This window comes from Setaria viridis, chromosome 7 (genome assembly GCF_005286985.2).
Source record: "Setaria viridis chromosome 7, Setaria_viridis_v4.0, whole genome shotgun sequence".
NCBI classification, from domain to species: domain Eukaryota; kingdom Viridiplantae; phylum Streptophyta; class Magnoliopsida; order Poales; family Poaceae; genus Setaria; species Setaria viridis.
In genome coordinates this window covers 25,709,870-25,778,567 of record NC_048269.2, presented here as the reverse complement: position 1 = coordinate 25,778,567, position 68,698 = coordinate 25,709,870, and the positions used below count along the sequence as shown (strand labels likewise).

Below are 68,698 nucleotides of genomic sequence, written 5' to 3'. Positions count from 1 at the left end.
CGGTGGCTGGATCGTGATCACGGCCTAGCGTCGCGTATCTAGGCCGGCCCAAGCGCGCATTGTCATTGCACCGCTTGTTGGGCCGAGCATTGCGGAAAAGTTTATTGGGAACCCCGGGTCTATGGACCCGTCTGGTACTAAGGGTGTGTTTGGTTTGGGGGTCGAACTATGTTGGAATGGGTTCGACCCCCATCGATCCCCGTTTGGTTGAAAATGCATCTGGGTTGGGTCGGATCCAAGAGGAAATATTCCTTCTAGATGTGGGTTGAATGCATCCACCCAAAACGAGCGGACGCACTCGACCCGCATCAACAGCGTCGTTCTCCATCCGCTCTTAGAGGTCACCCACGCCTGGAGCCCCACGCTGGCGGCCAGGCAAGCTCGAGCCCCGCCGCGGCTGGACGAGCTCGCGCCTCACCCCCGCTAGCCGAGTGTGCTCGAGCCCTACCACTGGCCGGACAAGGTTCGGCACCAGAGCAAGGTCTGGCCGATGGGGAGCGTGAACGGGAGGGAGAGGTCGGCGGCGAAGAGCGGGAGCGGGTGCCACTCCTCATGCGCCCTGACGACAGCGGTGGCGAGTGGGAGGAGGCGGCGATGGGTGGAGGGAGGGGTTCGTCATGGTCAGGGGTTCCAGGTTTAGAGCCTCGTAGGGGAGCAACCGACAGCGGGGTCGAGGAGATTTGTGGAGGGAGGATGAAGAGGAAGGTGAGGTAGAAAAAAGAAAAAAGGATGACAAATAAGCCCTGCAGCTGATAAGTGGGACCCGTTTCTTACGATGTTAAAATGGCATCCATCACATCCCTCTCAACCCTTTCAACCAAACAAAAGACTGGAATGAACCCATCCCTCTCATCCAAACACGAGATGGATTGAACCCAACCCACAAAATTGGGATGAACCCAACCCGTTCCACTTCAGCCCAAAACCAAACACATGCTAAAGGTTTCCTCCACCTCCAACCATCCGCGCGGCCTTATCCATCCGCTACTCCCTGACTGTGCAAGCCTTAATTTATCCATCTGCCTCTCCATCTGCGCCCTCCCTCCCTCCGCCTCCCTCTCCATCAATCCGCACCAGCCCTTCCTCCCTCCCTCTAGGAGGCTGGTGCCGACCTGGCCCCTCCATCCCCCTCCACCGACCAACTCCCTCCCTCCCCTCTCCTCCCCCCTCCGCTCGCCCCTCACCTCGTGCCTGAGGTGAGGAGCGGAGGCAGCCATCGGGCCACGAAGCGGCCGGTGGGATGCGAGGCTGGGGGCGGCGGGATGCGGCGATGAGACCAGGCGGATGGACTGGCGACGGCGGGATGCGGGGGTGGCGGCGGCGACGGGATGCGTGGCTGGGGGCGGCGGCGACGGCGGGCTGCGGGCGGTAGCGGGAGGTATGCGGCGGCGGGGGGCCCGGGCTCGGGGCGGCGGGGTGGGATTTCTTTTTTTATTTTTTAATACCCCTATAGTACCACTTAGGCCCCTCTCAGTTTTAGAAAACACGGCATTAGTCTCGGTTGGTAAGAGCTACATCTCTCCAATGCTCAATCGGGATTAAATTTTCGAGACAAAGAGGGGGTTCTTTAGTCCCGGGTCATTCACCTGGGACTAAAGATCCTTACCAACCGGGACTAAAAAGTTCCAAAAGAAAATAAAAAACAAGCCACCACACCCCACGCCCATCGGCCGCCCGCGCCTGCACCGGCCTCCGCCTGCTCGCCTCCGCCTCCACCAGCCGGTGCTGCTCCGTCCCACGTCGCCGAGCGCACCTGCTTTGCTCCGCCCCACTCCGCCAGCGCCGCTCCCCCTATGTGTCGCGCCCTCCCTCGCCCCGCTACCACTCCTCACTGCCAATGAGGGGTAGCAGAGGGGGAGGGTGTGGGAGAGGAAGAGAAGAAGAGGAGGAAGAGGAGCCAGCCACCCGCGCCCGCCCACGCCGGAGGGAGAGGAGGAGGAAGGAGATGAGGAGGAGGAGGAAGAAAAGGAGAGGAGGAGCTGTTAGCTATGTGCGCGTGGAAAAGATAAGAAAGGGAGATAAGAAGGAGAGATGAGAAGGAGAGGAGATCTATGTGCGTGCCTACGAGCCCTTGTGTTGTTGCTGTTGACGTCAGTTTTTGACACGTGTCAGGGTTGGCGCCAAGAGCAGAAAAAAAGTGGCCGATGCGGTTAAACAAGAGGCTATGGTTAAAGAGATCGGCCGATTAAGCTACAGTGTTTTGGCTGATTAGATCGATGAGGACTGGCCGATTGGAAGCCAGAACAGCTCGGCCGATATGAGCTTAAATGGGCCAAGGCGATAACAAGATGAAGATAGGATTGGCCTATAGAGGGTTGGATGATGTTCGACTCCTATACAAGTTGTATCCGTATGTAAATATTTGTTGCTTTGAATAAGAAATAGAATATTGAGTCGTAGTCGTTTAGTAAACGAGTTGTAACAGGGTATAAATAGGTGCCCCGTGAGGTTGGTAAGATCAACAAAACATCAATACAAATCTACTTTTCCACGCAATTTTATTTTCAAGCCGGCGACTTCGCCAAACCTTTTTCTTTTCACGAGTTCGTGCAAGTTGGCAGGGCTACATCAACGTGGTCTCCAGCTAATTTGTAAGTTCCGCGTTTCGAGTAATATCTAAGCTTTAACTTCGGGTGCATCACTGTTGTTTCGTTTAGATTTATTCACTAGTTATCGATATTTGCTAGAATTATAGGTTTTACCCGTTATTTTAGTTTTTATCACCAGTTATCTAGCTTGAGGCACGAACTGTCGGCTATATCAATACACTGTTTATCATCATACAGTCGATTAAATATGTTTCAAGTGTTGTCCCTGTAGTATTGTTTAGGTTACTTTAGTAGTTTCTTTTACATTTGCTACGTGATTACCGGCTGTTTTCATAGCCGGTCATCCTTATATTAAATCGGCCAACCCGCTGATACATCTTTTGGAGTAGATTGAAACTTCAGCCGATCGAATCTCTGAAATTTGACATCTTTTCTTCCTTGTCAATCAACAGGTCAAATTGACTGGCACGTCGCGTGAAACGCACCAGAGCGATAACCCGAACAAAAGCTAAGCAGATTCTCCCGAGTCGTGTGCTCGACGCAAGAGTCGGGACCACTGTCCGATTTTTTACGTCAACAGTTTCCAACCGGAACAAAAACCCCCCTTTTATCCCGGTTGAAATTACCAATCGGGACAAAAGGGTGAGGGCGTTGGTGCGATATTTTCTAGCGATTATAACCGGGATTAACCCCCCCCCCCCGGTGGTGGCTTTCGGTGGTACATTTTTGACCCTACTAAAGGCACTATAGTCCCGGACCCAATATTAACCGGGATAAAAGAAATTGGATAGAAAATTAGTTTTCTACGAGTGCCTTTGATACCAAACTACCAATACCGGTTGCAAAACCGATACTAAAGAGGGTTCTCAACCGGTACTGATGGCGCATTCGCTATTATCGGAGGCGACCTCGCAGACGACCCAGGCGAGCACCGTTCGCCTACTGAATCCTGTCCTGGGAGCAGCAACCACGAACACGCGCCACACGGCGCATGAAATCTCCGCCAAAACGGCCAGGAACGCCACTAATTACTGTACGGGAGCCGCGCGCTCTGCGGCCACGACGCCGGCCGGCGACGCTCGCACGCTCCGATCCCCACCGTGCCCGGTCGGGCGTATCAACTGCATGCCATCGTTCACGAGAGCGCGAGGTAGCGCCAAATCGCAATCTCAGTAACGACGGTTTGGTGCTATATGACGTAGGATGCATCGAGCGCACCGGTTCTCTGGAGCCCTCGCGAGCTAGCTAACCGCGCGGGGCCATGCTTGCCGCGTCGTCCTATCGACCACGCCAATTATTTGCGAGCTCGGTAGGCCGCGGCTAAAGCCAAGTCCCTTCATTCACTTCACCGGTTGCCCCGCCCGGCGCCCGGTAGGGTTTTGATGGCTCCGCACGGACGCGGCGCACGTACGTATGCCTGCCGCGTGCGCGAGCCCCCGGCCGGCAGCGCACATGCGCGCGGCCGCCTCGTGTCGCGGCGGGGTCTAGCTCCCTGCTCCCCTGCCTCGCGAGCGCGGGGCGTGTGGGCGTGGCTGTCCGGGGCACGGGCAGGGTTGTTGCCTTGTTGGTTCATTGGCCGGGTTGCGCCGCCTTCCGGACAAGATTTTGCGGGCGAGGGCGATCCATCTAGCCTCGTGTGACTGAGCAGGCCTCGGGCTGACGTGCGGACAGGTGGCCGGGCCAGGGGCCCAGGAGCCCAGAACTTTTGGTCCAAGTGAACAGGGATAGTGCGTGTGTGGGGAGAATCATGTCACATGGCGCGCGTCGTCACACGTTTTCAGCCTGACGCGATTGCTTGTTCATCTTCTTCATCAGGAATGTGCAGCTGTCCGAACGTACGTACGGAGGGCCCGGACTTTGATCGTTTCGCTGTTTGGAATGCTAGAGTTCATCAAAAACCAGGAGTCCAGGACCACAGCAGTCAGCAGCTACGCGCCGAGTCATGTCTGGATGGTCCTCCTTCCTAGTCCTGGATCCGGGGATTCGGCCGGCCCAGGACGACGTCCGGCCGTCTATGCTTCTCGCCCAGACGGGCCCCCAAACAGCAGCTACAGCAGCACCATGCTTGACAACACTGTATGTGCTCACCGATCGACCATACTCATCCATGGGTAACACCAGCTAAATTTACCACCACCATCGCGATCTGCGATCAATTTCGGACTTACCGTGCTGTGGCTTCATAATTGGCCTCCCGATGCCCATCGTCTACAACCATCTCCTAGGAAAGTGCTGGGGGAGACGAAAAGAATTGAGAGTGAAAGGTACTCGTGATAAAGTCATTTTTGTCGTGTGCCTGCATCACTGCATGTAAGTAGGGCATTGCATGCAAGGCTACCTGTCAGCCGCCTAACAACGCGAGTGACTTAAACAAATTCCCAGCGACCTTAGCTGCCCGTAATCTTTTTTTAAACGAAGAAACAGAAGAGCTGCCAATTATATTAAAAAAAAGATGAAATCAAACTGGGCAAGTTGTCCTTGCTGCGGGCGCCATGAGCCAGCTCACCATTGCCGGCTAACGCTGGCTCGAAGGCCAACAGGAACACCGCGACAGGGGAAAGGCCGGATCCGATCAGGGGAGACGCGGATCCATCCACCTCAAGCACAGATTGGGAACCGTCAGCAGCCACGCCGCAAAGCCGCAAGAGGCGGCCGCCACGCCACCACAACTGCTATGGGAAGAAGCAAAAGGAAAAAGGAAGAGAAGGAAAGAGGGGAAAGGAGTGGAGGCGAGGAGAGAAGAGGGTGGTAGGGCCGCCGCCGGCCAGCTAGTGAGGGTGGCGGGCGCTCTTTTTTTTTTCAGCGCGCGGAGCGCCCTCGTGCCGCCCAGGGAGGACGACGCGAGGGCCTGATCTTAGCTGTCCGTAATCATGCCTACCTGGACCTGCAAAGCCAAAAACCTGTCAGGCAACAGTGCGTGCCGCCTAGTATTCCCTCCCAGCATCCTAGTACTGGCCAGTGTCCCCTCCATCTTCTTTTTTTCCCTTTCGACCCTGCCGCATCCCATACACATCATCTTTTAATGAAGTTTCATCGCCTCTTTACCTCTGTGCCCTTTTGCCCTTTTAACCTGCCGGCTCCCCATCCATCCAGTGCAGTGCCCTTTTGGTGGCTCCCCGTCCCCGGCCTCCGGCGATCCCCTCCGCCATTCGCCGTGGCGGAGTCTAATCGCTGCACGGCTTTGCATCCGCGTTGCACCACGTCCAGCTGTCGTCCCTGCCTCTTTAATTATTCACCAGCATCCATGTCTCTATAGTCGCGGCCATCAAATCCTCGCTTTGCGCGCGCGCGCGGTGGGTGGTTGACGCGTTCCTGTCCGTCCGGCTAACAACGCCATCGGCCCCCCAGAACAGAACGGCAACACGTGAACGGGGCGGTCACCGTTCCTTCGCAGACTCGCAGTTCCAACACATGGCTGTCATGCTGTGCGTACGAGAGGCCACCGCACCACCACCTCCTGCCCCCTGTTCGTGTTCCGGTCCGGCAGGATCGGGCGAGCGATCTGTCGGTAAAAGGACCCGCGCACGACGCTGCCTTACCGTGACGGCGACGGCCCGCCGTGTCGTCCCTCTCGCGATCATCTCGGCGACGTGCATGTTTACCACTGTGTGTCAGTGACTCAGTGTGCGTATAATTGGGCACTGGCAGGTCGTTGGCACGCAGCTCTTACGGCACAGTTTTGTCATTGCGTCTAATCTACGCGACTGGGTGTTCGCTCTGAAGTCTGAAAGGATAATTCTACCCGCGGCAGTTGGCGGCCTCGTATTGCATGCATGCGGATGCAGGCACGAGCCCACGCATGCACGGCGTGACGTAAGCAAAGCTAGGTGGAGGCCGCCGTGGCCGTATGTATCTGGAGCCTGGCAGCGGCAGATATTCTACGTGCCGCCGAACACCTGTCCGGCCGAGCACATTGTTTTCTGCACGAAGAGTTCGGTTTCGGTTAAACCGGAATCTGCCCCCCTTAGATAACATACTCTTATGGCGACCCTCCAGATTAGAACCCTCGTCGTTTTACCTACTGGTTGCTGTATACGTATATTTATACGCACGCACAATAAACAAAGGCAGCGCAGGATGAGATAGATCGGAGCAGTGCCAATGGCCGGCCGGCAATCAAAAGAGTTCATCGTTTTCTACTGAAGAATAGGAGAGATCCAATTTTTTTTAACAATGAAGGATAGGAGACTTCATTTATACAACAAAGGCTGCAGACCTAATACCCATCGTTATCTGTTCGCGTTCTAGCTTTATTTGTATGATCAGGTCCAGATGTTTCACCCAATCTGGAGTTCAGAAGCCGACCAAGTATTCTAACTTCATGACTTGATGCGTACATAGATGAACAACGATCTTGCGGTTAACAGATAATAAGGACTTCAATAAAAACGTAGTACAATTGTACTCCCAGAGGCCAGAACAATCTGGCTGTACCCGCGCGCCGTGCAGCTGTGCAGGTACCTGCACATTAGACTAGTAGTACTAAGGTTTATCAATCAGGACTTGCCCGATTTTGGAGAACCAAAATCACTGCGCCAGCACTGTAGCATACTGTAGCATTTTGTTTGTATTTGTGAATTATTGTCCAAATATTGACTAATTAGGCTCAAAAGATTCATCTTGCAAAGTACAACCAAACTGTGCAATTATTTTTTAATTTCGTTTACATTCAGTACTCCATGCATATACAGTTTGATGTGATGGGAATCTCTTTTTACCATACCTCAATCAGTTAGATGACGCGCTCGGAATGAAGTTGGTTGACTTTGGTGGCGATGCGAATTTAATCAGCGTCAGAAAAAAAATGCTCGCATCAGAAAGCAGAATAGTCAGGCACAGCGACGTTCCTCTGCATGAGGCAGCTTTCACGTGGAATTTCCCGGCCCCAAAATATCAGGTGACGCCTCCATCGTCGTTGCCTAGGCCTAGCCTAGCTATAAAATCAGTCATCACCGCGGTCGCTTTTCCGGGTGGCCATTCGAATATTGAATTCTCGAGGTTGGTTGCCGGTGAACATCAGGGTGACAGGGCTTCCCCGGCGAGAAACCCCCTCCACGGGGACAAAACTTCGCCCTTGTTTACTTCCCACAAAACTTCCAACTTTGACACTATGCAAAAAGAAGATTCCCCATCACATCAAACTTGCGGTACATGCATGGAGTACTAAATGTAGACGAAATCAAAAACTAATTGCATAGTTTTGTTGTACTTTGCGAGACGAATCTTTTGAGCCTAATTAGTCAATATTTGGATAATAATTCACAAATACAAAAGTGTCGCATTTATAGCAAAATGCCAATTTGGCACCTCCCAACTTCCCAAGTAAACAAGGGCTTCTATTCGGGCGCGATGGCGAGTTCGATTCGGCATCGTCGACGTGGCGATCGTGCGGGCTACCACTTGTAAAGCGTCGTTCTTCTCAACCGCGAACCGCCACTTGGACCTTTCCTGGTATCGTCTGTAGCGATCGTGGATCAGGGTGAAAAATATTGGAGAAGTCGGCAGCACGCTAACAGAGGGAACCGGTCAAAAGGAAACGGACTCATCGCCTAACGGCTTCATTTAAGACGAAAAGGATTTGGGTTTGGAGGAGTAAATACAACCCAAGCTTCATGGTTGGGTAGTTTAGTTACTAGTTAGGTTAGGCAAGAGCGCACCACAAACTGGATACGAATGATCAGTCGAGTAGTGGCTTTCTTCTTCGTTTGCTCTATCATTTCTCATGGCGTGGTTGTGGTAGCTGCTAATGTGTTTAGCTGACAGTGAATACTGATGCTATACTCGGACGACGTATACGGCGTAATGGCGTATGGTGCTTTGAATACCCGCAGGACCTCCCAATCAATCGGACCAACAACCACAGACGGGCAGAAATCCAGACACGTAGCAAACAGCTTTGAAAGTTCAAGCGCACCCAGCGAAGCAGCGGCCATGGGCGCGTAGCAACCGAGGCCCCCGCTGCCATGCCCCAAAGCTTGACGCGCGCAGGCGAAGGCCGGCAGCCTTTTTGCCTGCGAGGACACGCGGCCGGCCGGCGCCACGAATGGAGAATCCACAGAATCCCTCAGTAGCCGGGTCCGTACACATACAGCGGCAGACGAGCGAGCCGTCCATTATCCATATGCGGATGCGGCGGCCTGCCTTTAATTTTCCCTCGGCGTGGCGGCATCCACAGTCCTGTCAGGACCTCTCTTCAGGGCTTGAGGGCATTCAAGCCGATGATGTACAGTAGTACATGCGTACTCGCCCCTTGGCGTCTTGCGCTCGGTCGAGTCTCGCCAGCTAGACATGCAGGCATGGTCCGGCACTCCGGCTGGCGGCTGCAACTGCGGCACGGACAAAGGGAGCACTCCAGGTCTCCAGCTATCCACCACTAGGCGGGGGCTAGTCTAGTCCAAGGCTCATTTGACCGCGTGGATGATACTTCTTCACTTGTTTCCCACGCGGGCGGCTACTGTATCGAGTGTTTTCTTTCGTACAGAGCTAGCCGATGGTCCATGGTATCCGGTTTCAGTGGGTAATACGGCGTACGCTAATGATGCGCTGGTACGCATTTCCTGCGTGCATAGCTCATGCTGCTGTGTTGTGCCGCAATGGGTGCTTTGACCTTTCCATGACGCCGTAGCGTTTGCGGGGAATGGGTGCTTTGATTGATCTCCAATTATTGATCCTAGCAACAAGGAGCCTTAGTAACTGGCATTCACATTGAGCTCTTTTACAACAAGAGCACCTCCTGATTCTGGACGTCTCGAGGCTTTCGCACAGCATGGATCTTCCTGATACTAGTAGCGTTGCTAGTATGTTCCCAAGGCCTACGGATTTGTACAGCGAAAGAAGATTCCGATCTCCACCGCGATGCTTCTCCGACGATCACCAGGGACGGGCCGGCGTACACCCGCGCCAACCAGACCGGAAAATAAAATACAGTGACGCAACAGTGTTGTCTACTCCACTCCATCGGTCCATCCCCATGAGGCCGTGCCATGACTCCGTGCTTGCCCTCCTTCATCCCACCCTCCTGTGTCATCTGACCTCTGGGCTGTGGTCAAAGTCCTTGCCTCCCTCCTCCCAAGAACGGGAAATGGGAAGCGACCGAACGAGCAGCCGCCTGCGCTTTCACTCTTCCGTGTGTCCACCACAGCATCTCACAGCGGATGCGTAGCTGTGCCCCAAACCCCAATGCCGCGTGCTGACTCCGTACGGCGCGACCCGTGGTGTCGTACCGCCTGGTTAGGGCCCTCGCAGTTGCAGACGCCAGCCTGGAACCCAAGCATTTGTCTGTGCCTGACTGATCCGCCGGTTGGACCTCACTACCCCCGAACCCCACGACCATGTCGAGGGATGGGACACCTGGCGCCGCTGCACGCCCTCGCTGCACCCTGCAGTTGCAGGAGGCAGGCAGCATTCATCACAGATCTCCGTCGGTTCGTATCCTTCGTTTATCTTATATTATATTATTTATGTTATAAATTTATAATAGTTGGAGCATTTATCTTATATTATATTATTTATGTTATAAACTTATAATAGTTGGACGTAACATATCCAACCATATTAAATTTACATTAAAAATAAAAATATTTTAGCCAAATTATTAACCCAAGAATCTTGATGTTTGAGTTTGTCGTAGGGGGTACTGGAGTACTGAAGCACAGCCAGGTGTCATCGTGTCAGCAACTCAGCACCTCACGCCAAGCAGCAAGCACCGTGGAGTACGTGATTTCTGAGCGGGGAGCGGGACATCGCAAAAAGGGAAAAACAAAGGGTGTTTTGGATCCTAGCTCGGTCGTATTGGATATTGATGCTAATTAGGAGAATTAAATATAAACTAATGATAAAAATAATTAAATAAATGAGGGCTAATTCGCGAGATGAATCCATTAAACCTAATTAATCCATGATTAGCACATGTTTACAATTCGCGAGACGAATCTAAGCCTAATTAATTCATGATTAGCATATGTTTACTGTAGCATCACATGTGCTAACCATGAACTAATTAGGTTTAATGGATTCATCTCGCGATTTAGCTCTCATTTATGCAATTATTTTTATCATTAGTTTATATTTAATCCTCCTAATTGGCATCCAAACATCCGATGTGACTCGGACTAAACTTTAGCTCAAGGATTCAAATACCCGACAGTGATGGATGGATGGGTTTTACACTTTTACTGAATCTCGCATTGTGATAACGGATGAAAATAGCTTGAAAAATCTTTCCTTAAAAGAAAAATGTCCATAACGTGTCCACCACTCCAAGGCACAGATCACCGGTCCGGTCAGACGCGGAGATCAGCAGCGGGCGTGCGTGATCGCCCTTTTTTGGCGACGGCATGTGATTTTCTCATCACATCAGTCACGACGGCAAGTCGGCAAGCATGGCCCAAAGAGCAGAGAGCGGTAGGGAGAAGGCATCAACCCATGTTGCGGACCGTCGTGCCGCCGTGCCACGCCGGAATCTCTTCCTCGAAAATAAAAGCCGACCACAGCCAGTACGTCTGTACGTGCACGTAATCCTGCAGTTAGATCTACCGCAAATTTCTAGGGGAAGTTAATTGTGGAAAGTACTCCACGATTCGTGTGCGGGCGAGCCCGGATCACTAGGCCGGCAGGCAGCAGGCAGCAGCCTTGTCCAAACTCAAGTGTCGCCAGGATGAGAATCCGACAGCTTCGTGCACGATTCGAGCAATGCCATGGGGATTAACGAAGCAGCAATCACATGGTCGCCCGCCGGCGGCTAAAACTTTCTTGATTTCCCGCCCTCGGGACAACGATGGCTGGCTGGCTCGGTCCGAAACCGAAAGGGTCACGCAATCGACCAGACCTGCAAGCCAAACGGACCAAAAAAGAAAGAGCGACAGGGGACTAAAGCGAGGTGCGTGGATGCAGTAGCATCTAGCACCATGGCAAGTAACCCTTTCCTTGTCCTCTGATGTTAAGTAAACCCTGGGGCAAGTCGCAGCAGCTGCTGCTAAGCTGTGACTAAGCAGAGACCAAACCCGGCGGTCTAATCTTAGCATTTTTAGATTAAAAAAAAAGAGTTTCTGTCTAATCTTCAGCATAGCATAGATCGGTCCCCGTCTTCCCCGAGAAGGGCCCGTCTCGGCGCACAGGGTCCCTTGCACGGGAGACGACCGGCAGCGCGCACTGCTCACGCACCGCCGCGGCGGCAACTGGCAGGCTCCTCGCGCGGCCACATTGGCGCTTGCACTGCTCACATGCTGTCCTCCCCGCCACCAGCAGCACTCATCAGGTCACATTTCTGTGCATCTGCGTACGTGCCGCATGGGGGTGGTGACAAGCATCGAGCGCGTCGTCGTCTTGCGGCGGGTGGGTGTGGGACTGTGGGTGGCAGCAGCAGCGCGTGCGGCCTGCGCTGCCGCGCGGACCAGCAACCCGGCGCCGTCCTCAAACCTGGAGGAGCGTTTTCTTTTCCCTCGGGTAGTCGTCGGGCGCGCGCTCGCGGGGCGCGGCGCGGGGATTGCGAAATGGCCGCCGGGCACGAGCACGATGGCGACGGGGCAGGGAGCCGGAAATCCGCAGTGCGCGAGGGAGGGGAGCGTCTCGGTGTCGTGTCCGTGTGATTACGTGACGAGGCCGGGCACTAATCTTAACCCGGAAGCCGCATTTTCAGGCGGCGGCCGTCGCTGTCGCGGCCCTTAAGCGCGCTGCTCTCACGCTGCGGCCTGCGGTCCGCTCCGCTCTCTGGCGCCGCTCCCTCTACGCGGCACACGTCACCGTTTGGAGCGGGGGTCTGATGCGCGCTGCGCATTCAAGGGCGAATTAAAGTGCGCTTTGAGCGTCCGCCCGATTCCTGCCGTGGCTTGGAAGGCGGGAGACTTTTCCTCGTTCTTTTTCAGATGAGGCAGGTGACTCGCAGCAGCAGCTGATGATAGTAGTATGGGGGCGAGCCGGATGCGTAAGTATCACTGTCCATTTGCCCAAATCTCTTTGGCCGGACCAACCTTTTTTTTACCACCGAGATTAAACAACGGACGCCAAAAGTGGAGTGATGGAAGATAAGATGCTCGTTAATTATACATATTCTTGTCCCCCAAATCAAGCAAGAGAAGGCGAAAAGGGAATAGCTTTGTACAAGCGCGGCTCCTAAATCTGGCAAAAGGAAAACAGGGGACAGCGGACGGAGAGCAGCAATCTGGAGAAAAAGAACTTGCTACGAAAAGAAGAGAAAGGGCAGAACGGAGGAACGAAAGCGGTGGCATTTACATGTGTCCGATCGGTTCTAATACTCAACTAGCGGCGATGCGGGGAGTTGCTGATGACTGGCGTGGCGACTGCTCCAAGAACGAACCCGCGATGTCTGTGGGCATTGATCAGTACTCCCACAGCAGCGGCTCCTCGATGAGGCGGAACGCGCCGCCGGCGGAAACGGCCATATCGTCGTCGACGGCCCACGAGGACGGGCCGCAGCATCTCAGGTCCAGGAGCAGGTCCGGGAGGTCGAACAGCGCGTCGTCGGGGTCCGGCTCGGCGTCCTGCGGGGTCGCCTCGTGGGGCGGCGAGGCGGCGGCGCTGGCGTCGTCGGAGCTGCTGCTCTCGGGGCTCTTGGCATTGGCGCCGGCGTCGGCGGAGGACGAGGACGGCGGCGGCGGCGGGGGGAAGTCGGCGGCCGCGGCGAGCGTGGCGGCCGCCTGCACGTCCTTGGGCGACGCGGAGGCCGGGCGCGGGAGCAGGTGCGCGTGCTCCGGAAAGTTGAGGTGCGCGCCGCGGCCCTTGATGGCGAGCGCGGCCACGTCGTGCGCGCGCGCTGCCATCTCCGCGGTGGCGAACGTGCCCAGCCAGATACGCGACTTCTTGCGGGGCTCCCTGATCTCGGACACCCACTTGCCCCAGCTCCGCATGCGCACGCCGCGGTACGTCGGGTGCCGGCTGCCGTCCTTCCGCGCCCGCTTCTTCGGGGCCTGGGCCTGGGCCTGGGCCTGGGAGGACGAGGAGGCAGACGACGACGACGAAGATGAAGACGCCGAGGTAGGGGACGCCGGCTCGTGAGTGTCGTCCGTGTCCATGGCTGCTGCCTGCGAAGCGGCGGCGGTGGAGTTGTTGGGCACTCCGCACTTGAGCTTGGGGAGTGGAGAACGCAGAACTGGAGACGGGAGGAGGAGCAGAGCGGGGGGTCCGGTTTTATGGTGCGCGCTCGGAGGGCAGAGCGACGTGGCGTTGCAATGGAAACGGATGAAAACATAGGACGTGCCCGTTAGTTCAGCGGGGACCAGAGACAGGGGGAACTCGTCTAGTCGTCTCACCCTCACCCTGAAATGTTTTGTCCGCCCCTAAAATCCAAAGATCTAATCAAATTTTGGTGTATTCACGTATTATTGAGTACTTCCTCCTGATTTAGAAAAAGTTTGAAAGTAAGATTTGACAATTAGTTACTCCATAACATCTTATTGTTATAAAGTCAATTTCATACTAAAAGACATGTGAAATATGAGTCTATCTATATAACTTCTATACATAAAACATGTGTATAATTTGATTAATTGTTTGTCAAAAATTTATAATATTTTACTTTTTAAATATTAATGCACCATACAAGTGAAAAGGAGGGTGGTAATATGCCTTTTAGAGAGATGCAAATACTACCTTATTTGTTGACATTATGCAGTTAAATTTAATAGGAGTTACTGAAGTGTCTAGGTAATTCGAAAAAAGAATTTAGCAGTTAAGATTGATGATTCTACTGCCCACTCTACTAATGAGAGCCTTATGAATGAAAGTTTGAAAACTAAATCAATTGTTTTTTTTATCGGTCTCTCTTTATTTTGCTCCTTTTCACGTGCCTTTCTAAAATTATTTCCCTTACACTTGAAAATGGTTATACAACCTACAACTCCATGTGCAACAACAGAGCCTTACTGCTAAGGGCTGATAATTGCTACATATATTTCTTTGCATAATTCATTGTACCCCGATGTCCAATTTTTTGCGAATAGTACCCCAATGTCCATGAATATGTTTTTTTTATAGAAAATGGCTATGCTCCTGCCTCTGCAGAAAAGAACACAACATTCTGTTTTTACAATCTCACAGCTGCGCTACTTATTATGTTGTGAATCCTATATTTTTTTAGACAAGTTATTTATAATCAATTGCTACGTGACCTTAGTTGGTTATATCCTTATGATAGAATCTGTCCACCCTGGTTCAACTATCCAACTTGCGCACGATGGCATGGGTGCTCATATTTATGCTAGAAGGTACTCACGTTTATCATTTCGGAAAAAAAGGAAAAATAAATGTATTGTTTCCCAGTTTGATTTACATCGCTGGAATGAAGCTTACTCAATTTGCAATTGGATGACAATATGACATGCCCTTCGGCTAGAAAAAGATGCTAGCTGTTTTGCTACACGTAGATATTGTTTTGACCAAATACTCACGAGTTCAAACTTCAAAGTTTTATGGTAGAAGACTTTGCCTTATTACAGCCCTAAAAAATGACAAATATTTTATTTGAACTGAATTTATTTATGTTAACATTTGTCTCCTCTCTCTTTTGGGTCTCTGTCTTGAGTGATTCTGCGCACTACACTGCCTATCTGTCAATGCATTTCTAAATTACAAATCCGTCAATTTGCTGGAGGGGGAGGGGCCAGATTATTATAAGCTGAAGCCAAAGACCAAAAGACGAACTTCCCTTCCTGAACTTCGTGAACACAGCTCAAACCATAACTTCGTGAACACAGCTCAAACCTTAACTTCATGAACAACACAGCTCGACCTTGCTTATATTGCCACTAGGAAACTTCATTTTGCTATAAACCAGCATTTTTTTTCTTTCTTCAATTCAGAGGGTGCAAGTTGGTTATCATAGCATTTTTATGGCTTATTGACACTCAAGCCATGGTCCTTGATCACCAGGCTCGGATGCTACTCAGTTGTTCAATTCAAAAAAAGGACCAAATTGGAAGACGAAAACAAGAAGAAAAGAAAACCTCATCTGCTGGCTCACGTACACGCAATGAACTAATTGCCCTAGCCTGGACTAGGTTTTTATGCAACACGTCCTTGGCGGGAAAAGCTACCAAGGGACAGGTCAGGACGCCGCCGGCGGATTCTCACGCACGATTCAGGGAGCCCCCGTCAAACGCGATCAAGGCGTTTCGTACTCGTGCGGTCGTACGTGCGAGCGTGCAAGTGGCTATTAACCAACCAACGGTACCTCCGTTCGATCACCGGAGCACGAGCACCACAGCACTCAAGCCAAGTCACCGCCGCCTCCCGAGCCTCGACGCTCCCGTGCGTGGCCCGTTGCCCTCCCCACACCATGCGGGCGCGTCGCGTTCAGGCTTTGGCGCGCAGTTTGGCTTCAGAGAGTGACGAACAATCCAGCACAACCGTACGTCCTCGCTCCACCAACTTTGGGTCAGGGGAGCACGGGCCGAAACGGCCGGGGCGCGGGCCAGCAACTCCGCCAGGTTCCTGGGCCTATGGGGAGGGAACCGCAACTAGGGACAGGTTGAAGTTCACAAATTCAAAAGCTCTCCCGCAGCGCTGCAGTGTGGAGAGTGGAGACGCGCTGTCGCAGGAGGACTCCGGCGACATGACGAATTTTTCGGTGCTCACTGCTCAGCATTACTCGCGACTGCAGCAGTGGTTCAACTCAAGCACGGTACCTTCCACAAGAACACGACATGACCTCGAGACCTCGATCGGTGTGAACGCGCGGTCAATTCCGTCAGCACACCCCCGGGGCCGGCTACAGCGGCGGAATCCGGCGAGGCGAGCAGGGACGCCAGCATCAGCAATGAGACGCGTTTCCTCTCATTGCTGCAGCACTCGGTGCTGGTGGCAGCAAGCGTCCAAGCATACCACCACTTGCACCGCCTCAGCAGTCTGCTACTGCCGAACTGCTAGCTGATCGATCGACCGATTGGAGCGGCGTCGTAGCGTTAGCTCGCAACCACCACATCCCAGTCCCAGCTGCCCTCCCCCTCCGGCCACAATCATCCACCTACGGCGCTGTGGACGTACCACATAATTGCCGATCGAGGAGCTCACAAACTGTTGGCGCTAGCGGGCGGGCGGCTAACAGGCGGGCACCACTGCAGGTGCTAGTGCTAGTGACAAGAACCCGACGATCGGGATCATCAAAGGGCGCCAGGGCGGCGTGTACGACGATCCCGATCGGGCCGTGATGCCTCCCTGTCCTGCGCTGCCCTCGTCCCCCGTTCCGTGATGGCGAACAAGCCTAGCTATAGCTGCGTCGTGCTTCAGTGATGCTTTTGTACTGATCTGAGGCTTGTATACAACAATCTCTTGCTGTTATTGCCGCAAAACTAATAAGAGAGCTTGCTAGCTGTCATGGGAGACACCGTGTTTAATGATCCTCGGTTACGTTGGTCCTCTGTAGTACCTAACAGTTCGTCAAGTTCTGTGTTAGTTCGTCGTGTGATCAATAAGTTTGCCTCGTACATTTGCTCCCAGGATTCTTGCAAGCAACATTGCTTGAGTCGCCCGGAGACCAATCAGGAAGCGTGGTACCTGTCACTCTGTGTGCGCTTGATGTAGCTTGATCCAGTGTCTCTTATGAACAAAGATTGAAAGGCATACCATGCCATCTTGTACCTCAAAGTACGTGTGTACACGCTTTGCAGGTTCATTTTGGTGCTTGATCGGTGAAAAGATCGATGCTGCTTGCAGGAATAATAATTAACGGACTTGTGCTAATGTGTTGGAAACCATATGCTTGGCAAATCTATGTATGGATAATGCTCGCGCACGTAGCAAGAGGATATAATGGATTAAAAATGTAACATAGGAGCTAATTGAGTTCTAGTTCGCGGTGTCGCTTCAAACACCCACTTGGTGGTTCTTTGAGCAAATGGGCCCAAAAGCATGAAATATATATTTTGAACACTGCCCACGCACATATACAATATACAAATTATTTTTTTTTTAATAATGGAAAAAACATCCAGCCTCCCCCTCTTTCATGAAGAGGGTTCAGATCCTAATTATTACAAGTAATAGCACCAGTAATAGCACCAAAGCTACACTCACATGAACAAATTGTAAGTAAACCAAATATTAAACACCAATCCGTAAATTAAAGGACCATCCATTCAAAGTGGAGAAACGTAAGGCAACCATCTCCAGCGAACGACATGCCATGATTATGGCCTCCTGATCATTCTCACTTCACTGCAACTTGGCTCAAAAGCTGAGCCAGTATGTCCTAAATTTTAAATTTTGTAAGGCTCAGGGGGAGACTCTCTTAAAATTATAATCTATCAAACATCATATTGTACTCTTTTACCTATATGAGTTTTTCCTCACAAAGTTTCTCATCAAAAGTTTTAATGAGGCAATATCAATACAAGAATATATATCATGTCACATATTTTCCCCACCAGTATTTTTAAAGGTGGTATTCGGGACATATCACATGTCATATCTTCTGTTTTCTCTACAAGAGTTTTTAACGAGGTATAAAATACATACAATTCCTTCTCATATTTTTCCATTGGGTTTTGGGGAAGGTTATTCGAATATGATCCTCAGATCATAATATTATTGATCTCCAAACTTACTTATGAGTTTTCCTTGTAAAGGTTTTTCTCATATGAGTTTACAATGAGATAATAATCTAAATATGCCATATCATTTTCTTCTTATTTTTTCCACTGGGTTTTAAAGGAGTTTTAATGGCATATGGACATACAAGTTAGTTTCTCCTCAATATTTTTCCCATAGGGTTTTTGGAGAAGTTTTTCCCATATGATAATCAAAGATGGTTGAACAAACATTACATGAAGTTTACAAGGAGCTAATTGATTAAGGGGGAGTGCTCTGAAACACATTATTAGTGATCAATTAATAATATAGATAGTTGTAGAGGACCTTTCATGAAAGGGTGTGGACCTTTCATGAATGGGCCAACTCCTAACGGACATGATGCCCTTTGGGCATGTCTTTTCCCCTTTATAAATATGTAACCAGACCATTCATTCAATCAATGAAGAGAATTCTCAGATTCATTCATTCATTCTATTTTTCTACTCGCAACGGATATGTCATTAGTATAAAGCCAACAATTAGCCAAAATTATTAGCCATGCTCTAAATAGTAAACGGCTCAAAAGTATGAAAGCTTTTCGACAGAAACTGCGGCTACTGCCCATGCTGGCCATGCACGATGCATAAATAGATCTTTCAAATAGCACAAGTGTTCCCCCTGGTTTGCTTTATTCTTGACTTTGCTAGCTGTCACTTTTCCTTCTACAACAAGTCAACAAGTTTGTGAAAGGGAACTCATGAACTAATTGAAGGAACTTACCCCTTAGTCACTCCATGCTTCTTTCATACTGAAAAGCACTCCCCCCCTACCTTTCCCCAACTTGGCACAAGATTTTAGTGGCACTGAGAAATACTTCTTCAACAAGTCTTCAGTCAGTCCTAGCAGACACACACAAAAAAATGTTTACTTCTGCTACGTTGAAACAGTACACTAATATATTTTAGCTCAGAATACAGCTTGTTTTCTATAGGCTGCAACACATACGTTGATTTATCACATGGTCAGTTGGAATGTCCCATCACACCCAAAAAAAGGGTGTCGTTGCAAGGTTCGATTTCCCCAATAATTCGTCTAATTAAGATCTAATAATACAATAACAAGCATGTTGAGTCAATAATATGCCCACATGACCAAGCACAGAAGGCGCCACTGCCATGGCGTGCGCTATATAGGTCAGTACAAGACGGCACTTGAGATGACAGGCAGCTGAACACTCACATGCTCCCGGACTACTGCACAACAAGCCATTGGCCGTGTCATGCCGACCGGATCATTCTTTAATCAACGGATAACCGCATTGGACATTAACAAACCAGGATGCATGCTCTTCTTGACGCGACCCAACTAACCTCGTAGCGAAATGGCGTGGCTCCATTGGGTCATACCTAACCACAGTACGTAGCCGTGTAGAAGAGATGCGGCTGCTTTTGCTGAGGCAGGCAGATCACATGCTTGGCCTCACCAACCATGCAATACACTAAACCTTGTGCCACTAACTACACTAACCATATGTCAAACACTCCCTCAAAGTCACAAATTCACAAATAAATGCCGTTGTTGACAGCAACATGACCACGAAGGCACTATTTTAACTATTAACTAATAGTATACAAAATATATTTAAAATATAGCAAAAAAATTATAATATTCTAAAACTACTTTTGAAGGCAAATAAATCTAGCCATACCACTTTACAAATTATTATTTGAAATATTCAAAGAGATATTAATGATAAAAAATGTTAAAACGTGTTGGATGTATGTATAGTCCAAAACGACACTTATTTGTAGTTGGAGTGAGTATTTATAATTTATGACTAATCTCCAGGGATGGCTAGTTACGTTGGCTATGATCTCTGATGGTATATTATTGGCCACGGAATGGCTAGAACGGCTGAAGACAACAAAAGACAGAACGGTAGTTCGCTTTAATTTGTTCTATATATCTAGAATATTTATGGTGAGCTGCATGATTGCGTCCACTGTAAACCAGGGTGTGCGCATCATATTTTGTAGCTCATCATTAGTAGGTGCCACTAGTTGTTTACTCGCTGCATGAACTGGTGCCATCGAGCCATTTTGTGGGTGGAACAAGCTAGTAAAACGAGAAAATAAGATTTACAATACAGTTACGGTTACAGAAAAAGTAGTCTTGAATAGGAACTTGCTGAGGACATGCATACATCATATATATACATATGCATGATATCGCACAAAGCGATATTGATCTTATTGACCTGCAACGGAATCAAAATTTTAAAAAATATGATTCAGTCTAACTACAGCTACGTTGCAAATTTGTTAGCATGCATCACAGTGACGACGGACGACAAGGTTAGTTACACACTAACGCATTGACCGAAAACAAGAAATCAAAGAATCTCGTGCATCCTGTTAGCTACTCTTCGACGATCGTCCGTCAATGTTCCCAGAGCAGCAAGGGCTCCTCGAAGCAGAGCTCGTCGGCGATCTCATCCCACTGCGAGCCCCAGTAAGACGGAGGCAATGGCAGCGGCGACAGCATGTACCCAAAGTCCAGAGGAGCATCCGGCACGTCGAGAAACGCGAGGTCCAGTCCAGTGCCGCCACACAACGGAGCTGCATTCTCAATGCCGAAGCACCGCGCCGCTGCTTGATCATCATGCTGCTCGACAACCTGATCAGGCACCGTACCGGCGTCCCCAGCGTCGTCGTCTTCGTAGGACGGGACGACGACGGGCGACGAAGAAGAAGCAGGCAGCAGCGTGGCCGCGGCGAGCGCGGCGGCGGCCTGGACGTCCTTGGGTGCCGCGGACGCGGCGCGGGGCAGCTCGTGGGCGAGCTCCGGGAAGTTGAGGTGCGCGGCGCGGCCCTTGATAGCGACGGCGGCGGCGTCGTGCGCGCGCGCCGCCATCTCCGGGTTGTCGAAGGTGCCGAGCCAGATGCGCGACTTCTTGCGGGGCTCCCGGATCTCCGACACCCACTTGCCCCACGTCCGCATTCGCACGCCGCGGTACGTCGGGTGCTTCAGGTCCCTGCGCGGCCGCTTCGTGCCCTTGCTGCCGGAGTCGTCGCTGGAGCTCGGCGACGACGCGTTCAGGGAGGTGATCGAGCTCGAGTTGTCGCTGCAGGTGCAGCCGCCCACTGACACTTGAGGAAGCACCTGCTCGTGCTCCATTCCCGGCCTAACGTGACAAGAAGTGAAGAACTGACGATGGCGATCGACTAATAATCCTGCTCGCTTGCTGTTGATGACGACGGGCAAGTGGTGTTTCTTGCGACTTGATCCGCTGCTACAACTTAGAACTGATCGGAGTGAGTTGCATGCGCTTGGTTGGTGACTGCGATATGTGAGGCACCATTCCTCTATATATCGTTCTTGGCCAGGCTACACTTGGACTGATCTCCGGAAAGTCAATGTGGAAACCGCAATCTGTATGGCACATTTCTTTTAATTTCCACTCCAAAGAAAATGTGAATGGCATTGCAAAACAGAGAAGGGTACGGAGCACAGAGGGTTGCCCTACGCGCTTCTCTGATGGTCAACAGTACTGAACCCACATTTGATTCCCATTGTTTATCTGTCTCGGCATGCATGCCCCAGCGCACAGTTCATCTTCGTGCAAAATGTGTGTGTTCCTTCGATCGGACGAGTAATGATTAAAGTAGCTGAAAATATTCCATGCCGTACCAATTCGTGGGCCTTGCGTGGAGTATTAAACTGCACCAAATCCCTAATTCAGAGATCCAAAAGATTTGGTTCCCTGCCAGGTGTAGTGCAAGCTTTGTATTTTTGTATTACAATATAATCTGTTCGTTTCATTATACAATGCCAACGAGGGAAATGCTGAGCCGTGTCAACCAGCAGAGAAAGTTGTGTTTGTTGGGGGAAAAGCAGGATGGCGAGTGAGATTGAGGCGAAATAATGCAAAGCAAAAGCAGTCTTCTTTGCTTCCTGATCCTGGATTAACCTAATGCGGCTATCCGTGTATTATGGTCTATGGAACGGAATAATCAATATAAACACTGCCAGATTCCAGCGTGAGGACATTAACAAAACTGTCCGGGAGGAACTCGTGGCAGGCATTCCAGCCTCGGATGCTTCCTAAGATCACACTCAAAAAGCTTTACGAGGTTTCCTATTTGGGGTGTTTGTGTACTAGTTGTTTAGCAGTGTCACATCGAATGTTCGGATACTAATTAGGAGAGGACTAAATATAAGCTAATTATAAAATTAATTACGGAATCCTGTGCTAATTCGTGAGACGAATCTATTAAGTCTAATTAATCCATCATTAGCAAATGGTTACTGTAGCACCACATTATCAAATCATGGACTAATTAGACTTAATAGATTCGTCTCGCGAATTAGACTCCATCTATACAATTAGTTTTATAATTAGCCTATGTTTAATACTTCTAATTAGCATCCAAACATCCAATATAATAGGTGCTAAATTTTAGTAGGCGTAAGGTGCGATCGACCACAAAAGCAATTCTGAAAAAGGCAATGGGTGGAGCTGCTGTCATTTCGTCCTTTGGGCGCAAGATTTCATCAGGCACCATGAGTGTTTACTGAGAAACTACAGTAGCGACAGTGACAGTAAAACGCCCTGGACGTAGCACCAGATGATGAGCACCTGTGCTTTTAGACTGTGCAATGCTGTTGAGATGGGCCGTACCAGAGCTACGCGCATGTCAATTTTTATTAAGCACATGACTTAAATCAGCGTTAACTTGCAGTACAGGCTAGACAAAGAAAAGGCCAGGGGGGATGGGTGACAGAAAGCATGCTTGGAACGTTGGAATTCCATGAATTATTTTTTCTTTGGCAGAAAATGATGCCACAGGGGGTGAAAATGGAACTCTGGAACTTACATGCTATAGGTTATATTCAAAGCAAATATCCATGACATCCCTTCTAAGGTTTTTGACGTTTTTTCTCTCTGGTCTCGAATAAGTGCTGTTTTGGACAGTGACAAAGTCTATACTTCAGCCACAAACTACTGGTAACATATATACGCGGAATGTAGTGAAGTTGTTATTATATTCTGAAATCTAGCTATAATTTTTATCAAAAAAAATTCAGTTGCAATATTCAAAGAGAAATTGATGGCCAAAATATAAAAATGTTGATTGCACAATATTATATTTAGAAAAAAATCAGAAAAGAAGGAAATCAACCCAAGACTGGAAAAAAGGACCGAAAGCGAATCCATCTCGTGCAAATTGGCTCTCCTTTTAGCCATTATATATCTATATACATTCAAAGCAAATCTGGCTCTCAACAAATAATCATCACTTGTATAGTTAACACGTGCGTAAACTAACTAGGTCAAAAGCACTTGCCATCGATGAAATCTTTGCGCGAAAGCACAGGCAATACGTTGAATCGCTACCGAATGTGCAACGCGAGGACAACTAACCAATGATAAGGTACATGCAGGACCACGGTTCCTACTACGGACGGCAATTAAAAAGATGGATCGAAAACATATTATACTAGCACATGTGATGCTACAGTAGGTATGTACTAATTATGAATTAATTAGGTTTAATAGATTCATCTCGTGAATTAGCTCTCATTCATGCAATTATTTTTATCATTAGCCTATGTTTAATACTCCTAATTAACATCCAAGTATCCGATATGACCCGGACTAAACTTTAACCCAGGAATCCAAACATTCACTGAGAAGATCGAGAGTTGTATGTTCTCATATTCGTCGAGAACACTTTGGTTTTGTTAACGACGGCCGGCGCTTCATACGGCCTTGCGTCAGCTCTAACTTGACCTTCCTCTCTGCCCCTGCACGCGGTCTCACTTTTTGCATGATCACTAATCTATGACGACGACCAGCTGAGCTTAGATGTAGTCACGCTAACACTGGAGTAGCAGCTAGCTTGGTCCTCCGTTGATTTGAGCGGGAGTAGAGACAAAGCCGGAGAAGTGACCGAAGCAAACCAAGCTAGAAACCATTATTCTAGAACAAGAAATGACATTGAAATGACTAGATCGCAAGGCGCCAGTGATCGACCGAGCCTGACGACGTGCTCGCTTGCGGCCAGCCAATTGCGGGGAGCGGTTAGTACGTCAATTAAACCCCCGGCCCGTGTATTTGCAACCGAGAATAGAAGAAACGATCATCAATAAAGAGTGGTTAATACTACCACATCCGCGTATAACTTCCACACGAGTGGTCATTTTCTTACAGCAACCTGCATGGGGACGGGTGGCGAGCCGAAAAAATAATTGGTGGCGCTCGTTGTCGGAAAGCTACACTCCCACTGAGGGCATGTACAACGTCAATTAATGAGTCATCTATATGGTGTTGTGTAGATCAATTTTGCTTAGATGGACGAGAAGAAAGAGGAGAGAGAGGAGCCGTCCTCTTGTGAGACGACGACCGTGGCTCGTGCTCCCATACGTACAGACGGTGTCGTCGCCGGTTGTACGAGCCATGGATTTGAGGCAACGGACTCCCTGGATGAGTGTAAAATAGGGACACCTGTGTTCCTCGACTCCGCTCGCCCGGTTGCCGTGCGCATCCCTTCTGGCCGTTGTGCCATCCGCCGGCGGCGCTGCTAGCGCTAACGACCCTCCGCCACGCCGTCTGGCAGCTGCACCGCTAGCCTGCACGTCCGCAGTTCGTCCGCTACTCTGCCCGCCAGCCACCATGTTGGGCAGCCATTTTTACATCTGGGTCCTTGCACTTTTATATTGCATCACTTGTGAAAGATTGTAATATCAGCAAAGTCTTTTAGGCAGGTTAGGATGACATGAAGTAAAACTAAAAGTTAAATGATACTCCCAGGTAAGTTTATTCTCTCGGATGGTAAGCATCATGTATCATCTCAAATAAACAACAAAATAGTATACAAAGAAAGCTATACGTAATCACCATGTATTATGTGTCCATGCATAAATTAAATGACTTAAGGATAATTTAATGGACAAGTCATTATATACATTGTCTGTTTTACTGTCTGTGTGTACGACATTCAAAGTTCTTGTAGATGGCTGCTGTCTAAGAACGATCGACGACGGTGTCGACGGACGCGACGCCCACAGAAATGACGAGCGAAAATTAGCTCGATTAGTCGGCACATGCGACAGTTTTGGCAGTGAAACTAACGGCCTCGACGGACGGATCCGCCGAGAGCCATGCATGATTTGCGTCGATCACATGCGAGGACTGTACGATCGGGGATCTCTATATTGTTACGATTATAGTTACACGAATTTTTTGGCAGTTTGATCGTAATAGAAAAGGACTGTTGACCAATTATGGCGGTCGTTCTTCTCGGTTTTTCCTTGGCTTTTTTATGAGTGTCCTCCGGCTTTGGTTTTGCATCTGCGAGCGAATCTGATGCGAACGAAGCCGTTGGGTTTTGAACCTTTATTAAGAAAGCAAAAGTAACGCTTGATTGGTCGAGATTCACTGCCCATGGCAACTGCACGACGATGGAAATTAAAGTCTTCAGTTCAGAGAATGCGTAGCTCTGTTTTTCTTTGTCATTATTGATTCATTCAATTTGCTAATCTCACAACCAACGTAGAGCCGCGCGAGCAAATCTTGTTTCAGAAACGTCTTGCACCGCCACCTGCGTAGAGATTCCTTCGTTCCGTGGGCCGTTTACTGAATCTCTCGACGGGATCAGCAGCTTCATTCATTGATCAGCCGCCTGTAACCGTCGTATTATATCCTCCAGCAAATCTCAACCAGCGCAACAGAGCGCAACTTGGATTGAGGAGAGTCACGTAACGCGTCGGGAGATGGAGAGCCAATCAGGGGGGCGCAACTTGCACCGGTCGATCGATCGATCGATCGGGCGACGGCAAGCACCAGCATGCTGGTGAGGCGCTAGCTAAGCACCCCGATTATTTGCTAGGCGCGCATCGTCGTCACAGCATCGGTGTCCCGGCCTGTCCAAACCCCGGCCAATCGATCCCAACGTAACGAGTGCGTGCTCGGTACCACCCACCTACCGTGCGCCCGCCCGCCGGAATCGCTCGGCGGCTCGCGGGGCCCTCGCCCATCGCCCCGCGTCCTTCTAGTTGTAGGCTTCTGGCCGGCCGGCCGGCCGGCCTGGCCTGGCCGGGCGGCGACAAGGCAGCACGACCCCCCGCGCGGCATAGGATCCCCGCCTGGCATCGCCGCGAGCCGGCCCGCCCGATTAATGTAACCCGCCGGCGCCACGAGCGGCCGCGCAGCCAGGGGCAGCTCGCCGTGCCGTGGCTGTGCGCCTGTGATCGAACTGCGCGTGATACGCCGCGCGACGGGAGCCAATGTGCGGCGCGAGCGCGATGCGTGCTCGCCTGGCCATGTGTTGGGCATGTGAGGCGGTACGGTCTTCCAGGGCGCTCCCCTGGATCGGCTACGTGTCACGCCGAGATCGCCCCCCAGCCCGCGACGACTGATCACCGGGAGGGGAATGTGATCGAACGGGAAAGGAGCCGGTAACTAGGCGTGCTGGTGCCGTGCACCTAACCTGGCGGCGATTGGCGCGCGGCTCGTTCCACCGTGTCAGAGCCGCGGAAGGGGACAAGGGACAAGGGAATATCGCGGCCTCTGGACGTGGAACTTTCTGTGCTGCTTCCCATCTCCGGCTCTCCCCCTTTTGTTTCTTGCGTTGGATCCATTCAACCCACGAATTTTTCCAATGTGTGCGTACTAACCTCGGAGGGATAACGTGGTGGTGTCTCCGTAATCTGTACCGAACCACGCCAAGATATTAAGATATTACGAGTTCGGTAAGTAGAAAAATGGCGTAATCCGCGAGAGCAAGTACGCCCCAGTTGGCGTGATAAAGTTTTAAAACGGGGGGCTCGGGTTTCCTGGCCGCAATAACGACGTGGCAGCGGCAGGGAAACCGAACTGGAGCTGTCCGGTGAGAATCTGCCCAACGCTAGCATGGACTCTCACTCGCTGCTTTCACCGGCCCCGGCCCATAAAACGACCTCCGAACGGACGGCAGTTCACCACTTATAAACAGGTCGCTCGGAGTTCTGTATAATATTTTTCTCACCCTTTTTTTTCTCTTAGAAAGATCAGCAATAATGCTTATATCGTTGTTGATGCGAGATGCAACCATCTAGAAAACAATTGCGATGTTGCAGACGCATCACACTGCTATCAGTCGACGTCTATTTGTCCTGACAGCTGATACAGAAAGAACACAAGGTAGCTCCGTGGCCAAATCAAGCACAAGTACTACTAATTTAAGAATAGTAAACATAATATGATCTGGTGTTAGCTAGCTCCTCTCTCTTTTTTTTCTTCCAAATTTTCCCTCTTGTTCCCCCCCTTCTTTTGGAGATCGGCGTATACTACTGGTGTGGTGTCTATTGAATACTCAAAGAGCGCAGTAGTAATAAGGTAAGGCGAGTAACAGCTACTCCGCCCACAAGAGCGGCTCATGCATCCCGACGGCATCGCCGCCGTCGTACTCCTCGGCGGCCATTGGCCCCGGCCACACCGGTGGCCACCACAGCCCGTCCCTCAGGTCCAGGAGGAGGTCCGGCAGGTCGAACAGTGCGTTGTCCTGGCCCTGCTCGCCGTCGCCGTGCGCCGCCGTCTCGGGGCAGCAGGCAGCTTCCGGCGTCTCGTCGGCCGCGGGGGACGACGGCAGCTCGGCCGATGACGACGGCGACGGCGACGAAGATGGTGACGCTTCGCACGGCGCGTCGGCGGCGGTGGCAGCAGCCTGGGCCGCCGCGGCCTGGATGTCCGCGGGGGAGGTGGACGCCGGGCGGGGCAGCTCGTGGGCGCGGTCCGGGAAGTTGAGGTGCGCGGCGCGGCCCTTGATGGCGAGCGCGGCCACGTCGTGCGCGCGCGCCGCCATCTCGGCCGTGGGGAAAGTGCCCAGCCAGATGCGCGACTTCTTGCGGGGCTCCCGGATCTCGGACACCCACTTGCCCCAGCTCCGCCGCCGCACGCCGCGGTACGACGGGTGCTTGTACCCGCTCCGGCTGCTTGACCGGGCGGCGCCTCCGGCCGCCGACGCCGCCTGGGCCTTGCTGCCGCCGCTCGCCACAGCGTTATCTTCGGTGCTGCAGCAGCAGCTGCTCTCCTCGCCTTGGTGGCCATCGCTGCCGGTACTGCCATTGGCTTCTACTTCCTGGGAGTCCGGCGAAGAGGCCCGCTTGCGCTTGTTCGTGGTTTTGGAGTTCTTTGGCACCTCTTGTGGCGCGCCATTGACGAGGCAGGAGGAGGAAGATGTGGAGGAGGAGGAGGAGGAGGAGGAGGAGGAGGAGGAGGAGGAGGAAGATATGGTGGGTGCATGGGTTACGTTTGCTTCCATGTCTCGTTGGGCTTTAGCTTCCATGGCTTGTAGCTAGGACTAAGAGAGGGAAGTGAGGCAAGAAGAGTGCCCCCCGGCTATAAATAGTAGAGTAGCCTGGTACCTTTTCTTGCGCTGTGGGGCCTCCATTATTTAACTTTTTTCTTTTCTATTCAGGTTATCATATTGTTCAAGACGTCTAGTTTTCTTTATCTTTTTAAAACCTTTTTTTTTCTATTCCAGGTTATCATATTGTTCAAGACGTCTAAATTTATTTATTTATTCTTTCAGAAAAAAGTGTAAGTTATGGTTAGGGATCACTGCCACTGGTCAGTAAACCTGGAGTTGTTACATTTGTCCCTAACATAAATATATAATAAACTGCAGTGCTAGTTTATATGTAAGAACAAATATGTGTCACCTTTATATGATTCAAAATTCAACCATCCATACCAGAGACCATAGAGTGATAGAGATGCTTGGAAAGCTACATAATTTATAGTATGAGAAGAAATCAAATAAAGATACTTGAAAAAGCCACATGATTTATCATTGCTGTTTCTTCAACGATGGGCTATAGCAACTGTCCTTTCATTTTAAGAAAAATAAACAGAGCAAACAAGAATAAACATTCTATTATAGAATTAGCATTAAGAAGAAAGCGAACATGACAAGTTCTTATGATTAGTTAGGATGCAGCTTTCAGGAAAAAAAAACTCTTTGAAAAGTACCATTCATGCGCATATAACAAAAAAAGATTCATTTAATATTTTATGTCTTTCTGTACCAATGGTCCGATTTCTTTAAAGAAGGTTCTAGGCATTGACATTCACTGTTGGTAATACTCAAAGTGCTTAAGGACGTACTCCTACTTTAACTAACCATCTCTGGCGTGGTCTAAAAAAAACAAAGGAAACCATCTCTGCAGCACTTTGTTAAAAAGTATCAGACCCTGACCTGTTGTATGCTGATCAGTAAGCTATAGATCTGTCTATCTTATTCGACTCCAGTTGCTGTTAACTAGTATGACTTGCTACGGAAATTAAGTAAATCTCTCCTTGGTAAAATAGATTAGCCCCATTACAAAATAAATTCCGAACCCACCAATAAACGTGACACTATCAGCGCAGCAATGCATTGGGAGATCGGGAGCGTATTGTACTTTAACTAACCACCTCTCTGCCTGCTTGGTCTCAAAACAAAAGCGACGCATCTCTGCAGTACTAGACTGAAAAAAAAAGGGGTACTCCTATAGATTTGTATAGTTGTATGGTGAATACTAGCACCGTACGTTTGTGATCCGTCAGTCTCATTCGCCTCCAGTTGCATATAAGATGCAAGTCAGCATCTCCTTCTGGGGAAAATAAATTACAGCCCTGTTCGGCTGTCGCCAACAAATTATTTCCGAGCCGATCAATAGACGTGATTCTATCAGCGTAATCATGCAACGGGAGATCAGGGGCGCAGAGCCAAGTGGCGCTGATGCCTGCATACAAAATGCGATCAGCGATCAGGAGGGGAAAGCCAAGTGGTGGTGGTGGTGGCGCTTGCATACAAAATGCTCATGCCCTGCAGGCTGATTTGCAAATATTGTGCTGGCCCATCGTGGATTCGTGGGTGCATGGCTGCCGGTCGGCGTATTGCCCGGGCGCCCAACCTGACGACAAGCGGAGCGGAGGGGGTGTCAAGCTGGACAAGTTCCGGCCAGCATCTCGCCGGAATCCCATCCGGTCGCGACTCATTCCGCCATTCAGGAGCTCAATTTGGCTTCGGTTTTGTCTGGTCTCGCCTTTGACTTCCCCGTTCTGTTTTTTTTTTTCAGTCTGAGGCTCTCTGAGCTGTGACGGCCGGAACGAGGTTGGAAAGGATGGGAGTTAGGTCAGGGCTCCACCATCCTCGCCGAATTTCAGTTCCGGCTGATTGGAACGTGTACGTATACGGTTCTGGGTGTGGTCTCTCTACGCTTCGTCGATCCTCTCGAGGCTGTTGTATGTATTGTACAGCTCCATAAACTCCAGCGGCAGCGGGGCTCAGCGCAGGTCAAAACGGGTGCTGCCGCTCTACCAGAAATGTAAGGCCTTTCCTACCCAGATCGTCCTCAAGTTCACATAGAACGGAGGGGACGAATTGAATGCAGTCGCTAGCAGTGAGATTCCTTGCACGCATTCGTGTTGCCATTGCCACCCAGATTGTCAAGCCAACGCCGGTGCGGTGAGTGTTCGTGTAGCGCGCCGCAACTGGACACACGGTACTGTCCTGGTTTCAGATTTCAAACGAAACTCCGGTAAGAGTAGTTTATCACGAGAGTGGGCGCACTGGATTAGCGCTAGCCAGTACAGGTCTCTAATGGATTTTACTGTGCCTGTACTCGCCGGGGAGCATTTTCCTTGCACGACTCCCGTGCGCCCACCCGCACTCCACGGTCGCCGATGCTCTCTTCCGGGCAACTGGGCAAGGCCACAGTGCCCGTGCGGCACGTTCCGTTCGTGCATGGCATGCGCGGCTTTGACCCTTTGACCTGCGGTTCCCCATGTGCAGCTAGCCAAGCCACCACGAGTCGTGCCGCGCGAGAAGGCCAGGCCAGGACCAGCCGAATCGATCGAGGAGCCACGTGAGCGTGGAGCCTGCGGCGCGCGCGCCGAGCCGCGCGCGGCCAGCTGATGCCAACCGGTGGTGGTGGTGCCGGTGGAGCCCTGCCGATGGTTCGTTTTCAGGCAGATTGGCCGTGATCCCGCACGCCGAGAACCCCGCGAGGATCGATCGCTAGCTCGGTCGTCCAATCAGCCTCGCGGCGGCGCGTCGCGCTCGGCGAGAGGGGAGGAGGGAACGGGGACCAGCGGGCGCGCTTCGGCCGCAAGCATCAGCGATCGGCCACCGGGCGCGCGCCGGCCGGCGGCCCGTCACCGGCCGGCCGCGCGCGTACCTGTGGTTGCGAGGCCTGCAATGTAATAGGTGAAGTGAAGCCGTGTAGTACGCGGTTAAGGGTGGGTGATCCCATTCGGGCTAGCGTAGGATCAACAGCGAGACAGTGATCGGGTGATCGCATTGTAAAAGATCAGAGGCGCCGTGGTTGAACGTTGCCCTAGCTCCAAGGGTGCAACGATTGCGTGTTAATTGATGTGCCAAAACAGCACAAGAGGGTTACAATATATAGGTCATTAGGGAATATCTTTGGTCGTACAAATCTAAGAGATATAGTTACATTCAAACACTTCTATCTACTGAAGACCGAATCTACAACAACTTGCCAAAGATATTCCACCTGATCTTTATAAGTTTGTTACACGCATCATATGCTATTAACACTCCTCCTCAATCTGACCTTCCAAGGTTGAGATTGTTCTTGCAGCTGCCGAAATGAAATAGGTTCGGTGAAGCCATCTGCAACCTGTTCTTTCGTAGAGATATACTCAATATCAAGTAGCCTCTTCGCTACCCTTTCACGTACAAAATGATAATCAACTTTTATATGTTTTGTACGTGCATGGAAGACAAATACTTAGCAACAATATTATCACACTATAATTTAGCCGTCTTTGGTGATTGTATCCCCAATTCATACAGTAATGTTTGAATCCACATTACCTCAGCTGTTGTATTGGCCACAGCTTTATATTCGGCCTCTGTACTTGACCTGGACACCATCGCCTGTTTACGAGTACTCCAAGACACAAGATTAGAACCCAAATATACTACAAATCCTGCAGTAGACCTGCGATCATCTAAACAGCCAACCCAATCCGTATTTGAGAATGCACTTACAAAGTAGTGAAGACGACCTGCAGATCTTTAATCCAACCTTGGTTGTATGTTTCAAATATCTCAGAATTCTTTTCACAGCCATCCAATGAACATTAGTTGGTGCATGTAAAAATTGACAAACCTTGTTAACTGAATATGATATATTTGGTCTAGTCAATGTCAAGTACTGTAAAGCACCCACACTTTTGTAGTTTGTGGCATCACTCGGTCCAAGTAAATTACCTTCATATAGAGATAATTTTTCTGAAGTCGACAGCGGTGTAGCTACCTGTTTACAATCCTTCATGCCAACACGTTGCAATACATCATTAGTATACTTTTCTTGAGTTAAGATAATACCATTATGTATATCCTTTACCTCTATGCAGAGGAAATAATGAAGCTCACCAAGATCTTTTACAGCAAATTCTTTCCTTAGATCCTGCATCAACACTTGAAAAGCTTCCTGGCTGGAGCTAGCAACAATAATATCATCTACATAGATGAGTATAAATATTGTGATCTCCCCCTTGCTATAGAAGAATAACGAAGTATCGGCCTTAGATGCTTTAAAACCAAACTCTTGTAGCTTTGTACTTAACCTGGAGTACCATGCTCTCGGCGCTTGCTTAAGGCCATATAAAGCTTTATCTAACTTGCATAGATACCCAGGTGATGCTTTGTCTTCATATCCAGGGGGCTGCTTCATACATACCTCTTCTTCCAGTATTCCATGCAGGAAAGCATTATGTACATCCAACTGTCGAAGTTTCCATCCTCTAGATACAGCAAGAGATAAAATAATTATGATAGTAGCTGTTTTAACAATAGGACTAAAGGTATCTCCATAATCTATCCCCTTTGCAACCAAGCGAGCTTTATATCTATCTAGACTCTCACAAGCTTTTCTCTTAACCTTGTAAACCCATTTACAATCAATAACATTAATACCTTTTTAGGTGGAACTAAATTCCATGTTTGATTTTTCGTGAGAGCAATATATTCAGAATCCATAGCAGCTTCCAATCTTTACTGGTCAATGCTTCTTCTAGATTATGTGGTTGACCGGAAGAAGTAAAAGAACAGTCCCATTAGTATATACCTTCTCTTTATGTATACCACTTTGCAGGCGAGTCCTGGGGCGTGTATTTGTGCCTTTAGATGGTTCCCTGGCAGTCTGGACAGCTGCTGGCATAGAAGATTTAGCCTCTATATCATCACTCGGTGTAGAGGATCCACCAGCCCTTGATTCCCGCCCAGAGATTCCTCCCGCGCCTGCAGCCGCGACACATCCGAGGAGTGGGGCACCGCGACACCAGCTGGTGCTGGCGCTACGCGACTGAGCGGAGTGGAGGACGTAGCGTGCACAGATTCACCCGCAAGGGCACTGGATGGCGTTGCTATCCTGCTAGGACTTCGAGACAGATACAGCACAGATCCCGCGGCAGGTGCAGTAGCTAGAGAGTGCATGATCTTCTTCATGTCCTGTGCCCGGCTCATCTCCGTTTGTGTCATCATATGTGCCGATTCCTGCAGCAATTTCTTCGAAAATTTGACCAGTTTCATCAATATGGTTAGGAGAATCAAACACCGGTCCATCTATATGTTCCGCCCCAGAGGATGAGACTGGAAAATTGAACAAATATGGTGGGAGGAGGGAAATTTTTGTACGTAACCGAGATTGTCATGTAATTTTGAGAAGGGAAAAATTGTTTCATCAAAGATGACATCCCTAGAGATATATACCCGACCAGATGATACATTTAGGCACTTAAATCCTTTATGGAGTTGGCTATATCCAAGAAAAACACATTGCTTAGATTGAAACTCTAGCTTATGTCGATTATATGGTCGTAGATTGGGCCAGCAAGCACAACCAAAGGTTCTCAATGCCGAGTAGTCAGGTTTTTGTTTGAAGAGATGTTCTAAGGGAGTCGTGTAATCAATCACCTTGCTAGGAACATGATTTATGAGATAGGTGGCTGATAAGAAAGCCTCATCCCAAAACTTGAGAGCCATGGATGCATGAGCAAGAAGCGCTAGGCCAACCTCAACTATATGACGGTGCTTGTGCTCTACGAGCCATTTTACTGATGTACATGAGGGCAAGAGACATGATGAGATATGCTGATTTTATCAAAAAAGGTGTGTAACCTTTGATAAACTCCTCCTAGTCAATTTGCATGGCAATAATCTTTCTGTCAAATAATCTTTCAACCATAGTTTGGAACTCTTGGAACTTTTGAAATACTTCAGATTTATATTTGAGAAGGTAAATCCAAGTAAACTTGCTATAATCATCAATGAAGCTAACATAATATTTTTTCCTCCAACGGAATTGGATGCAGACCCCAAACATCTGAATAAACAAGTTCCAAGGAAAAACTAGACTCACTAGATGATCTAGGATAAGGAAGCTGATGACTCTTTGCTTTCTGGCAAGCATCACAAACTGCCTCTGATTCTTTATTCGATTTTACTAAGCATGACAAATTATTGCTGCTAACAATTCTAGTAACAATAGGAAACGATGGGTGACCCAAACGACTATGCCACCGTGCAAGAGATGGCTTGACTACTCCGAAGGCCTGCTTTATTGAAGGAGCTGAAGGAAGTGGGTAGAGTCCTTTGTGTCATATCCCCTAAGGATCGTGGTCTTCGTTGCCTGATCCTTAACAAGAAAATAATCAGAATGAAACTCAAGGAAAGTTGATTTATCTTTAGCAAGATGATGAACAGAGACAAGATTTTTGGCGGTTTGTAGAACATGAGGAACATTCTTTAGATGTAAATTTCTAGAGGGGGTTGGAACAATAGTATGGCCAATGTGTTTGATCTCTATACTTGAACCACTCGCCGTGTGGGTGTGGTCATTGCCCTTGTACTTGTCTTTGATGGAGAGTTGCTTAAGATTTCTTGTAACGTGATCCGTCGCCCCAGTGTCAGTATACCAGTTGGTATCTACACTGTAGGTGCCCATGTCTGCAGCGACCAATCTCTCATCGGGGACGTAGGTTTCATCGTAGCGATGCCAACATTCAGAGGCGAGATGCCCCTTCTTGAAGCACACCTGGCAGAGGGGGCGGGTGTCGGTGGAGTTCCCCGACGAGCGCTGCTGGTTGGTGTTGTAACTAGGGCGATGCTGCTGCCCCTGGTTGCCGCGTCCGTGACCAGGGCCACGTCCGCAGTTCGGTCCATGACCTCCTGACGAGCTGCGGCCTCTTTTGTTGGTGAAGTTGGCGGAAGAGCCTGAGCCGCTCGAGCCGTCCAGAAGCTTGAGCCTTGTCTCGAACATGAGGAGCTGCGAGTAGAGCTCGACCACTATGATTGGCTCAACCCTTGTGACAAGGGCTAACACCACTGGATTGAACTCGGAGTCGAGGTTGTTGCAGATGTGGGAGGTGATTTCTTCATCATCAAGCGGCCTTCTGGCTGCCGCCATCTCATCTGTATATCCCTTCATCTTGGTGAAGTAATCAGTGATTGACAGGTTACCTTTCTTTGTAGTACTCATTGCAAGGCGCACGTTCATTGTCCTTGCCCAAGTTTGGGCCGTGAACATGCCCTGCACTTCCTGCCATGCTTGAGCAGCTGTTGTTGCGGCTGAGATCTGGGCGAGGACTTCTTTCCCCACCGATGTGAAGATCAGCCCAGGGACTTGTTGGTCTTGAGCGTAGCACTCCACATATGTCGGATTTGGCACCTTGGCGTTCTTGTCGTTGGCCTCCTTCTCATCGACCTCAAGCAACGGGAGCACTGGTCTTGCCGGTGATATGGCCTTCCATTCGTGCACCGCGTATAGCAGTGAGCACCTGCGCTTTCCAGAGTGCATGGTTGGTTTTGTTCAACTTCTCGGTGATATGCACACCAAGTAGCGGATTGGAGACGCTCGAGCTTGACGCCATGGATCTATCCTTGGCTCTGATTACCATGTAAAATATCAGAGGCGCTGTGCGTGGTTGAACGTTGCCCCTAGCTCCAAGGGTGCAACGATTGCGTGTTAATCGATGAACAACACAAGAGGATTACAATATATAGGTTATAAGGGAATATCTTTGACCGTACAAATTTAGAAGATATAGTTACATTTAACCTACAACAACTTGCCAAAGATATTTCACCGGATCTCTATAAGTTTGTTACATGCATCATATGCATCGTATGCTATCTAACACGCATCAGTATGTCGAAATGGAATTACTCTGCGAGCCTGCCTGCCTAACCTGACCGGCCGGCGACTGTAGCCGTGTGTCGCTGCACCGAACGAGGCCCGAGCTAACCAGCGCCTCAGCGGGTGGGCGGTACCCGTACTGTCGCGGTACGCATTACTTCTACGTCATTATAGAGCTTGTCCGCTTGTCCAACGCATTTACAGTTACAGCTACTGCTACAGCCTACAGTACTGCTACTGCAACTACTCTTCGACGATTCCGGTGTACTAGCTGCTACCTACGTGCACGCTGCTAGAGTGCTAGTCCAGTGGATGGGCTCGACGTGTCTAGCTCCTACTTTGCAAGTAACGATTCGCCGTCCAAGTCGGCCCGTGCGTCTAAGTCCAACTAACTTCCGTATCAGGTCCCTGGTCCGGGCTTCAGTCGGAGCAGTAAAATGGGACAAAATCTGAGGCATTTTGATTTTGTTCAGTATGTCATGGGAAGTTAACAAGGATGACCAGCAGTCAAGCACTATTTTGTGGACAATATATTTACGTCTCCCAACACGAATGCAATTAATAAAACTGTATGTCATACTACTGATCTGCATATTGTATTAGCCATGCATGTTATCTTACGGAGCATGTAGCGGTTGAGTCAACTATCAGAGACTCTGATGCTGCACGATGGGAGTAAAAAACCAGCCGTAAACGTAACCTGTACGGAACCGCGCTAATTTACTGCTGCTTCCGGTAAGTATATATGATGCTTTTCCAATAATTAAACCATTTAACTAATGGAAGTACGAATCATGTACAGGTGCAGCTCAGCTTACGGGATTTAACTTAAAAAAATTACTCTGGCGCCGGCACATAGTCTCCCCGGTAGTAATTCACAGGTTCAGGTTTTCGCTTTCTATAAAAGCAGGATGAATTCTCGATCAAAAAAAAAATTACAGTTTCAGGAACAGAGTAACAGACGGGCGTGGGCAAATATATAAAAACTCAGCTCGCAGTGGTACCAAGAACAGGAGTTATTACTCCAGCTTACGCCAAGGGCAGGAGCCATCAATGCTAACCAAGCACCCTGTCCTAACAGCAGATTACCGCATCGGTTGGTTCGCCCGCAACGCAAATGGGGCGAGCCCCGTCAAGCTCATGCCCGGGAACAGTAACCACACGTTACTATACCCCTCTGCCTTACTGCCGCAACAGTGCCAAGTCCTATAATACTCTCGGAGTCAAACGCCTTGTGTTGGCTCGATGCTACCAGGGTTTACTTTACTAATCTCGGCGCGTAATTAACCGTCCCCGATGACGTCCGGCTGACCGATCGAGCTGGGATGGGGGGGCGCATCAACACCGGCCTGTCAACGCAACAGGCTGTAACGGGCTCTAGTTTAAGGCGCCGGTTGCCGATGCGATGCCATGCGACGCCGTACGTCTTTTTTATCGCTGCTCATGACGAGCAAAGCAATGGAAAACCTTGAGCCTTGACAGCCATCAATGGAGCCTTTAAGCCGCAGCCCAACTTTCTTATCGTTCTTGAAACCAGGAAAACCCTAACCAACTCGTGTCCGGCGCCACGATCAATGGAGTAGTAGTGTTGTACAGTACCGGCAGTAGCTTGTCCACACGCAAGAACAGCTAGTGATCTCGGATTGGGTGTGGGTTGAGAAACTAGGAAAGGTCAAGAGGCGTCGTATACGTTCAGCTCCTCCTACTCTCAGTACGGCGCAGCCTCTCTCGGTGCAGCAACAGCAATGGATGCGTGGCTGCGCTGTTCTCGCATGCGTTTCCCTCCTGCAACTGGCGGCAATGACAATGACCATGGCTACTACATGAGACCTGCTAGCGGTTAAAACTTAAAACTGTGGAGATTTTCAGGCACGCGTGTCTGGCAACAGAGGCAGAGGGTACCAATGGCGAGTTGGCGACGGAGACAAACGGTGGATCTCCACGGGGTGATGCAGAAGCACAAGCAGCTGGGCACAAGAAAGAGCAGGAACGATAGCGGCATAGGATTTCCAGTGGGTGCAGGCAGCTTAGATGTGGCTCAATCGGGATTACAGCAGCTAATTCATGAATTGGGTATGTCAATCGTATTAAGGCGGCGAAAGTGACAGTTAACGAAACACAGAGCCACGAACGTACTACTGCTACTGCATCATATGATCTGCGAGGTACCAGAACTTTGACTTCACCATTCAGGAAAAGGAAAGAAACGATAGTGATGTGGTTTCCACTATATGGTCAACAGCAGCCAGCTAGTTTCTGGAGTTCTGCCCAACCTTTCTTAGAGGCTTCCCAGCTATGAACCACAAAATCAGATTCTTGCATGTAAGCGATCATGGACTTTATCGGCTGTTTCACATACATCCGTGCTCCAGTTTCAGACTCTTGACATCTCAAATGTTGACATTGACAAAGACCCAGCAACATGCCCATTGCACCAAAGATAGCAGCAACGCAAAGTTTGACAAACCTCACTCCCAAGTCCTAACCAAGCCGCACTGTCACCGTATGCTCGCACAGAAACTCAAGATACTTTGACCAGTATAGATGCCTAGCTGGCAACTGCTTGTGTATCCCTTATACTACTCTGACCCTGACAATAAGAAGATTCGGGGCCATGTTTGGTTCACGGGACTAAAGTTTAGTCCCTATCATGTGGGGCTAAAGTTTAGTCCCTGTCATGTTGAATGTTTAGATACTAATTAGGAGTATTAAATATAAATTAATTACAAAACCAATTACATAAATGAAGGCTTAGTAGGCTACTACTAAGCCTAATTAGTTCATGATTTGACCATGTGATGCTACAGTAAATATGTATTAATCATGAATTAATTAGACTTAATAGATTCGTCTCGCGAATTAGCCGCGACTTATGCAATTAGTTTTATAATTAGTTTATGTTTAGTCCGCGACTTATGCAATTAGTTTTATAATTAGTTTATGTTTAGTCCTTCTAATTGGTATCCAAACATCTGATGTTGACCCGAACTAAAAATTAGTCCATGGATCCAAACACCCCCTCAGACAATGTAAGAGACTCGCTAATACTTTAATTTCTCATACACCAACAACTAATTAAATCTGTGTGGGGGTTTATTATGGCTTATGATAGACAGACAGAGCGTTAAACATCTTCTTGCTTCTTACTGCTGGGCACATTGCACCCTTGGCCCAGCATCCTCATCCTCGTCGACGTCTTCGTAGGCTTCCCGCTGCCTTTGGTACTTCCTACGCCTCATCTCCTCTTCTATGTTGACATCGTGCATTATGGTCTCCTCGCACTGATCCACCTCCATGTCTGACAGACGTCCCCTAGGCAACTGTGGCAGCACCTTCTCAAGCGCCCGGCATTGGTCAGGGGAGAGTGTGCCAGATTCAGGAAACTCGACGTTGAATTCCACAAAGAGACGGCCCTTCATGAAGGGCCGGCCATACTGTGGCACACCCTCGTCGTTTATAGCCTTGTGTTGACCTTTTCGAACAAAAGCGTGTAAGCCATTTGTAAAAGTCTAACCTATTAGAATTTAGAGACCAAAGACTTGTTGGAAAACCAAAAACTGGGAACATACCGGGTTTAATAATTTCACCAGGATTGGACTTGATTAGAAGTTGCCTACCGTCAAGATGGGTCAGAATGAACTGGAACCCACACAAAGCTTCCGTCAGAGAAACTGTGTGCTCAATGAACAGGTCATCATATTTCCTCTTGAATCTTGGATGCTCTTTAACTTGCAAGATAAAAACAATGTCTCCTGTCACTGTGTCAGGCTGCAATGGCATAGAAGACATATTGCAATATTAGTCAAATATCGGCGAAAGCAGTTATGAATAACTCAGTGGATGTGTATATGCCTGCATCTTATGGCTATAGGAAAGGTGCAGACTGAACTCACAGCTTCATCAGCTTCGCCCTGGAATACAATCTTTTGGCCATGTTGCATCCCTTTCTCAATATGAACCTCAAGAACCTTCTTCTCTTGAACAACTTTGTTGGCTCTGCAGCTTGGGCATCTGTCCCTTTCACGAATGATTTCACCTGATTGATGATACAAGATTACAATCACAAAATTAGATAAACCAAAATGCATTCTGAAGGAAGACACAAAACACTCAATGGATGCAGAAATGGAACAAGAGTAGCATACCTGATCCTGTACATTCAGGGCAAACAGTATTCATCTGTTGGATCATGCCTAATCCTATCTGTCTTGTTATAGTCTTCATTCCTATACCATGACAACCATAGCATGTTCCAGGTGCTCCAGACTTGGTTCCTTTTCTGAAAATAGGGAGAAGAAGCAACAGAAAAGTGAGACATAATGTTAGACCCTGATGTAGAAACATGGAAAAAGAAGTATTGGCATAGGTCCTTCCTTGCTCTTCAAGAAAAACTAAGCAGATCATTGCAGGATAGCATTGTTACCTTAAAAAATTTAGCAAACTCTGCCTAAAATGCGTAAAATAAACAAGTTACTTCAGGTAGGCTTGAACGGGTTAGTGATAGGGGGAACTTGCATGGGCTTGGTTTCATTGTTTAAAGGGGAGTGATGATTTAATTCGATTCTGACCTAAGGGGTTTAGTGTAACCCCACTTGGCATTGACAGTATAGGATTACTGTACAGGGATAAATCGTGCTGGTAGCGAAAAATTTGATTCAAACAAAATGAGGATTATCCCAGGCACCCAGCTTAACTAGGACATAAGAAACTGACTGAGGGTCAATAGATGAAAGTCAATTAACATTGGATGATAGGTGCAGGTACTGAATAATCCATGGGGGCTTGCTGCATACCGGTGAATTTTTATTGGGAAGGAGCACTACCCTTGTTTTCATATTTAAAAAGGAGCAAAACTGGCTGTCCATTGGATTAATCTTTTATAAAAGCAGTAAAAAGAAAAAAAAGGTTATTGCAAGTTTATTTTTTTAACATAGGCTTACATACATCCGCCTGAACAGGATTCACCCAATATGATGATCCTATTACAATTTAATACTCCTACATAACTACATAAGAACCAAGCATGTTTGCATAGTGTTGAAAAAAAAAATCCTTATTATGCCAGTCTAAAAGTTGCTTGCATATTGTCGAAATTATGTCTGTACTGTTCTTTTCAGAAGCTGATTTTTTAAGAACAAAAGTGGTCCACTTTACAAAAAAATAGAATACCCTATGGATAGCAGCTGGCAGAAGTTTAATAGAGGTTTCGTCAAGGGATAACATTCTCTTGTCTTTCTGGAAAAATAGTGCCTTCTAAAATTACTGGGTGACACAAGTATGTTGCCACCTGTGATTTCATAGCAACATGAGATATGAATTACAATGAAGGGATTGAAAGGGAACAACCCATGTGGAATTAACTCCTCAAAGGATTGTCCAGGCTAAGGTGAAAAACTTATGATCAGAGCACACATCTCAGGTACAAGTATATCAATAAATAGCCAAAACTAATGTGTTGGTAAATGTGGAAAGAGTAAAACTGCCAAGACAGTGCAAATGATAACACTTCAGAACAACTAAAGTCTAAAACACTAATCACATGCAATGATTCTTGGTAAATCTGAAAGATGAGAGCTAAGTCTCGAGCCCTGACCATCAGCACTAGAATCTGAGGACACCCTCTAGCTAAACCACATAGATGGACTGGGGAAGTCATTGCTATTGAGCTAGCATACCTAAAAGCTCTTTTGTATTTCCCAGATATGTCTTAAGAATTTTCCACAAAAAAAAAATCTTAAGATCTTAACGATGTAAGACTTCTACAAGAGCAATGAAACATTGAAAGGCTAAGTGCCTGCGGAGAGCCAAATACAGTTGGCAAACAATTTTGCCGTTCAAATTCCCCTCTGTACGTAGCAGTGTAACTGTTGTTAAATTCCACACACTGATCACTGGAAGATGTTCTGTATCTTTTGCCAATATCATTTGAGCTACTACCGCAACCAGGCAAGGATAATAGGACGCGGAAGTGTGCAACGCTTGCACAAAACTACTAACATTGTCTATGTTTCAGTCTAACAAAGCAAAGTTTTGAAGACACGAACATCACATATTCACACAAAACAAAATTAAAAGCCACAAATTCATTTGATGGTGACATCATTATCTCATCTGTTACATGGGAAACATTCATGTAGTACTCAGCAAATCAAGATGCAATGTGAGCATTGACACTAACCGATATTAGCATCACAAGTGCAGTTTCCAACCCCCAGTGCCATTACCAAATATAGTCCAGTGCAATGTGGACGAGTTGTTTCATACCTTAGTGTGTATTTTGAAAATTTCTATATGTCATGAGTATGAATGATAACAGCAGCCTGTTATACAAGTGATGACATCATCTTGAATTATGCATGGAATTTTGGCATGTCAAACAAAAATCATATTACCACAGAAATAGATTACTGAAAGTTCCCATCCTGTTAACTTTTGATTTTTTATCGCGCTTGTGATTATATTCTAGGAAACTCTGATTGCCACCAGAATCAATCAGATGAAAAGTTTTCAGCAACTACAATGCTCAGTAGATAGTGGACAACCGAACTTGTGACTGAACAAGGATTGATTGCACATGGAACTATAACTGAACTTTTCTGTTTGATTCTCCTTGCCAAATTTAGGATTAGATGGTGTCTTAAGTATAGCAGAGCTAATTTAGAATTTAGTACCTTTAAATCAGCCTACCAATCATGGTTTCAAAGGCGTCGCCTAGGCGTCCAGGCGGTCCCAGCTCGCCTTGGTAAACCGTCCGCCTTGTCACCTAGGCGATAAGGCGTGCACAGATTTCCAAGGTTGCCTTGTCGCCTTTAAAACACTGCTAGCAATTATATTCCAAAATTCAAAAATCTCTTTCGCGCGCGTGTTTTTTTTTTTTTTTTTTTTTTTTTTGGGGGGGGGGGGGGGGGGGGGGAGGTGGTGTCCTGCATGGAACTTTACAGAAGACTTACCCTTTGCACTTTGAGCATAGAACATTCCGTGATAACGATAATTTCTTGGTAGCCCCATTGTACACATCTTCTAAAGACACCTTCAGAGAATGCACCACATCCTCACCACGTTTCTGTCTGCGTACTCTTGACCTACTTCCTACAAATGATAAATCCTTGTGTAATTATAAAAATACAGGGTAAAATGTATTGAGAAACTTAAGATGATAATTTGCATTACCCCCAAAGGAACCACCACCAAAAAACTGCTCAAATATGTCAAACGGATTATGGAAGTCACCACCTCCTCCCATTCCCTCCTTGAGACCATCCTCTCCATATTGGTCATATATCTCCCTCTTCTCTGGGTCACTAAGCACCTCATAAGCTTGAGATAATTCTTTAAACTGTCGAACCAATGAAATGATGGTCAGAACAAACCAAACAATCCAAATTGAAGTAAGCAGATGTCGCTTATTGTCAAACCTTTTCTGGGTCACCACCCTTGTCAGGGTGGCTCTTGATTGCAGCCTTTCTGTATGCTTTTTTGAGCTCATCCTGGCTTGCAGTACTAGAGACGCCAAGCACCTCATAGTACTTGGTGTTGTTGCTCCTCCTTGGCACACGCCCAAACATTTCTTTGGATCACAGGATAATTGCAATTCTGCAAAAGGGTAAGCTTAACTGGATCAGCTAAAAGCACCATAAAATTTACCAGTTATAAAACCATTTCTATAGCAGAACTAAAAGGTGAACAATTTTATGCTCTGCAACAATAGCAGTTCAGCTACACAAATGTGAACAAGTTATACACCGTTCACCAACTACTCAAAAACTTGTAAGCTTAGTAGTCTAGCAATCCAACTCACGCTAAAAAAAATAGCAAATCTAGAATCTTTATCACCCACATGTTCTAGATAATGGTCTGCATAAAAAGGAAAAATTCTTATGGAACTAAAAAGCCGATCACCGTACTTCCCCAACCACCACGCATAAAAAAAAAACTTTCCCATGCCTCCCAAGAGCACCCAAAACTTCAGTTCCCCCAAAAATCCGATCCAACACTACTCTCCACCTCTGCGTCAAATCCAACCGGAAAGGCTAACAGGACGGCCAAGAACGGCACAAATCAAGTGAAGAAACACTCGATTTCCCCCGCGGAAGAGGCGTATCCGCAGTCTGATCGACCTCTATTACAGTAAAGACATGGAAGATTAGTTTTTTATCAGCACCCGTACCTGAATCTGTAGAACCTAGGACGACGACGAGGACGACACAGGGGAGCAGCGTACTACCGCTCAACCCACGCGACGGAAAAAGAGTTTGCTGAGTCTGTGGCCGTGCGGCTTTATACACACTTGCTCTATCATTGCCGGTTCGCGTGCTTGCTCGGAAGCTGAGATAATCTGGGCCGTTCGGTGGAGGCCATCGGTTTGGGGGTGCTCTGGTGCCGGGGGTAGACGGGTAGACGAGTGGAGATGTTTTACGGTACACAATACTACCTTATACTATACTACTGTTCGAAAAGGACTCGTATGTAAGGATCCAGCGGTTGGGATTAATTGTATACTACTAAAACCTTAAGTTGTAGTATAGGTAGTATGCATGAGTAGTATATGTGGTATAGGGGTATGATGGGAAAGATATGAGCTCCGATCTGATCTTCACTCTCCCGCCGGAGATCAGCAGCCTCAGTAACCTCGACTTCGTCAACCTCTCCGGGAGCTTGCCGGCGTCCTTCGTTGGGATGCGGAAGATGCGGGAGTTCAGCATATCGTTCAACAACCTCACCGGCGAGATCCCAGGGGTTCACGGGCTGGCCGGAGAGCTCATATCGGGATGGATCCTCTTCTTCTCGAGCCACGTCGCCGGCGCGGTGATCGTGGCGGCCGACATGCGCTGCGAGGGCCGGGTCGCGCTGGCGCGGCTCTACGACGCGCTCAACATGCTCTAGGGGTCAGGCTGCTCACATGCAGGGGACACTACACCATCGACCTCACTGTTGGCGTCGGGGCAGGGATCCTCTTCGACACGATCGCCAGTGGTACTTCAACGCCAAGAACAGCGACGGCAAGAACGCGCACTGCCGCAGCTGCCAGAGCTACAAGGCTCTCCTCTCCCACTAGCTATCACTGATATGATTACGTTTTGGCCAATTGAGGATTAGTTCATGTCAAATTCTTTTTGAGTTTTTCTGGCAGATCGCGACTTTGAAATCCCCAAATAATATATGTTGTGCTAATTACAATTTTATCCATACCAAAAAATAGTCTATACTCTATACTACCACCTGGTAGTATTGTGCACCGTAAAAGAGCTCGACGAGTGGGCAATTGGTGTGGCTGACTGGCTGGTGGCATGGTGTTAACAAATTTGCAATAACACCACCTTAAGCTGACTTAGGAGTTGTTTGGATACAGTGCTAAAGTTTAGCATCTTGGGTGAGAAATGACTACATTGCCCTCATTTATGACTGGCTTGGGGAAAAGTGGAGAGGAGAGGGAGGGGGCAACTAGGGAAACTCATTAGCACCTTTTAGCACCCCTTGGGTGTGCTAAAGAAAACAAGGGTGCTAAACTTTAGCACTCACCTTTTAGCACCCCTGTTTGGGAGTTCAAGTGCTAAAAGTGTGCTAAAAATGAGGTGCTAAAGTTTAGCACCCCTTTCCAAATACCCCCTTAGGCTCTTTTTGGATACACCCTTCTAAAGATTAGGAGTCCACTTTTAGAACATTTTTAGGACTTGTGCATCTAAACATGAGTTCTAAAAGTACGCTTCTAAACTTTAGAAGGCCATTTTCATTAGGAGGGCTAAGGGGTACTAATGGATCTTATTTCTCCTAAAAGTGATCCCCAAGTCTCCCTTTACCCTATTGCCCTCGCATGTATTAATGATGTGAACAATGCAGGGGTAGTTTAGAGGAGTAATTGGGGGGTAAAAATGACATTTTCCCTCTAAAGCCCTAAAGATCTGTAGTTCATCTAAACAACCCTATACTAAACTTTAGAAAGGCTAGGATCCTAAACTTTAGTACACTATTACATTTGAGGAGTTTGTATCCGAACAGAGCCTTAGCCTATATTATCAACAAGCAGTCAGAAGAGTTTAGAAGCACAGCATATGGCGTGACAAAGCAAGCAGAGAGAAGAAAGCAATACTGGCGCAAACCAGGTGCGGAAACTCTGAAGATTAATACAGATGGAGCTTTCAACCCGAAGAATGGCAGGGGCGGATGGGTTTTTATCGTACGTGATGAGAGTGCGACAGTTACCCGTGCGGGAGCCGCCAGTATTTGTTGGATGCTTTCCATGCGGAGATGGTAAGCTTTCCCGCATGGGGTCACAGAGGCAGCCAATCAAGGCATGAACCGTGTGATCCTGGAAACAGACTCGGTGATGGTCAAGCTTGCTCTGGAATCAAACTCATTTGGTCTAGCGCCAACCGGGGGTATCGTGTATATGAGATAAAGAACATAATTAGCTCAATTTTTTGCAGTTTGTAATAGGGTTGCGCACGCTGTAGCGCCGCTTGGATGTAAGTGTCCTCAAGGTACCGTTCTTCATTGGAACGGCACGCCCAATGGGCTCGAGGACCTGGTGAGAGACCAGCGACGACTCCGCTGAGTCCTTGATCTAATGGAATGCATATTCCCGTCAAAAAAAAAAAAGTTACTCCCACCATAAATCAAAGTTTCACATGTGTAATGTCCAAAACAACTTACAATCGAAGACAATCAAAGCTGTTGCTTGTACAACAAGAACTTAAAAAATGAACATTGGTGAGGCATTTGACATCCTCTTCAAAGAGTCGTGATTCGTATAAGAGCAACTTCACACTCTGACGTGTGACATCTTCAGTAAACAATGCGACTCCAAACCCGTCGTCTTTAGATCAAGAATTCATGAACAACACACCTCGTTTCCGCGTGACAAGCACAACAACACTTGGCCCAAATAGCACAAACAAACACTTTTACGCAGGAGTACGCTACATGCTAAATTTCTTAAATCTCTTGTACTCGACTGATACCAATCTTACAGCATATTACAATCACTCGATCAATACTTGCATATTACATTCTGCATCTATGATTAGAAGCATTGCACTTTCCATATCCAAACACAAAGCTCTAATCTGAATCACTGCGAGGTTAACTAAACTGGCTGCAATCTAGTCCACAAGGCTAAACTTTCAGCAACCGCTAGTACTGGTCAGCAGCGTCAGAACAGACAGTACTGGTTAACAAGGCACTGGTCCATCGGGAAGGCCAATCTCAGAATCCAGAGCTCGTCGCAGGCGGCGACAACGGCGGGGGCACCTGATCAAGGGAGTCGAACATGTCTGGCGGGAGGTCGTCGAAGAAGTCGGGCGCGTCCGGGGGCTCGGCCTTGACACCACCCTGCGCGCACCCCGTGCCGAAGAACGGAAAGATCATCGGAGCGGGTTGCGTCATCATCGGAAGCAGCTCCTGGTAGGCGAGATCATCCATGGCGCCGGCGTTGACGAACCCGCCGGGAGCCATGTTCCAACCCTCCGGCATCCCCGGGTAGTCGAGCAGAGGGTACGGAGGCTCATCGAACGGCAGCCTTGGTAGCAACAACGGGCCCGCGTTTGACGACGAGGAGCACGCGTGGCTGTCGGCGACCGGCGCGAACGGCGGCAGCGCTCCGTTGAAGCCGAGAAGCCCGGAGCCCGCTGCCTGATCGTACTGGATCAGGGCAGCATTCTGGGTGTCCATGAATGGTGTTGCTGCGCTGCATGGGTGGACGCCGGAGGAGCTGCTCCCGAATGGAACTCGGTCCAGGCAGGGACCCTGACGATGACAGTTGACAGCACACATTTCATCAGGAAATGTACATTCATATATATGGAGAAAATAAGCAATTTCATAGTGGGGACAAAGGACTGAAATTCCTCGTGATCGTTTCCCTGAAATACATCAGTGGGCTGAAGAAAAGGAAGGACCGACGAGCAATGTGAATCGCAAGTGCTTACCACGGCGGCGGGGCGCGACTGCAGAGACGAGGCCGCCGCCGGCGCCTTGGCTCTGGTGCTCCTGCTGGACGGGGCGGGGAGCGGTGCGCGCAGGAGCCTAGCGAGCCGCTTCTGGCGGGTGCTCCAGAAGTTCTTGACGTCGTTGTCCGTCCTCCCCGGCAAGTAGGTGGCGATCCTCGCCCACTTGTTCCCGAACTGCGCCTGCAACTCCAGCACCACCCGCTCCTCGTCGGCGGAGAACTTGCAGCCACTGTCGCAAAACGTTCAATTACCAATTTACCATCGTGAATTCACGATCAACCGTGCACGAAATGCAGACGGGCAACAAATCATCGCGGTGCAGCGGGATACCATGAGGGAGGGATGGTTCGCGATCAATGCAGCCTAAAACCCAAGCAAAATGCGGTTCTAAGTTCTAACAACTAGCATTAAACCACTGAAAAATGCAGTTCAGAATTCCCAGTGCCTCTGAAACCAAGCAGAGAGGAGGAGGAGCGGATCAAAGCAAACGGGAGGGTTGGCGCTCACGTCTTGAGGTTCGGCCTGAGCTTGTTGACCCAGCGGAGGCGGCAGGACTTGCCGGTGCGTGGCAGGAGGCCTTTGGATCGAATGGAGCTCCAGTCGCGGGGCCCGTGCGCGCGCACGTGCTCCAGCAGCACCGCGTCCTCCTCCGCCATCCAGGGCCCCTTCCGCACCGCCGCACCGCCGCCCGCCGCGTCCCTCCTGCCGCCCCGCCGCCGGGCACCGCCAGGTGCTCGAGCCATTGCCTCAACGCAGGAGCACGATCTCTCCTCTCCCAATGGAACTGTTCCGGACAGGGGCTGTGCCGTCGCCGTGCTCCTTATGGGGCCCGTGGGGACGGAGTGGCGCACGTGGCGCGACCGGGAGCGTCAGGTGGCGATCCGACGGGCGGGTTTGATTCCCGAAGCGGCGCAGGCAGCGGTGGAGCGGGCGCACGAACGCGGGCGGGTAACCGCTCCTCCACCCCCACGACCTCCGATTCCCGCGGCCCAAGGATGCTCTGTGTCTAGCCGACTCGCCGCTATTTTGTTGTTACGTGCGCCCAAAATTCAGGGCGTCCTGTCACGAATTTGTGGTCTTTCGAATCACCTATATGGTAGAAATTGGTTTCAGACAGTTTGCATTTCAGAAAATTCAGCAAAGAGAGTAAAGTAGTATGCGCACTATGGTCTATGGAACGAAGGAGAAGTAGATTTTGATCAAAATAATAAGCTTGTGATACAAGGTAGGAGTAGTACACTACAACAGTCATCTTATTACTCCTTTGCACACCAATTCAGAATGGCAGACACCTAGCTCACAAATGTGAAGCAATCCAGATCACATCTGCCACCCAGAATTCTACTAGTTTCCTAGCAGGACTGAAATTTCTCGTCCAAATCACAGTTGCGGCATGCTGTCACTAGTCAGTCACCTCCCACTCGGCGAGGAGGAGCTCCCATCCACCTCCGGATGTTGGCGCCGATGCCCTTCATGTCCTCCACCTGCAGGACACGGGCACCATCGCGGGCGCACCAGATCAGCGCGAATTCGTGCAGCAAAACCGCAGTGTTGTTCACCGCACATGAGCGGAGCGGAATTTTGGGGTAGGAGACGTACCGATCCGACGCCCGCGGCGAGCACTCCGGCGGCGACGGCGGTGGCGCCGGCGCCGACGAAGAGGGAGGCGATGGCGAACGCCTTGAACGGCATCGCCACCTCCGCGCCGCCCTTGCCCCGCCTGAACCACGCGACCCCGGTCCCCACTTGTGCCGCGCTCGCCGCCGCCCACCACGGCCACCTCTCCGCCTCCGCGCCGCCGCCGCCGCCGCCGCCGCCGCCTCGCTCGTCCATCGCCGCCGCCACTAGGGTATTTCGGGGTCAGCTGCGGGAGTGGCACCCAATACAAGCGCAAAATCTCACCGACAGGTGGGACCCATAAGGAAGTAGCCAGCTGCCAGCCCACTGACATGCGGGACTGGTCGCCACCGAAGCGCCTGTTTGGGCGTATCGCGGATTCGCGGTGATCTGACCAAGGCCAGTCCGGCACCCGCCAGTCCGCCACTGTATCCATGGATTCCATGGGGCGGAGCTCCGTGCGGCTTCTCGTGGCCGTGGGGCTCCTGCTGCTACGGTTCAATTGGTGCTTGGTAAGCGAAAATCCGTTTCGATTCGTTCTCTGGAATTTGGATTTGGAATTTTGGGGGTTTCAATCAGGCGGTGGATGGCGGAGGCGTGGCGGAAGTGGGCGGAGCGTTTCCGATGGTGGTGAGCACCTGGCCGTTCCGGGAGGCGGTCAGGGCGGCGTGGGAGGTGGTCTCAGCCAGTGACGGAGGGGGTTCGGCCGTGGATGCTGTCGTCGCTGGCTGCTCCGCCTGCGAGGTCCTCCGCTGCGATGGCACAGGTCAGTCGCTTGCCCATGTCATTCTCCTTGCAGCAGATGGAGCGATGCCACAATTGTTGCTCACGAGATCGCGGAGCTTAGGTGGAAACAGTGGTGTTGCTTTTTAAAGCATATTGATACATGAACGCTTCAACTGCAAACTGGAAGGCACATCACGCAGCTTCGAAACATGATGTAACGTCAGGAATTACAATAGAAAATCGAATTGTTAAACCTAAATGTCCAAACACTTCAGTAGATTACTGTTTGCATCGCGGATTTTCTAATATGTATTTGTATACTGCCATTGCTACATGCAAAGTGTTTTCTGTACTTCTGTTCTGTATTGCTTCCTGTATCCGTTGCAGGTAATTGTTTCTTGGTTACCTCTCCATTGACTGATGTGCTGGATAGTGGTCAATGCATGGTTCACCTTCATAATCTGGATAATAGATGGAATGCTTTTGAAATTTGTATAGCAGTATAACAAAGTGGATAATGACTACTCCATAGACCATGTATGCGCTTGCTGGCATAGAGTGTCACAACAATTGAACGTGTTGGTGGCAGAAATGTTTTCCATAAACCATTGGTGCCATTTGAGTTCACCTAGCTGTAGATGGAATGAAGATTATGTTCTTTCAATTTGATGAAACATATTGATATACAAGAGTTGGGTCTAAAATTGAATCATTTTCAGTTATTTGGCATCATGTTGCTGACAATACTAAAGATTCTAGCAGAATATTTTTTTAGCATGGTTGTGGTATCTGAGGTTCGATGTTTTTTTTTTTTGCTTTCATTTGGGAAGTGTGGAGTGTACTCTAATGATGTACCTGTCTGCATTCTTCTTGGAGTTTAGTTTACTTTGAGACAGTAAAACCAAATATATTTGACCATGGAGAGTTAATCCAAGTAATAAGATATATAAATGAGGTTTTACATTAACTACGCTAATTTTCTCTCAGTAAAAAAGATAGTTGGCATCAAAACGCAACTTTTCTGCCTAGTCATGCTAATTTTTTTTCTCGAAAGAGCTGCGTATCATTCCTGCTCTTCTAGTAGATGCTTTAGATATTGATTTTGGTGTGTTCAGAAATACTCTCCATCTGTTCATAGTGTTTTAACTCCTAATGCAGAGCTCCTTCCTTGTCCACAACAAATCTATTTGAAGAACTTGCCTATGTTTAGTGTGCCTCATGACTCAACTTGGTTCTGATATTGACTATTTTCACACTTCACACAGTTGGTCCAGGTGGAAGCCCAGATGAGAATGGTGAAACTACATTAGATGCTCTTATTATGAATGGGGTAACAGCTGTTTTACCTACTCATGCCACAGTACATGTTGATATCTTGTTCCAGTTCATAGTGGATGTGATACATTGCATTATTTTCGCTTAAGAAAACTGGCAGGCGACAATGGAAATTGGAGCTGTGGCTGCCATGAGATATGTTAAGGATGGAATTAAGGCAGCAAAGTTGGTCATGGACCACAGCTTGCATACTCTGCTGGTTGGAGAGAAGGCAACAGACTTTGCAATTTCAATGGGCCTTCCAGGACCAATTAATCTCAGTTCTCCAGAGTCTCTTGAGAAATGGGCAAACTGGAGACAGAACCACTGCCAACCTAACTTCTGGAAAAATGTTGCTCCTGCTGGTAGCTGTGGCCCTTACCGTCCTATCAATTTAGCTCAAGCATTGGACTCTGTAAAGCATGAGGTAGAAGGAAGTCAAGGAGGCGTTTGCCAGGATTGGTTCCAAAGTGATAATTTACTGGAGCCAATAAACTCCCATCTGAAGTTTATTGATCGCCACAACCATGACACTATCTCTATGGCTGTGATTGACAAGGTGGCTTACAATCAATATTAGTTAACTCTTTCTGCTGCTGAAAAACTAATATTGGTATTGTTTTATGTTAGATGGGTCACATAGCTGTCGGGACATCAACCAATGGTGCTACATTTAAAATTCCAGGAAGGTGAGCATTTGCCTGATGTTGGCCCATTTGGCACAGCAATCTAGCATGGACACATCATAAGCTAAATTACTAATGTTTTTTTTTGCCCTGTACCTCTTTGTGCTATTCTCTAGTTACTCAGTGCTTCTAATCCCTATATAGCATGCCATTGTACCATTTGGTGCATCTTTCCTGTAGTCATTGAGTGTGGTAGTTACTATTTGGTCTGGCCTTGTAACACTGTACTTGCAGTGTCTATTTGAATTTTTCTATGTCGATCTATTTGGAAAATGATGTTAATCCACCATATGTCCTCTCCACTGTTTGTATCGAGCATCTATTTAATGCATTTTGCTTTTTTGTTACATTTATTGCGTGAAACATACCAGTCTAGGTTCCTAGTTGAATGTGTGGAGTCCATTTGTTCTGTAGGAACCAAAATATGGGATTATTCTATTTTGTGGTGCACCACTACTTGGCTAATGCCATGTTTGTATCCACCATCTAAAGTTTAGCTGGCTAAATTTAGCAGCTAAAGATGTTTAAAGACAATTCTACCCACCTTGGGATTTACCGCGCTGGATGGAGTACGTGGACGGCGAGGGCGACGTGGCCGGGATGGCCACCGGTGGCGGCGGCAAGCGGCGGGTGCTGCAGGGCGGGTCTGGGTACGTCGGCTACGACGCGCTGCTCAGGGACAACGTGCCCTGCTCCCAGCGCGTCGCTGAGCTGAGCGCTGCACGCGTCGTCTCTGGTTAATACAAATCATGTATTTGTCGCGGCTAATTAAGAGGTTGCTGCTAGCTTGATGGTGATGCTTGTTTAGGAGTTTGGAGGCATGGCTGATCGGTTGTGCAGTGGATATGTATGTGTCTGTTCTGTTCTGTGTTCTAGCTTTCGGTATTGTTTATCTTTAGCCTTTGAAAGAACCTTCTCTATTTTTTCCCTTTACTTTGTGCGACATACAGAGCAACGGAGCACAGCAACAGCAGCTCCTGGTGAGATACAGAACAACGGAACAGAGCAACAGAAGAGATACAAGTGCAATTAAGAAGGGTAGCATGGTAACTTATTTTTAACAACTACCATTTAGCTAGTGGATCCAAACACCCCTAGCTAAAGTTTAGCCAGCTAAACAAAAGTTTCTAAACTTTAGCTAGCTAAACTTTAGATGGGTGGATCCAAACAGGGCCTAAGTAGTGGTTAATTTTTATTTTTGGCCAATTTCTTCCCACACCTTTCCTTTTTTAGCTAATTTTCTCCCATCTCTTTCTTTTAGGGCTACTACGTCCTGCATCTTTCCTTTTTAATATCATATATGTTCCTTACCCTATTTATTTTTGTTGGCTCAATTTTATTTACTTATGAGATTTGTTGATTCAATATTTTCTTAGTGGCCCAACTTTGTTTTAGCAGATTTGTTGGGTCTACATTTTCAGTAATTCAATATTTTATAATTAAAGGAAGAAGTATAATTTCCTTTTAGGGTGACAACTAATCCAATTAGTGGTGAACCACCAAATAGCATGCCCCAATATGTTGCCCACTGAACTTATGCTAAGCCTATAGGTTTGAGGCCACTTTGCTTGGCATGGGCATGGCTCCTGCCTATCCATCTTTATTAGCATCCTATAAAAAAGTCCAATGAAATTTTCTTTGCAGAAATAGCAGATTAATTTCTTTATCTACCTTAACAGATATTGTATATGTTTTACAACAGAATAATATTGTTGAAAACAAAATGTAGTTTTCTCCTGATGGGAATTACTGACTGATCATTTGATTCCAGGGTAGGTGATGGACCAATACCAGGATCTTCTTCATATGGTGATGATGAGGTCGGAGCTTGTGGAGCATCTGGCGATGGTGATATTATGATGCGCTTCCTTCCATGGTAATGAAAAAATGACTAGTATTATAAGTTTCTTGTCCCTAAAAAGATGGATCAGTGTGATGACTAGCTCCAACTATAACCTCATTGAAAGAAAGATGGATGGAGTGTTGTATTCTGGTCAGAGTTGCATCTTGGGATCTTATTATATGCATACCATCCTTCTTGCACATCCAACTTTGGATACCAACCCATAAAGCATGTATTTACGCTGATGTTAGCCATGTTGACATTGGTCCAAGTCTCGTGCGCCTCAACGCAATCTTATCATAAATTTTGTTGCAGCTATCAAGTAGTCGAGAGCATGAGACGAGGGATGGAACCCCAGGATGCTGCAAGGGATGCTATATCAAGAATTGCCCGCAAATACCCGGATTTCGTTGGTGCTGTTTTTGCGGTCAACAGGAAAGGAGTCCATGCTGGGGCATGCCACGGATGGACATTCCAGTACTCCGTAATGAATTCCAGCATGCATGATGTGGAGGTAATTACAGTATATCCTTAGCAATGGCAGTTCATGGAAGACAAAGGTTTGCTTCATCAGCAAGTAGGGTATTTCAATGGTGGTGATGGACGTTATTTTCTTCATTAACGCTCACCGCTGATGTAGCAATGTCCTGTGTGGATTGTTCCGACAATTTTCTTAAGCCGATTGTTCTTAAACTGGGACCTTATTATACGTAGTTGACCCTAGTCGTGTTTTAAAAGCTGTTAAAGGCTTCCAAACACCTCTCCCATTGAATATGGCCTGTTTCAGAGTTGATTTTAGAAAAGTTAGAATTGCATATAGTCAACTTCAACTTCATGGCCTGTTCCTTTTTTTAGGGAACGGCAGGGGAACATTGAGATAATCATGTTTAATATCGTAGTCGGTGTACTTGAACAAAATTTAAAGCATCATAGGCCAATCTTGGACGGCGAGTGGTTCCCCTGCCCAAATTCCTTAATGCCTAGAGGGAATAGGAATCTCTACCTGCTAGTATTACTTCACGACTTCACGTTTGTGTTTTTAGTTTAATTGTTTGGTTTCTTCATCGTTTGAGTTCGTTCGTTGACAAGAAGACAATAGCCTGCATTATTTCTTTGTGAATAGACTAGCAGTATGCGCCCTTTTGTCAATAGTTCTATTCATTTATTATCTCCGAAAACGACGAGCCCTCGCGTCAGGCTGCAAAAATTGTTCGTTGGGCTATATTTGATTGTGGTCAGCGATGGCCATGGCCACGATTATACCTGCTTCACCTTTCATGGTCGTAGGACTACAATTCTGCAATCACGCCTGCACGACATGAATGTGCGTTATCCAAAAATGCTGCGTTGTCACATCTTGGGATACTACTGTGGCTGTTGTCATCATAATGAGTTTCTGTCAACGTGTGCTCCTGCCTTGGCTCCTGCGATGGCCCCCATGGACCCGAAGAGCCATTTCTGTGCCTGCACAAGGTCCATGCGAAATCTCCGATATTCTAGCAATTTCAAAATCAGGAGACAAGTGGTTCTAGGCCGTCGGTGACGGTGATTACGCTGTCCATGCCTCCATGGCATCGTGGCAAGCAAAGTAAAGCCTGCATTTGACACAAGGCCATCACGGTGTCTTTTAAAATGCACCTTTTACGTTTTCTTTGATAAAACGACTAGTTTAGAACAAGAGCACATCATCCAGTAAAGATTGTGTGCAACGGATACGGATAAATTTCTACACAGCGCAAGCAATCCAACCGCAGCAGATTACAAGTGGCATTTTACGGAAGTGTAGGTCACGATGGCCCTAGGCAGAGTACCCCCAGATGACGACGGAGGCGCCGCAGTTTGCTTGCGCCGTTGCGCGGCAGGCATCTTCGGTGTGGGGGCAGCGAGATACTGGATTAGGATGGCCGTCCTCGGCTGCTCGCCGATCGCGAGGACGAAGGCCCCGCGATAGCTACCGCGTGCTCGACGGAATGGGTCCAAATCGTCTTCGGCAGCACACGCGACGCAAATGCACCTCCATCCCTGGCGACAAAGAAATAAGAAATATCCTCAACACTCCCATGCCCAAATCATTGATCTCGAGCTATCGACGACGTGATAACCCGCCAACGGCAACGATGCTTTGCCGTCTAGTGGACCTCGAGATACATCTCCTCGACTGTACTGTGCATTTGCATCGGTGCCTAACATGGGCGGGGCACGGTTGATTAGGGGAGACACTAAACTAGTCTGCCCCGTGGTAGGAATCTCGATAAGCATCCAAACGCCCAGATAATGGAGCCAGCGTCTCAGAAGGAGAAGAAACAAGGTTATATACCCCAGCAAGCAACACTCCCCGGCTGCAAAGGCAAAGCCAGCCAGTCAAGCAAGCGACACTTGTCCAAGAAGCCATTCCCTCGTGGCCGTGGAGGTCAGGCCGGAGCTGCCCGGAGGAGGAGGAGCTCGGGAAGAAGTTGCCGGCGGTGGGAGCATCAAGGCAGCGCAGCGCGGGAGGGCGGCGATCGAGATGCTGATCCTCGACCTGGCGATCTGGATCATCCCGATGACGCTGGTGTTCGTGCCGTGCCGGCGGCTCGTGGTGCTGGTGGCCAGGCTGCAGGAGCTGGAGGAGTGCATCATGCGGCCGCGGCCGCCGCCGCCGCCCCCGGACTCGTTGGCGTGGGGACGCGTCGGGGGCCTGCACGCCATGAGCATCATGATGTGATCGAGGCCGCGGAGGATCGGGGGTGCTCTGCGGCGGGCGGAGGCGGCTCGGGTTCTCCTTCCATCAGCTGCATCAGCCTCTGCCTCCCTGAGATGGAGGGAGGTCCGTGGGGCGAGGCCTTCAGTTTTCAGCCTCCTCCGGTAACGGTAACCTGCCATCGCCATGACGTTCATATTCTGTGCAGTCTTGTATGTAGTAGTAGTCCTCCGGTCATGTTTTTCTTCGTTTTGTTGGATGCGTAAATGTGTGTTATTCCGCAATGCTCGTCCTGTAAGGAAATCAGAATCTCTGTAGGCCTGTATGTCATCAGGCATTCAGAAGAGAGGGGCCATCCATTCATTCTTGTTCGTTCGTTGGGTTTCATTTGATACCTCGCAGGAACGGAGCTCGATCGGCTCCCATCGTACGCAAAATAGTTCGTTTTTTTTTAAATTTTGTTTCGTAGCTTCTTTAATTCGGGGATGAAAAATAAACTCTATTCACAAATCACAACTCACAACTCACAACACATTATTCAGAGGCTCTCGGCTTCCCTCCCTCGCTACAAAACACACAGCTGAATCTCGCCGTGCAACTTACCCCGCGACAATAGCGTCAATGTCCGGGATGGGAGGGACCATGTGGTACTGCGGTTGCTTGGCGCGCGGTCGGCCTCGCGGAACACGAGAACGGCGGCGGCCCTCCAACCGATCCTGATCTGGCTATCCGTCGCGTACTGCCGTACTCCCGTGCGGCGATCACGTCCCGCTCGCCGCGACGACGGCCGAGCCGGCGCTCCTGTTCCGTGGTCACCGGTCAGCGTCAGACGAGACGGAAAGATCTCGGGTATTAAAGTGTGGCCCTGATTTTTCGATGAGACCTATAACTAACTAATGTCATGTTACTTGTCAAGTTAGTTCTAATGTGTAGAACTAAAGAAGGATCAACGTAACGCAATGGTTCTATAGAAAGGAAGAGCTTGGAGTATATATAGAAGCTGATTATTCCATTAAAAGGAGAAATGTATAGAACAGGCCAAGAATCTCCCATTAAAAATTAGGTCCGTAGATGCATTATGCATGTGCGTACACAACACACGTCCATCCTTGCTTTCTTGATCTGCCATTCAACAACCGTGCATGTGGCCATTGACTCACTGAATGTCGTCCGATCTCCGACGTACGTAGTTCATGGCCTGGTCCTGTTCCGATCATTGCAGCTGACTGATCGATGCTTCTATCGCTGTCGTCATCTCCTCGCCATCGTATATATGTCATGTCATGTGCCTACAACGTGCGGGCATTCAACCAATGGATAAAGATCATAAAAAAATTACCATCAGATTTGCTTATGTGATACCGGTCGTTACTTGTACCTTATTTGTCAGACGACGGCCGGCGCGCACAGGAGAGCACCTGGACTCTGAGGCAAGGCACACATATTACCAGGACCCCTACCCAATGCCTTGCTCACTGCCCAAGACGCCTCCAGCTTCTCTCCATCCTGTCGACGACCTCCGCAGCCAGGTGTAGCAGTAAGCGAGCTAGGGGGATCGAACTTAACCAATGTGGTGATCGACTGATCGTAGCCTGTGAAAATTTGGTCATCTGCTACTGTTATTTACATACTTGATTTCCATGCAGACAACAATTGAGATGTGCTATATATGTAATCAACTTGGGTTTGTCTCGGGCGGGGCATTAATTAAATTGGTCCATGAGTAGAACCTCGGAACAATGTAGCCGTGGCGTTGAACTGGCCTGGACTCCATCGATTGATGTAAGGGGTCCGGAGAGGCTCAGGGATGGTGACGAGCGACTTGGCAGACGGCCGGCGACTTGACGTAATAGTTGATTAAGTTGCAGCAATTATCTCGATTAGCGGCAACCTTTGTTAGGCGCGACTACGCTGAGAGAATTTTCCCGGACAGCAGCATTGATGCGTTTTTATATTCTTATCGAGGTCGAGGTTTGTGAAAACCGGTCTTCATAAAAACGTCGGAGAGCTGTTTTTATAAAAACGCGTTCTTCTAGTTTTCCTTGTACCGAATTTTGTGGGGCTATCCAAACAAAGATTTAGAGTTAGTTACGCTAAAACAGGTGATCCAAGGCTTTTCCCTTTTTTTTTGAAATTCATTCACGCATGGTTCAGTGAGATCACGAACCACCAACGTGTTTACAAAGTCCGGGAGGGGATCAGTCCAAATAATGGGATGATCAGAGTCCCGACTACGACCAAAGCGAGCTAGCTCATGAGCACACCTATTACATGATCGAGGAGCATACGAAATGTTCACAGAATTAAAATAATGCGTGGTTATATAATCAACTTGGCCTCCCTGAACAACACACCTCCTGGAGCAAGATCATACTCGTTTGATTGCAATGCCTTTGCGAGAGCTTGGGAATCTGTTCCTAGATTGATGCTTTGCATGCCTTGATCAGCTGCTGCAGTCAGTGCCGCTAGGCAAGCTTGGGCTTCAGTGCACAATGCCTTGATCATGTACCACCTCCAATTTTCCAGCACCCGCTACGGCAGCTTGACCATTATGGTCTCTAATCACAAAGCCCCACGCTCCATTCCTCTCTTTCTCACTTGAATGGGACAGTTTAGTGTTTGATGATCTATTGCAAGAAGCCAAGAAACAAGTATGACCCTTTTACTGTGGTGGTACCGTGGTGGTGGTACAATTCACGCAAGCGTGCATTGCATACACGATAGCAGGTGGGAGCAGGCCGCATGGACATCTGGTCCGTGGGCCTGACACTGAAATACGCAGGTTCTACACGATGGCATTTCCCACTGATTATATACTTCGTAATGTTCATACTGCTTTAAATCTGTATAGTCAGCAGAGCATCTATTAGTGCCGCATATTCAAGTTGCTATTGATTTACCGACACTTCTTGCCGCCATTTCTACTTTTCTTTATCCATGATTTCCAGTGTGCTTATCTGAGTAAATTTCCCTAGTTATTCGGTCTGTTTTGCCTATTACAACCAGTTGTTTACATGGTTAGCTAAATTCCTTAAACTTTTCCTCTGAGCAGATGCTGGACTACAATGTGCTTGGCGGTGAGCAAGCATTTGAACTTTCAGAAAAGTCGCATGATGATACTTGGCGATTTTTTCTAGCCGGCAGGTGACTAGATATTTGCTCAACAGGAAAGCTAAACCGTGGCCTGGCTGTCATTGAGAGCTATAAATTACTGCAAGCTGGATCTGAACCAAGTGAGGAGGAAGTGTTTCTTGCTTGCATCCTCGGTTGGGGCATCAAATGGGTATAGGACACTCGTACAGTTTGCTGGATTGGTAATTGTAAAGCCATGTTAACAGGTATGATATATGTTTCCTGGGTTGTTCTTTTCAAAACTGTGCAGCTTCAGGCTTATTTCTTGATTCTTGATGATATTATGGACAACTCTCATACTAGGCGAAGAAGGCCTTGTTGGTATAGACTTCCAAAGGTTTGCCAACTGAGTTGTTGCTCTGTTTAAAGATGGCTCAACTATTCATAGGAGATTTTGTTCTTGTACTTTAACTAAATAAAGGCAGGTTTAAATGCTTGTTAAATAGGAAAATTTCCAGCAATGTCGGAGGGATAGTGTTTCGGTGAAAGCCGATACCAAGTTCTCTTTTTACGGATATGCTATCAAGTTATTGACTGACTGATTTAGAGGTAGCATCGTGATGTGAATATGCAGATTAATATTCTTTGCGTTCAAGTCGGCGGTCAAGTTCTTCTTTGAGCAGGATGGCCTCATTGCTATAAATGATGCACTTGTGCTCCGTAGCCAAATTTCACGGATCTTTAGGTGGTATTTTTTTTGGGAAAACCTACAATGTTGATCTACTGGAATTATTCAATGAGGTAATTATTATACTCAAAATTGGTGTTATTTTAGGTGAAGTTTTGGCACTGGGGTATAATTTTGTTACTGCACATCTAGGTTGAGTTTCAGACTACTTCAGGAGAGATGCTAGATCAAATTACAACAAATGAAGGGCGCAAAGATCTGAATAAGCATACTGTACATTTGTATGTCACCTGATCATGAATATTCACGTCATATCATACTACGTGTTCTTGGTACCTTGCAAAAAAAATTGCCATTTCGTACTTTTACTCTCTTTACCTGCAATTGACAAAAGTTTGAATTATGTGCAGCATACTATTCCTTCTATTTGCCGGTAAAAAGAAGTGCTATCCCTAATATGTTTTCACAGTTGGTATAGCATATCTGTATATCACCCTACCCCAACTTGCTTGGAATAATGAAACTAAATGCTGTTTGGTGGTTGTTAATTAGCATATTGTATTGCGTAAAAACCTGGGAACCAAATTCTTTCTATTGTTAAAAACCTGGGAATTGAATTCCTGCTATTCTTCAAAACCTAGGAACTGAACTTCTGCTATTGTTAAAAAACCAGGGAACTGGTTTCCTGCTATTGCTAATACCTGCATCGACTTCACAGCTGTTTTAGCATCTCTCTGTGAGAATATAGCTCTAGCCTCTAGGCAAAGCGTGATGTCCATGTGTTCATTCATATCCGCTGAAAGTGTTTATATGCATGCTGCTTTAGTGATGTTCAATTTGACTGTTTCTTTTCGTGATCACATAAGCCGAGAAGCAGTATTCCTCAAGACAGAATGGGGTATTTTGCCGGGAGAAGCACTAATAGCTTTCGTTGAGGGGAGGAGGATGGGATGGGGTGATTGAGGAGAAAACAGAGACTCGCCGTGGCCGCCCGTAACGCGCCCGCGTTGTCTCGCTGACCGTGGGACCCATGCTGTGATTGCCTTGGTAAATGCTTCTTTTTGTTGGGATTTTTTTGCGTTTTTCCTTTTTTTTTACTAACAAAAAACCAAACTACCATGTCCCGTACTGGCGTACTGCCATGCATATAAACTATAGAGTACAATTATTCCAAACTTACGTATACCATTTGATAAAATACAATCCATCTTCGACAAATTACTGCAAAGACCAATTAGAATTTTTAAATAATCCACACTATGCTACTAATGATTGGACCAAAACACTGAAAGGAAGAAAAATTGCAAGAAAAAAACACATCAGCTTCTAAAAGAGAGCTGAAGAAAGATGGATTATATTGACAATGAAATGAAGATCTAAATGGTGAAAGCACCAAGCAGGAGTAGTTGACAGGCAAGCATATTATATAAGCAAAATATCTTTTCTATCACATACTTTAGGGCTTTAGGCTATTAATAATCACATGATATAAAGGAGTTGAACTAACTGGATACAGAAAAGCATTTATTCATGATACAAAACCTAGTTTCTAGTTGAAGTACAAGAGCATTGCTAATGCCTCTACGATTTTCATGGGATGTGTCTGCTTTGCTGCTCATCTTCGAAATGGATGGTAGCTGACACTTGTGTTGAAATTCCAGATGGAATGGCCTCGTTGTGAAACTGCAAGACAAAAACATAAGATATATCTGAGGCACCATCGTCTCGGGGGGCATTAAAAAATGTTGCTGCTTATGAATAATGGACTAAAATGATTTTCCTAATTAATCTTCATCACTGGAATAAAGAATGGAAGTACACAGGCATTAAGCTTCTATAGTTACATTTTCAAGCATGGCAAATATCTGGCAATAGTTAAAACCAAACAGTCGTATCCTTGGAAGAGGTAAACGCGACGCGAGCGCCATTTTCTTTGCTGTTTCGCGACCTCCACCACACACTCTTTGGCCTTCTCTAACCTCTAAGCAGAGCATGTATACCGTAACAGGGCCCGCCTCAGTAACTTTCTGTTAATCTGTTAGCAGAGTTGGAGACGGAGAAACTAGAACAGTGACAGTACTGTGCTTTTGCATCTCAAGTAGGCAGGCAGGCAGACGTCACATGAGCTGATGACTGGACCGGGGGATCAGTCGTGCGTGTCGGCCCCGGCCTATCATTCCTATCGAGAAACAGTGGGCATGTTCGCTTAGCTTATAAGCCGGCTGAAAAGTTGAAACGGCTGATTTATTGTGAGAGGAAAACACTGTTTAGTGGCTAATAAGCCGGCTGAATAAGCTGAAGCGAAAAAGCCCAGTCTCATCTTCGTCTATTTATTTTTGGACTGAGTTATCCCGCTGTCCCGCGACGGGTCGCGCTGTAGCAAAGTGCGCGACCCTATTCTCCGCCGTCCTCCGCCGCTTTACTGCTTTGAGTGACAGACTAAATTTTTAAAAGCGTCGCTATTTATAGAAAGGGGCCAAAGATAAGTCGTGATTCCACTCCTAAAAAAAGAAATAACATATTGATTAGCTGATACAGTTGGAGGAAAATTCATGAACATCTCTATTATACGATCTATTATGTGAGGTCAATAATGATGTCAGCTAGAGAGAGTGCTTATATATTTTCTTTAAATGAGCATAAATCAATCATCAAGCGTCCGTTTTCAATTCCATTTTCACCATTGTGTTTATTAGGATGAGATCTACAAAATAAGATCAATGTCTAATATATTTTGATGCTGTTTTATGCGACTGACAACTTATATTGAATCTGCAGTAGTAACTTATGTACAGGTTGTATAGCAACTTATGAATAAAATAGTGATATTATCATTTTATGTGCTATAAAAGTATCAACTTATATGCATGATATGCATCAAGTTATACAGAGACTATGTGTTGACTTAATTATATAATAATAGTTTGTCGACTTTATATATATTGTACTATCAACTCAAATAGTACCGTAACAATGTTACTTATAAAAAATAGTCATACTATCAAGTTATATAGAGGCTACCCAACAACATGTATATCAATATTTTTTCAACTCACGTGTCTGTTTATATAAGTTGCTACACACTTACTACAAAAGTAGCTACTATAGATACAACATAAATTGCTAGTATATAGAAAATATGTTACAATATATAGATCTAATTATCGGGACCACAACGGTGCAAATAGAATTAAAACCAGACACTTTATGTGAAAGTTATAACATTTTGGAAGGACGTAACAATGTACAAATATGGCATCACAACAGAATATTCTTCTTAAGTTGGTCTGGATGATCTCAGACCTCATATCAAGCATAGCCCACGCCGTGATAAAAATAGGTCTGACTACACACAGGTCGTGGTCCATCATAGCAAAATGATTGATTGAAAACAATACTTCACGCCAGAAAAATAAAGCAGGCCAAACGGGCCGGCCTTGCGCGCAGGTCGCGCGCTCGGTGCGGAGCGCGACCGGTAGCGATTTCCTTATTTTGTACACAGCGCCGGACCCGTCCAAACTCAAAAGTCCAAACAGCACGGAATAAACCACTCCCAATTATTCTCCGAAAGCAACAGCATCAACATCAGGCCCTGAGGTGATAGCGAAGAGGAAACAGGGAAAAAAAGGAAGCCGTCCCTGTCGTCCCCGATCTCTCCCTCTCGGTACTTAATCCCACCTGTGTTAAGACAAAGCAACCAGATCGAGAGGCAGCAAGAAACCTCCCGTCCGGCCGGACCATTTGGTTTTGCTTCGAAGAAACCTTCACGGCCGCTGCATCTAAATTCTCAACCGACCCACCCAGCTTCCCTTGCGAAAGACCACGCGCGAAGTCGCGAGCACGAGCAGGAGATCGAAGGCAGGCAAAGCAGTGGAGCAGAGCGTTGTCAGGCATGCTGGAGCTCCTGCTGGTGGGTTGCAGCAGCGTGGTGGTGCTCCTCCACGGCGCTAGCCTCTTCCTCCGCGCGCTCTTCGCCCCGCGCCACGCCGTCGCCAGGTCCATCAGGTGCGTGTCGACCGTGTCGTGCTCCCGTCCCGTGCGCCGGCCGTGAGTGCCAAGCCGATCTCTTAGAGTCTCTTTGGTAGGACTTAGAGACCTTTAGCTTCAGCACTGTAGTGTACTGTAGCTCATTGTGGTGTGTGTCGGATAGCTTTCCGTCTTCCTTGTTCATTTTTTACCTCTATCTGTGTACCGATTTCACGCTACAGTTTCCAACGGTACTAGAACACAGTAGCACAAAGCTGAACCCGGATAGGCAAAGTCCTATCAAAGATGTCCTTAGTTGCGTCGCCTTCCTTTTTTTGCGTGATCTCTCACACAAGGGGCTTCTTGTTTCGGTGCAGCTTCCTCGGGTTCGTGGCCTGACCGATCGCGCGCGATGGGCCGGCCGGGCGACCATGGATCAGGTATTCGGGTGAGAGGGCCGGCCGAGGTGCGGAGATCGTCGTCTTCCGGCCGATATGAATGGATTAGGGGATGCTAGTGTAAGTTATGAAACAGAGCACCCCTTACTCATCGAGGAGTCCACCGATGTAGATAGCTTGCTTGGTCGTGTTACTGTGGATTGTGAAAATACTAGCACTACGCGTGTAAATTGTCCAAGTTGCACCACACCAACGAACTGTGCCCGCAGGTTCGCGTATCTACATTTGCAACCATTATCCCTGACAGATCAGAGTGCGTGTCTCATTTGCATCGCCTGCGTCCTGATGTGATCCTGTCTATGATTGGCGAATTCAGTAGAGCCCAGACGAACAGGCAGGTGATCTGCGATCTTCTCCACGGCGCGCGGAGTTCGTGTGCATCTTCGGCTTGGTAGTTGGCACCTACCCGTGCGGCCGGCGTGTACCTTTTCCACGGGCCGGTGGGCGGGCGCTGTTGGGTGATACCAACCCGCGGCGGGAGCTGCGCGCGGGGCGGCAATAAACAAGCATCGCATCTCTAATCTCAAGCAGCCGGAGGCTTGGTTTAATCAGTGGCCAACAGCAGCTGAATTGAACGTGCTAGCAACTACCCGTACACCGCAGATGCTACAAAGCTGCACCGGCCGAACTAGTTTCGCAAAATACGGAGTAGCTGGGTCTCTAGGCTACCGTGTGCACCGGCTGCCGGCCGGCTGGGCACGCCACTCCGCTTTTGTAGTTTTATTGAGTGCACTCCCACTCGAAGTGAGACGAACCAGCATGTTGTTGTTCCAAGTCCAATGGCCCGTACGCGTAGGAAGGAATAAGGATCAGGGGAGACTGGACGCCTCTTTCAGTCTTTTGACGTTTTCTGACTTTTTCTGAACGATGGCCGAAGGATTACAAGAATAATATCGATCGGGGTAAGATATTCTGCACATAACTAATACTCGACTGAGGGAGAGAAAAAAAGATATTGTTCGGGTTGTTGACTCATCTCAAATTTCTCCCAAGTACGTTGCCCCCAAACCAAGGTGCTGCTAGTAGCCTAGTAATGATGTTTGAGCTGTGCTGGTACTGGAATCCACTCTTATGTTTGAGGTAGCCAGGTGCTCAAGTGGTACACGATTCTGGAACCTCTTAAGTCTAAACAAGAAAGTAATAAGAGCACGCATCAAGTGTTTCGTGCCGGCAAAAAAAAAAAAAATTGCCTTCCTGATGCGTGCTCCACATCCCTTCCTGGGTGTACCTCGTCCACCTGCGTACCCCTAATTAAATCCCATGAATTAAGGGGTCTTTGATGGAGAAGTCTCCTTCGCCGGAATGCCGGTCCGAACCCTCGTTGCTCAAAGAGTCATTGTAATCCTCGAGTTAGAAAAGTTTCACTTGAGTAGCTGAGTGTGAGTCACTGTAGATCGGGCGCCAAAGAAATATAGACGGAGCAAAAAGGTGTTTTGTGCCCACCAATTTATCCACTCAGAGCCAAACCAAGCATGTGGAGCTTTACTTTTCTCCCCATGCATATAGCTTGGAGGAGTAGAGACAACCTCCATATTTATGTTGGTCATCCTTCTCCTCCACTAGCAATGTGGGACTAATGGTTTGCACCACTCCCACCACTTGCTCATGCCCACATGAGCTTTTGAGATTTATTTGAATTTTCTAAAATTGCAATGAGCCAAGCTCATTATTCCATCAAAGCATGCATCAAATCTTTTTCCAGCGGTTGTCTTCTCCTCTACTATCTCATTAGATTCCCATGCATATAGATTTGGTTTTCCATGCACATTCTCTTTTCTGAATCTTTTCATTCTTGAATGGTCTTTGTAACTTACAACCAGATTAATAGGTGCCTGAATGATACGATGATGTAATGGAAACATTTAGGCAAGTGCTTTGTGTAACTTTGTAGCAAGCTTCCAATCGAACGCCAAGATTAAGATGCCATTGCAAGAAGTTCCAAGCATCCAAGCAGGTTGGATCCAAAGAAAATAACATACAACCAGGCTAGTCAAACTTCCTGCAATGTCAAAGTTTTTTTTTTAAACGAACCAAGCAGGAGAGCTGCCGATTATATTAAAAAAGAAGATGGAGCTCAGACTAAGCGAAACAACAAATGGAAAAAAATAACAACACAAACACCGGCAAGTTGGATTAGGTCATCAACACATGCCGCACCACGCCAGTGCACTCAACTCAACTCAACAACGCATCGACCGATTGGATTGGGACATCAACACGTACCGAGCTCAACTCATCCCCAGCATACTCTGCCCAGTCGGATTGGGACATCGACACGAGCCGCAACTTGCCCTCACTACGTGGCAGCCCCTCAACGCTCGCCACCATGGTAACGGCCGTACCACCACCATCGGTCCACCACTACCCCAAACGAGCAGCGCCGACCGTCTGACGAAACCAAGGACCCGCAAGTCACCACTTGCACCGTTGTAACCGATGATGTTTCGCACCGAGCCAACCACTGCCATGCAGGGTTGGTCGCCAAGAACCGCTGCAAGTCGTGTAGCCATCGTTCCATCGTAGCCGCTTGCGCCTTCTCACAAAGTTGTTCTGCACCAGGCTAACCTTGCCAAGCAAGACTAGCCGCCATATCCCGCTGCAAGCCGCGAAGCCGACTCACGACTGGCCACCATTGACTGCCGCTGGACCGCTGACACCATAGCCAACCACCCAATGGCCACTCCAAAAAAAGCAGACACCAGCCGCTGCTGAGGGATCCTCTGAAACGATGTCTCCAACGAGAGAAACGACGCCCTACGATGTCGTTATCGCTGCTCCGACTGGAGCATAGCTTTCGCCATGAGGATATCCCACCGGTGGGAGAGTAGGCAACATGCCGACGCCTCCAAGGAAGAGCGTGGTGCCCAAAGGTGTCACCGTCACAAGGCTCTCGCTCGCTGCTACACTAACCCGACCTGACAATGAAGCAGCACGGAGCATAGAGGGGGCCAGCACAGTCAACCACACCCCCACGGCGTCGCTGACGTGCACCCTCGCAACTGCAGGCAGCTACGACACCACGGCATCGCTAGAAGTAGCAGTGCAGGCCGCCGCCGGCCACGCCACCACGACGCAACTGAGAACTTCATAGGCACATCCTCTCCACGCCTTCTCTCCACTGCAGCACAATAGCCGCTCGCCGCTTGAATCTAGTGCAAGGCCACCACTTCCTCACTCCACATTTGGGCGCCGCCATGAGCAGCCCCTCACCGCGCACAGGCCGTCGCCGCGCGGCCATGTTGCCCCGCCGGGTCGCCGCCATAGCCGTCATCACCTTGCGCCTGCTGCCGCACTTGCCTCGCCTCCCCACCCCACGCAGGCTGCCGCCGCGCAGGGCCTCGCCCCCCACGCCAGCCGCCGCGACGCGTGGCCTCATCTCCCGCGCAGATCCGCGCTTGCCGCTGCCGGATGCTGTTGCCGCCCAATCGCCCACGAGC

At 48.3% G+C, this 68,698-nt stretch overlaps 7 protein-coding genes, 1 long non-coding RNA gene, 1 other non-coding gene and 1 pseudogene across 12 annotated transcripts; 3 read left to right on the top strand and 7 right to left on the bottom strand.

Moving 5' to 3' along the window:
• Positions 1-12,557: 12,557 nt before the first annotated feature.
• On the bottom strand, positions 12,558-13,681 carry LOC117863030 (ethylene-responsive transcription factor ERF039). The gene has a single exon (XM_034746599.2). The coding sequence runs from the start codon at positions 13,577-13,579 to the stop codon at positions 12,887-12,889; it is 693 nt and encodes a 230-aa protein (XP_034602490.1). The 5' UTR covers positions 13,580-13,681; the 3' UTR covers positions 12,558-12,886.
• A 6,506-nt stretch (positions 13,682-20,187) lies between these two features.
• Positions 20,188-21,433, bottom strand: LOC117865155 (uncharacterized). The gene has a single exon (XM_034749291.2). The coding sequence runs from the start codon at positions 21,246-21,248 to the stop codon at positions 20,511-20,513; it is 738 nt and encodes a 245-aa protein (XP_034605182.1). The 5' UTR covers positions 21,249-21,433; the 3' UTR covers positions 20,188-20,510.
• A 5,734-nt stretch (positions 21,434-27,167) lies between these two features.
• LOC117863107 (ethylene-responsive transcription factor ERF024) lies at positions 27,168-28,441 on the bottom strand. Its single transcript, XM_034746701.2, has one exon. It carries the CDS (start codon positions 28,397-28,399, stop codon positions 27,467-27,469), a length of 933 nt encoding a protein of 310 aa, XP_034602592.1. The 5' UTR covers positions 28,400-28,441; the 3' UTR covers positions 27,168-27,466.
• A 6,939-nt stretch (positions 28,442-35,380) lies between these two features.
• On the bottom strand, positions 35,381-35,519 carry LOC117866015 (small nucleolar RNA Z247). The gene has a single exon (XR_004642715.1). It is a non-coding gene; the product is annotated as a small nucleolar RNA Z247 (small nucleolar RNA).
• Positions 35,520-39,223: 3,704 nt separating this feature from the next.
• Positions 39,224-44,591, bottom strand: LOC117864111 (chaperone protein dnaJ A6). The gene is made up of 8 exons (XM_034748123.2): positions 44,434-44,591; positions 43,682-43,859; positions 43,437-43,602; positions 43,217-43,355; positions 40,412-40,545; positions 40,160-40,302; positions 39,836-40,034; positions 39,224-39,738 (listed from the first exon to the last, which is right to left on the bottom strand). Exons 2-8 carry the CDS (start codon positions 43,829-43,831, stop codon positions 39,410-39,412), a joined length of 1,260 nt encoding a protein of 419 aa, XP_034604014.1. The 5' UTR covers positions 43,832-43,859; positions 44,434-44,591; the 3' UTR covers positions 39,224-39,409.
• Positions 44,592-47,181: 2,590 nt separating this feature from the next.
• LOC117863292 (probable transcription factor MYB58) lies at positions 47,182-49,241 on the bottom strand. The gene is made up of 3 exons (XM_034746931.2): positions 48,719-49,241; positions 48,191-48,440; positions 47,182-48,008 (listed from the first exon to the last, which is right to left on the bottom strand). Exons 1-3 carry the CDS (start codon positions 48,952-48,954, stop codon positions 47,469-47,471), a joined length of 1,026 nt encoding a protein of 341 aa, XP_034602822.1. The 5' UTR covers positions 48,955-49,241; the 3' UTR covers positions 47,182-47,468.
• Positions 49,242-49,382: 141 nt separating this feature from the next.
• On the bottom strand, positions 49,383-50,044 carry LOC140223546 (uncharacterized). The gene is made up of 2 exons (XM_072295452.1): positions 49,811-50,044; positions 49,383-49,695 (listed from the first exon to the last, which is right to left on the bottom strand). The coding sequence occupies exons 1-2, from the start codon at positions 50,042-50,044 to the stop codon at positions 49,618-49,620; spliced, it is 312 nt and encodes a 103-aa protein (XP_072151553.1). The 3' UTR covers positions 49,383-49,617.
• Positions 50,045-50,199: 155 nt separating this feature from the next.
• On the top strand, positions 50,200-55,153 carry LOC117863290 (probable isoaspartyl peptidase/L-asparaginase 3). 3 transcript variants are annotated; one of them, XM_034746930.2, is made up of 7 exons: positions 50,200-50,340; positions 50,408-50,594; positions 51,820-51,884; positions 51,990-52,427; positions 52,499-52,557; positions 54,326-54,430; positions 54,713-55,153. In XM_034746930.2, the coding sequence occupies exons 1-7, from the start codon at positions 50,263-50,265 to the stop codon at positions 54,930-54,932; spliced, it is 1,152 nt and encodes a 383-aa protein (XP_034602821.1). In that variant the 5' UTR covers positions 50,200-50,262; the 3' UTR covers positions 54,933-55,153. The 3 variants fall into 3 exon arrangements, with proteins under 3 accessions (XP_034602821.1, XP_072151552.1, XP_072151551.1); XM_072295451.1 differs by having other exon boundaries at positions 51,820-51,944; XM_072295450.1 differs by lacking the exon at positions 50,200-50,340 and having other exon boundaries at positions 50,516-50,594; positions 51,979-52,427.
• Positions 55,154-60,129: 4,976 nt separating this feature from the next.
• On the top strand, positions 60,130-63,620 carry LOC140223492 (farnesyl pyrophosphate synthase 2-like; annotated as a pseudogene).
• A 459-nt stretch (positions 63,621-64,079) lies between these two features.
• Positions 64,080-66,828, top strand: LOC117863293 (uncharacterized). Of its 2 annotated transcripts, XR_004642193.2 has the most exons (3): positions 64,354-64,842; positions 65,181-65,470; positions 65,578-66,828. It is a non-coding gene; the product is annotated as an uncharacterized lncRNA (long non-coding RNA). The 2 variants fall into 2 exon arrangements; XR_004642192.2 differs by lacking the exon at positions 65,578-66,828 and having other exon boundaries at positions 64,080-64,842; positions 65,181-65,512.
• The last annotated feature ends 1,870 nt before the right edge of the window (positions 66,829-68,698 follow it).

What these genes read in the sequence shown, in the direction of transcription:
- LOC117863030 (XM_034746599.2), bottom strand. Translation starts at nt 13,579, where the DNA reads ATGGACACGGACGACACTCACGAGCCGGCGTCCCCTACCTCGGCGTCT.
- LOC117865155 (XM_034749291.2), bottom strand. Translation starts at nt 21,248, where the DNA reads ATGGAGCACGAGCAGGTGCTTCCTCAAGTGTCAGTGGGCGGCTGCACC.
- LOC117863107 (XM_034746701.2), bottom strand. Translation starts at nt 28,399, where the DNA reads ATGGAAGCTAAAGCCCAACGAGACATGGAAGCAAACGTAACCCATGCA.
- LOC117864111 (XM_034748123.2), bottom strand. Translation starts at nt 43,831, where the DNA reads ATGTTTGGGCGTGTGCCAAGGAGGAGCAACAACACCAAGTACTATGAG. An exon ending in AGGGTGGTGACCCAGAAAAG is followed by an intron (nt 43,603 to 43,681) that starts GTTTGACAATAA and finishes TTGGTTCGACAG; the next exon opens with TTTAAAGAATTATCTCAAGC. An exon ending in TGGTGGTGGTTCCTTTGGGG is followed by an intron (nt 43,356 to 43,436) that starts GTAATGCAAATT and finishes TATCATTTGTAG; the next exon opens with GAAGTAGGTCAAGAGTACGC.
- LOC117863292 (XM_034746931.2), bottom strand. Translation starts at nt 48,954, where the DNA reads ATGGCTCGAGCACCTGGCGGTGCCCGGCGGCGGGGCGGCAGGAGGGAC. An exon ending in CTCAGGCCGAACCTCAAGAC is followed by an intron (nt 48,441 to 48,718) that starts GTGAGCGCCAAC and finishes GTTTTGCGACAG; the next exon opens with TGGCTGCAAGTTCTCCGCCG. An exon ending in AGTCGCGCCCCGCCGCCGTG is followed by an intron (nt 48,009 to 48,190) that starts GTAAGCACTTGC and finishes TGTCATCGTCAG; the next exon opens with GGTCCCTGCCTGGACCGAGT.
- LOC140223546 (XM_072295452.1), bottom strand. Translation starts at nt 50,044, where the DNA reads ATGGACGAGCGAGGCGGCGGCGGCGGCGGCGGCGGCGGCGCGGAGGCG. An exon ending in TCGCCGCGGGCGTCGGATCG is followed by an intron (nt 49,696 to 49,810) that starts GTACGTCTCCTA and finishes CGTGTCCTGCAG; the next exon opens with GTGGAGGACATGAAGGGCAT.
- LOC117863290 (XM_072295451.1), top strand. Translation starts at nt 50,263, where the DNA reads ATGGATTCCATGGGGCGGAGCTCCGTGCGGCTTCTCGTGGCCGTGGGG. An exon ending in TACGGTTCAATTGGTGCTTG is followed by an intron (nt 50,341 to 50,407) that starts GTAAGCGAAAAT and finishes GGTTTCAATCAG; the next exon opens with GCGGTGGATGGCGGAGGCGT. An exon ending in CTATGGCTGTGATTGACAAG is followed by an intron (nt 52,428 to 52,498) that starts GTGGCTTACAAT and finishes GTTTTATGTTAG; the next exon opens with ATGGGTCACATAGCTGTCGG.